This window comes from Pelophylax lessonae (assembly GCF_965119305.1).
Source record: "Pelophylax lessonae genome assembly, chromosome: 3".
NCBI lineage: Eukaryota > Metazoa > Chordata > Amphibia > Anura > Ranidae > Pelophylax > Pelophylax lessonae.
The window spans coordinates 481,589,992-481,662,080 of NC_138770.1; positions in this window are offsets into that span (position 1 = coordinate 481,589,992).

Sequence of the window (72,089 nt, forward strand, 5' to 3'; positions counted from 1 at the left end):
TTCTGTATACTGTCAATGCCTGATGTACCTCCAGCCATCAAATACACTACGTTCTTTGGTGTCAGTTAAACCCATGTGAGCTAATTTTTTGGGCCTATACAGGCCGACACTTACTTCTGTATCCTGTGAATGCCTAATGTACTTCCATCCTTTAAATACTACGTTCCTTGCTGTCAGTTAAACCTATGTGAGCTAATTTTTGGGGTCTATAAAGGCCGACACTTACTTCTGTATACTGGAAATGCATAATGTACCTCCAGCCATCAAATACACCACGTTCTTTGCTGTCAGTTAAACCCATGTGAGCTAATTTTTGGGGCCTATACAGGCCGACACTTCTGTATACTGTGAATGCCTAATGTACATCCAGCCATAAAATACAGTACGTTCTTTGCTGTCAGTTAAACCCATGTGAGCTAATTTTTGGGGCCTATACAGGCTGACACTTACTTCTGTATCCTGTGAATTCCTAATGTACCTTCAGCCACAGAATACTACGTTATTAGCTGTCAGTTAAACCCATGTGGGCTAATTTTTGGGGACTATACAGGCTGACACTTACTTCTGTATCCTGTGAATGCCTAATGTACCTTCAGCCTCCAAATACTACATACTTAGCTGTCAGGTAAACCCATGTGAGCTAATTTTTGGGGCCTATACATGCCGACACTTACTTCTGTATACTGTGTGAATGCCTAATGTACCTCTAAACAAAACGATTCAGGATGATCATAATTGTCCGTTATGTTCCGCGGAAAGACACTCTTTGCCACAAGTTCTGGTCCTGTCCCTATATCACGACATTCTGGGACCAGGTACTGACCTTCATCGGGGAAGTGACGAAGTGGCACATACCCAAATATATTGCTCCTGTTCGGTTACTGGGACAAACTTCGGGTGAATTAATGCTGACCTGGGCGGCGGGTCCCCCTCTCGGCCGGGCCCTCTTTCCCGGCCGGGCCCTCGGACCACGCCCGAAGTGCCCGACCGCTCAGTCCGCCCCTGGGTACAGGAACTGGGCTTTAAAAGCCCGTGATTGGCCCAGAAACATCAGCAAAAGCCAATGAGGGGGCAGGAGTCTTCTGGGAATGTGATTGGAGTGACTACGGAGACCAGGTTCCAATCAGAAGTGAATACGCCCCACAGTATATAAGATAGCCCCGCCTAACCCCTAGCACAGTGTAGGGTCTTTGGGTATGTGCCACTTCGTCACTTCCCCGATGAAGGTCAGTACCTGGTCCCAGAATGTCGTGATATAGGGAGAGGACCAGAACTTGTGGCAAAGAGAAGGTCTTTCCGCGGAACATAACGGACAATTATGAGCATCCTGAATCATTTTGTTTAGAGGTACATTAGGCATTCACAGGATACAGAAGTAAGTGTCGGCCTGTATAGTCCCCAAATATTAGCCCACATGGGTTTAACTGACAGCTAATAACGTAGTATTCTGTGGCTGAAGGTACATTAGGCATTCACAGGATACAGAATTAAGTGTCAGCCTGTATAGGCCCCAAAAATTAGCTCACATGGGTTTAACTGACAGCAAAGAACGTACTGTATTTGATGGCTGGAGGTACATTAGGAATTCACAGTATACAGAAGTGTCGGCCTGTATAGGCCCCAAAATTAGCTCACATGGGTTTAACTGACACCAAAGAACGTAGTGTATTTGATGGCTGGAGGTACATTAGGCATTTCCAGTATACAGAAGTAAGTGTCGGCCTTTGTAGACCACAAAAATTAGCTCACATAGGTTTAACTGACAGCAAGGAACGTAGTATTTAAAGGATGGAAGTACATTAGGCATTCACAGGATACAGAAGTAAGTGTCGGCCTGTATAGGCCCCAAAAATTAGCTCACATGGGTTTACCTGACTGCTAAGAACGTAGTATTCTGTGGCTAAAGGTACATTAGGCATTCACAGGATGCAGAAGCAAGTAGAAAATGTTAGGTGCCGAACCTAAATGCCAGTAAGCCAAGAAAGGTCCTGCCACATCCCTAAGGACATATGAGAAAAAAGTGTATCAAGTGGTATTGGTGTTCCAATACACCAGAGCCTAAATGAGCCCCACAGGGAACTGTGTATTCTGAGGAAACCCCCAACCTGGGACTTTGTAGGCACTAGGCAGGAGTTACTTGGCATGAATAGATAAATAGAAGACCAATTTAATATATAATGATTTTATTAATACATGTGTACAAAATTGTTAAAAAAGACACAGATGCAAAGGCATCAAAAGACAGTCAATATAGAAAATATGTGATAAATAAAATTATGAACCATATCCTAGAGTAGTGGGGTCACCCAGGTCCAACATGTTTCGCCGACTCTGCAGACTCTGACTTAAAAAGGCTTTTTAGACACTTGGAGACCAAAATAGAGTCATTTTGACCAAATACTTTTTTCAGGCCATTGGAGTCCAAATGGCCTTTTTTAGACAAATCAAGTCTAAAAACGGCTTTTTAAGGCTCTAAAAGACAAAAATACAGTCATTTTGACAAAAAAAATTTCAGACCTTTGGTGACCAAATGCCGTTATTTTGACTAACAAAAGGTTTTTAGACACTTGGAGACCAAAATAGAGTCATTTTGACCAAAACATTTTTTCAGGCCATTGGAGCCAAATGTCTAAAATCTTGTCTAAAACCGGCTTTTTAAGGCTCTAAAAGACAAATATAAAGTCTTTTTGACTACATTTTTTTTCTGACCTTTGGTGACCAAATGCAGTTATTTTGACTAAAAAAGGATTTTAAGACACTTGGAGACAAAAATAGAGTCATTTTGACCAAAACATTTTTTTCAGGCCATTGGTGCCCAAATGGCCGGTTTTAGACAAATCTGGTCTAAAACTGGCTTTTTAAGACACTAAAAGACAAAAATACATTCATTTTGACTAATTTTTTTCAGACCTTTGGTGACCAAATGCAGTTATTTTGACTAGAAAAAGGCCTTTTAGACACTTGGAGACCAATATAGAGTCATTTTGACCAAAAAACTTTTTTTAGGCCATTGGAGCCAAATGTCTAAAATCTTGTCTAAAACCGGCTTTTAAGGCTCTAAAAGACAAAAAATATAGTCATTTAGACTAAAAAAACAATTTCAGACCTTTGGTGACCAAATGCAGTTATTTTGACTATAAAAGGCTTTTTAGACACTTGGAGACCAAAATAGAGTCATTTTGACCGAAAATTTATTTTCAGGCCATTGGAGCCCAAATGGCCGGTTTTAGACAAATCTTGTCTTAAACCTGCTTTTTAATGCTCTAAAAGACAAAAATATAGTCATTTGGACTAAAAAAAAATTTCAGACCTTTGGTGACCAAATGCAGTTATTTTGACTACAAAAGGAGACCAAAACAGAGTCATTTTGACCAAAAAATTTTTCAGGCCAAAATTTTTTTTCAGGCCATTTTTTTTCAGGCCATTTTTTTTCCAGACCATTTTGACCAAAAAATTTTTTCAGGCGATTGGAGCCCAAATGGCCAGTTTTAGACAAATCTCTAAGGCTCTAAAAGACAAAAATACATTCATTTTGACTAAATCTATTTTTCAGGCCTTTGGTGACCAAATGCAGTTATTTATAATAAAAAAGTCACTTTAGACACTTGGAGACCAAAATAGAGTCATTTTGACCAAAAAAATTTCAGGCCATTGGAGCCAAAATGTCTAAAATCTTGTCTAAAACCGGCTTTTTAAAGCACTAAAAGACAAAAATACAGTCAATTTGAATACATTTTTTTTCAGACCTTTGGTGACCAAATGCATTTTGACTAGAAAAAGGCTTTTTAAACACTTGGAGACCAAAATAGAGTAATTTTGACCAAAAAAACTTTTTTTCATTCTATTGGAGCTCTATTTTGGTCTCCAAGTGTCTAAAAAGCCTTTTTTAGTCAAAATAACTGCATTTGGTCACCAAAGGTCTGAAAAAAATTAAGTCAAAATGAATGTATTTTTGTCTTTTAGAGCTTTAAAAAGCCGGTTTAAGACAAGATTTGTCTAAAACCGGCCATTTGGGCTCCAGTGGCCTGAAAAGAAATTTTCGGTCAAAATTACTCTATTTTGGTTTCCAAGTGTCTAAAAAGCCTTTTTTAGTCAAAATAACTGCATTTGGTCACCAAAGGTTTGAAAAACTTTTTTAGTCAAAATGACTGTATTTTTGTCTTTTAGAGTCTTAAAAAGCCAGTTTTAGACAAGATAACGGCATTTTGCTCTCCAATGGCCTGAAAATTTTTTTGGTCAAAATGACTATTTTGGTCTCCAAGTGTCTAAAAATCCTTTTTTAGTCAAAATAACGGCATTTGGTCACCAAAGGTCTGAACATATTTTTTTTGTCAAAATGACTGTATTTTTGTCTTTTAGAGCCTTAAAAAGCTGGGTTTAGACAAGATTTGTCTAAAACTGGCCATTTGGGCTCCAATGGCCTGAAAAGATATTTTCGGTCAAAATTACTCTATTTTGGTCTCCAAGTGTCTTAAAATCCTTTTTTAGTCAAAATAACTGCATTTGGTCACCAAAGGTCAGAAAAAAAATTTAGTCAAAATGACTATATTTTTGTCTTTTAGAGCCTTAAAAAGCCGGTTTTAGACAAGATTTTAGACATTTGGCTCCAATGGCCTGCAAAAAATGTTTTGGTCAAAATGACTCTATTTTGGTCTCCAAGTGTCTAAAAACCTTTTGTTAGTCAAAATAACGGCATTTGTTCACCAAAGGTCTGAAAATTATTTTTGTCAAAATGACTGTATTTTTGTCTTTTAGAGCCTTAAAAAGCTGTTTTTAGACTTGATTTGTCTAAAACAGGCCATTTGGGCTCCAATGGCCTGAAAAAAGTTTTTGGTCAAAATGACTCTATTTTGGTCTCCAAGTGTCTAAAAAGCCTTTTTAAGTCAGAGTCTGCAGAGTCGGCGAAACATGTTGGACCTGGGTGACCCCACTACTCTAGGATATGGTTCATTATTTTATTTATCACATATTTTATATATTGACTGTCTTTTGATGCCTTTGCATCTGTGTCTTTTTTAACAATTTTGTACACATGTATTAATAAAATCATTATATATTAAATTGGTCTTCTATTTATCTATTTATCATGCCAAGTAACTCCTGCCTACAAAGTCCCAGGTTGGGTGTTTCCTCAGAATACACAGTTCCCTGTGGGGCTCATTTAGGCTCTGGTGTATTGGAACACCAATACTACTTGATACACTTTTTTCTCATATGTCCTTAGGGATGTGGCAGGACCTTTCTTGGCTTACTGGCATTTAGGGTCGGCACCTATCATTTTCTACTTGCTTCTGCATCCTGTGAATGCCTAATGTACCTTTAGCCACAGAATACTACGTTCTTAGCAGTCAGGTAAACCCATGTGAGCTAATTTTTGGGGCCTATACAGGCCGACACTTACTTCTGTATACTGTGTGAATGCCTGATGTACCTCTAGCCATCCAATAATACGTTCTTTGCTGTCAGTTAAACCCATGTGAGCTACGTTTTGGGGCCTAAACAGGCCCACACTTACTTCTGTATACTGTCAATGCCTGATGTACCTCCAGCCATCAAATACACTACGTTCTTTGGTGTCAGTTAAACCCATGTGAGCTAATTTTTTGGGCCTATACAGGCCGACACTTACTTCTGTATCCTGTGAATGCCTAATGTACTTCCATCCTTTAAATACTACGTTCCTTGCTGTCAGTTAAACCTATGTGAGCTAATTTTTGGGGTCTATAAAGGCCGACACTTACTTCTGTATACTGGAAATGCGTAATGTACCTCCAGCCATCAAATACACCACGTTCTTTGCTGTCAGTTAAACCCATGTGAGCTAATTTTTGGGGCCTATACAGGCCGACACTTCTGTATACTGTGAATGCCTAATGTACATCCAGCCATCAAATACAGTACGTTCTTTGCTGTCAGTTAAACCCATGTGAGCTAATTTTTGGGGCCTATACAGGCTGACACTTACTTCTGTATCCTGTGAATTCCTAATGTACCTTCAGCCACAGAATACTACGTTATTAGCTGTCAGTTAAACCCATGTGGGCTAATTTTTGGGGACTATACAGGCTGACACTTACTTCTGTATCCTGTGAATGCCTAATGTACCTTCAGCCTCCAAATACTACATACTTAGCTGTCAGGTAAACCCATGTGAGCTAATTTTTGGGGCCTATACATGCCGACACTTACTTCTGTATACTGTGTGAATGCCTAATGTACCTCTAAACAAAACGATTCAGGATGATCATAATTGTCCGTTATGTTCCGCGGAAAGACACTCTTTGCCACAAGTTCTGGTCCTGTCCCTATATCACGACATTCTGGGACCAGGTACTGACCTTCATCGGGGAAGTGACGAAGTGGCACATACCCAAATATATTGCTCCTGTTCGGTTACTGGGACAAACTTCGGGTGAATTAATGCTGACCTGGGTGGCGGGTCCCCCTCTCGGCCGGGCCCTCTTTCCCGGCCGGGCCCTCGGACCACGCCCGAAGTGCCCGACCGCTCAGTCCGCCCCTGGGTACAGGAACTGGGCTTTAAAAGCCCGTGATTGGCCCAGAAACATCAGCAAAAGCCAATGAGGGGGCAGGAGTCTTCTGGGAATGTGATTGGAGTGACTACGGAGACCAGGTTCCAATCAGAAGTGAATACGCCCCACAGTATATAAGATAGCCCCGCCTAACCCCTAGCACAGTGTAGGGTCTTTGGGTATGTGCCACTTCGTCACTTCCCCGATGAAGGTCAGTACCTGGTCCCAGAATGTCGTGATATAGGGAGAGGACCAGAACTTGTGGCAAAGAGAAGGTCTTTCCGCGGAACATAACGGACAATTATGAGCATCCTGAATCATTTTGTTTAGAGGTACATTAGGCATTCACAGGATACAGAAGTAAGTGTCGGCCTGTATAGTCCCCAAATATTAGCCCACATGGGTTTAACTGACAGCTAATAACGTAGTATTCTGTGGCTGAAGGTACATTAGGCATTCACAGGATACAGAATTAAGTGTCAGCCTGTATAGGCCCCAAAAATTAGCTCACATGGGTTTAACTGACAGCAAAGAACGTACTGTATTTGATGGCTGGAGGTACATTAGGAATTCACAGTATACAGAAGTGTCGGCCTGTATAGGCCCCAAAATTAGCTCACATGGGTTTAACTGACACCAAAGAACGTAGTGTATTTGATGGCTGGAGGTACATTAGGCATTTCCAGTATACAGAAGTAAGTGTCGGCCTTTGTAGACCACAAAAATTAGCTCACATAGGTTTAACTGACAGCAAGGAACGTAGTATTTAAAGGATGGAAGTACATTAGGCATTCACAGGATACAGAAGTAAGTGTCGGCCTGTATAGGCCCCAAAAATTAGCTCACATGGGTTTACCTGACTGCTAAGAACGTAGTATTCTGTGGCTAAAGGTACATTAGGCATTCACAGGATGCAGAAGCAAGTAGAAAATGTTAGGTGCCGAACCTAAATGCCAGTAAGCCAAGAAAGGTCCTGCCACATCCCTAAGGACATATGAGAAAAAAGTGTATCAAGTGGTATTGGTGTTCCAATACACCAGAGCCTAAATGAGCCCCACAGGGAACTGTGTATTCTGAGGAAACCCCCAACCTGGGACTTTGTAGGCACTAGGCAGGAGTTACTTGGCATGAATAGATAAATAGAAGACCAATTTAATATATAATGATTTTATTAATACATGTGTACAAAATTGTTAAAAAAGACACAGATGCAAAGGCATCAAAAGACAGTCAATATAGAAAATATGTGATAAATAAAATTATGAACCATATCCTAGAGTAGTGGGGTCACCCAGGTCCAACATGTTTCGCCGACTCTGCAGACTCTGACTTAAAAAGGCTTTTTAGACACTTGGAGACCAAAATAGAGTCATTTTGACCAAATACTTTTTTCAGGCCATTGGAGTCCAAATGGCCTTTTTTAGACAAATCAAGTCTAAAAACGGCTTTTTAAGGCTCTAAAAGACAAAAATACAGTCATTTTGACAAAAAAAATTTCAGACCTTTGGTGACCAAATGCCGTTATTTTGACTAACAAAAGGTTTTTAGACACTTGGAGACCAAAATAGAGTCATTTTGACCAAAACATTTTTTCAGGCCATTGGAGCCAAATGTCTAAAATCTTGTCTAAAACCGGCTTTTTAAGGCTCTAAAAGACAAATATAAAGTCTTTTTGACTACATTTTTTTTCTGACCTTTGGTGACCAAATGCAGTTATTTTGACTAAAAAAGGATTTTAAGACACTTGGAGACAAAAATAGAGTCATTTTGACCAAAACATTTTTTTCAGGCCATTGGTGCCCAAATGGCCGGTTTTAGACAAATCTGGTCTAAAACTGGCTTTTTAAGACACTAAAAGACAAAAATACATTCATTTTGACTAATTTTTTTCAGACCTTTGGTGACCAAATGCAGTTATTTTGACTAGAAAAAGGCTTTTTAGACACTTGGAGACCAATATAGAGTCATTTTGACCAAAAAACTTTTTTTAGGCCATTGGAGCCAAATGTCTAAAATCTTGTCTAAAACCGGCTTTTAAGGCTCTAAAAGACAAAAAATATAGTCATTTAGACTAAAAAAACAATTTCAGACCTTTGGTGACCAAATGCAGTTATTTTGACTATAAAAGGCTTTTTAGACACTTGGAGACCAAAATAGAGTCATTTTGACCGAAAATTTATTTTCAGGCCATTGGAGCCCAAATGGCCGGTTTTAGACAAATCTTGTCTTAAACCGGCTTTTTAAAGCTCTAAAAGACAAAAATACATTCATTTTGACTTAATTTTTTTTAGACCTTTGGTGACCAAATGCAGTTATTTTGACTAAAAAAGGCTTTTAAGACACTTGGAGACCAGAATAGAGTCATTTTGGCCAAAAAATGTTTTTCAGGCCATTGGAGCCAAATGTCTAAAATCTTGTCTAAAGCCAGCTTTTTAATGCTCTAAAAGACAGAAATATAGTCATTTGGACTAAAAAAAATTTCAGACCTTTGGTGACCAAATGCAGTTATTTTGACTACAAAAGGAGACCAAAACAGAGTCATTTTGACCAAAAAATGTTTCAGGCCAAAATTTTTTTTCAGGCCATTTTTTTTCAGGCCATTTTTTTTCCAGACCATTTTGACCAAAAAAAATTTTCAGGCGATTGGAGCCCAAATGGCCAGTTTTAGACAAATCTCTAAGGCTCTAAAAGACAAAAATACATTCATTTTGACTAAATCTATTTTTCATACCTTTGGTGACCAAATGCAGTTATTTATGATAAAAAAGGCACTTTAGACACTTGGAGACCAAAATAGAGTCATTTTGACCAAAAAAAATTTCAGGCCATTGGAGCCAAAATGTCTAAAATTTTGTCTAAAACCGGCTTTTTAAAGCACTAAAAGACAAAAATACAGTCAATTTGAATACATTTTTTTTCAGACCTTTGGTGACCAAATGCATTTTGACTAGAAAAAGGCTTTTTAAACACTTGGAGACCAAAATAGAGTATTTTGACCAAAAAAACTTTTTTTCAGGCTATTGGAGCTCTATTTTGGTCTCCAAGTGTCTAAAAAGCCTTTTTTAGTCAAAATAACTGCATTTGGTCACCAAAGGTCTGAAAAAAATTAAGTCAAAATGAATGTATTTTTGTCTTTTAGAGCTTTAAAAAGCCGGTTTAAGACAAGATTTGTCTAAAACCGGCCATTTGGGCTCCAATGGCCTGAAAAGAAATTTTCGGTCAAAATTACTCTATTTTGGTCTCCAAGTGTCTAAAAAGCCTTTTTTAGTCAAAATAACTGCATTTGGTCACCAAAGGTTTGAAAAACTTTTTTAGTCAAAATGACTGTATTTTTGTCTTTTAGAGTCTTAAAAAGCCAGTTTTAGACAAGATAACGGCATTTTGCTCTCCAATGGCCTGAAAATTTTTTTGGTCAAAATGACTATTTTGGTCTCCAAGTGTCTAAAAATCCTTTTTTAGTCAAAATAACGGCATTTGGTCACCAAAGGTCTGAACATATTTTTTTTGTCAAAATGACAAGATTTGTCTAAAACTGGCCATTTGGGTTCCAATGGCCTGAAAAGATATTTTCGGTCAAAATTACTCTATTTTGTTCTCCAAGTGTCTTAAAATCCTTTTTTAGTCAAAATAACTGCATTTGGTCACCAAAGGTCAGAAAAAAAATTTAGTCAAAATGACTATATTTTTGTCTTTTAGAGCCTTAAAAAGCCGGTTTTAGACAAGATTTTAGACATTTGGCTCCAATGGCCTGCAAAAAATGTTTTGGTCAAAATGACTCTATTTTGGTCTCCAAGTGTCTAAAAACCTTTTGTTAGTCAAAATAACGGCATTTGGTCACCAAAGGTCTGAAAATTATTTTTGTCAAAATGACTGTATTTTTGTCTTTTAGAGCCTTAAAAAGCTGTTTTTAGACTTGATTTGTCTAAAACAGGCCATTTGGGCTCCAATGGCCTGAAAAAAGTTTTTGGTCAAAATGACTCTATTTTGGTCTCCAAGTGTCTAAAAAGCCTTTTTAAGTCAGAGTCTGCAGAGTCGGCGAAACATGTTGGACCTGGGTGACCCCACTACTCTAGGATATGGTTCATTATTTTATTTATCACATATTTTATATATTGACTGTCTTTTGATGCCTTTGCATCTGTGTCTTTTTTAACAATTTTGTACACATGTATTAATAAAATCATTATATATTAAATTGGTCTTCTATTTATCATGCCAAGTAACTCCTGCCTACAAAGTCCCAGGTTGGCTGTTTCCTCAGAATACACAGTTCCCTGTGGGGCTCATTTAGGCTCTGGTGTATTGGAACACCAATACTACTTGATACACTTTTTTCTCATATGTCCTTAGGGATGTGGCAGGACCTTTCTTGGCTTACTGGCATTTAGGGTCGGCACCTATCATTTTCTACTTGCTTCTGCATCCTGTGAATGCCTAATGTACCTTTAGCCACAGAATACTACGTTCTTAGCAGTCAGGTAAACCCATGTGAGCTAATTTTTGGGGCCTATACAGGCCGACACTTACTTCTGTATACTGTGTGAATGCCTGATGTACCTCTAGCCATCCAATAATACGTTCTTTGCTGTCAGTTAAACCCATGTGAGCTACGTTTTGGGGCCTAAACAGGCCGACACTTACTTCTGTATACTGTCAATGCCTGATGTACCTCCAGCCATCAAATACACTACGTTCTTTGGTGTCAGTTAAACCCATGTGAGCTAATTTTTTGGGCCTATACAGGCCGACACTTACTTCTGTATCCTGTGAATGCCTAATGTACTTCCATCCTTTAAATACTACGTTCCTTGCTGTCAGTTAAACCTATGTGAGCTAATTTTTGGGGTCTATAAAGGCCGACACTTACTTCTGTATACTGGAAATGCGTAATGTACCTCCAGCCATCAAATACACCACGTTCTTTGCTGTCAGTTAAACCCATGTGAGCTAATTTTTGGGGCCTATACAGGCCGACACTTCTGTATACTGTGAATGCCTAATGTACATCCAGCCATCAAATACAGTACGTTCTTTGCTGTCAGTTAAACCCATGTGAGCTAATTTTTGGGGCCTATACAGGCTGACACTTACTTCTGTATCCTGTGAATTCCTAATGTACCTTCAGCCACAGAATACTACGTTATTAGCTGTCAGTTAAACCCATGTGGGCTAATTTTTGGGGACTATACAGGCTTACACTTACTTCTGTATCCTGTGAATGCCTAATGTACCTTCAGCCTCCAAATACTACATACTTAGCTGTCAGGTAAACCCATGTGAGCTAATTTTTGGGGCCTATACATGCCGACACTTACTTCTGTATACTGTGTGAATGCCTAATGTACCTCTAAACAAAACGATTCAGGATGATCATAATTGTCCGTTATGTTCCGCGGAAAGACACTCTTTGCCACAAGTTCTGGTCCTGTCCCTATATCACGACATTCTGGGACCAGGTACTGACCTTCATCGGGGAAGTGACGAAGTGGCACATACCCAAATATATTGCTCCTGTTCGGTTACTGGGACAAACTTCGGGTGAATTAATGCTGACCTGGGTGGCGGGTCCCCCTCTCGGCCGGGCCCTCTTTCCCGGCCGGGCCCTCGGACCACGCCCGAAGTGCCCGACCGCTCAGTCCGCCCCTGGGTACAGGAACTGGGCTTTAAAAGCCCGTGATTGGCCCAGAAACATCAGCAAAAGCCAATGAGGGGGTAGGAGTCTTCTGGGAATGTGATTGGAGTGACTACGGAGACCAGGTTCCAATCAGAAGTGAATACGCCCCACAGTATATAAGATAGCCCCGCCTAACCCCTAGCACAGTGTAGGGTCTTTGGGTATGTGCCACTTCGTCACTTCCCCGATGAAGGTCAGTACCTGGTCCCAGAATGTCGTGATATAGGGAGAGGACCAGAACTTGTGGCAAAGAGAAGGTCTTTCCGCGGAACATAACGGACAATTATGAGCATCCTGAATCATTTTGTTTAGAGGTACATTAGGCATTCACAGGATACAGAAGTAAGTGTCGGCCTGTATAGTCCCCAAAAATTAGCCCACATGGGTTTAACTGACAGCTAATAACGTAGTATTCTGTGGCTGAAGGTACATTAGGCATTCACAGGATACAGAATTAAGTGTCAGCCTGTATAGGCCCCAAAAATTAGCTCACATGGGTTTAACTGACAGCAAAGAACGTACTGTATTTGATGGCTGGAGGTACATTAGGAATTCACAGTATACAGAAGTGTCGGCCTGTATAGGCCCCAAAATTAGCTCACATGGGTTTAACTGACACCAAAGAACGTAGTGTATTTGATGGCTGGAGGTACATTAGGCATTTCCAGTATACAGAAGTAAGTGTCGGCCTTTGTAGACCACAAAAATTAGCTCACATAGGTTTAACTGACAGCAAGGAACGTAGTATTTAAAGGATGGAAGTACATTAGGCATTCACAGGATACAGAAGTAAGTGTCGGCCTGTATAGGCCCCAAAAATTAGCTCACATGGGTTTACCTGACTGCTAAGAACGTAGTATTCTGTGGCTAAAGGTACATTAGGCATTCACAGGATGCAGAAGCAAGTAGAAAATGTTAGGTGCCGAACCTAAATGCCAGTAAGCCAAGAAAGGTCCTGCCACATCCCTAAGGACATATGAGAAAAAAGTGTATCAAGTGGTATTGGTGTTCCAATACACCAGAGCCTAAATGAGCCCCACAGGGAACTGTGTATTCTGAGGAAACCCCCAACCTGGGACTTTGTAGGCACTAGGCAGGAGTTACTTGGCATGAATAGATAAATAGAAGACCAATTTAATATATAATGATTTTATTAATACATGTGTACAAAATTGTTAAAAAAGACACAGATGCAAAGGCATCAAAAGACAGTCAATATAGAAAATATGTGATAAATAAAATTATGAACCATATCCTAGAGTAGTGGGGTCACCCAGGTCCAACATGTTTCGCCGACTCTGCAGACTCTGACTTAAAAAGGCTTTTTAGACACTTGGAGACCAAAATAGAGTCATTTTGACCAAATACTTTTTTCAGGCCATTGGAGTCCAAATGGCCTTTTTTAGACAAATCAAGTCTAAAAACGGCTTTTTAAGGCTCTAAAAGACAAAAATACAGTCATTTTGACAAAAAAAATTTCAGACCTTTGGTGACCAAATGCCGTTATTTTGACTAACAAAAGGTTTTTAGACACTTGGAGACCAAAATAGAGTCATTTTGACCAAAACATTTTTTCAGGCCATTGGAGCCAAATGTCTAAAATCTTGTCTAAAACCGGCTTTTTAAGGCTCTAAAAGACAAATATAAAGTCTTTTTGACTACATTTTTTTTCTGACCTTTGGTGACCAAATGCAGTTATTTTGACTAAAAAAGGATTTTAAGACACTTGGAGACAAAAATAGAGTCATTTTGACCAAAACATTTTTTTCAGGCCATTGGTGCCCAAATGGCCGGTTTTAGACAAATCTGGTCTAAAACTGGCTTTTTAAGACACTAAAAGACAAAAATACATTCATTTTGACTAATTTTTTTCAGACCTTTGGTGACCAAATGCAGTTATTTTGACTAGAAAAAGGCTTTTTAGACACTTGGAGACCAATATAGAGTCATTTTGACCAAAAAACTTTTTTTAGGCCATTGGAGCCAAATGTCTAAAATCTTGTCTAAAACCGGCTTTTAAGGCTCTAAAAGACAAAAAATATAGTCATTTAGACTAAAAAAACAATTTCAGACCTTTGGTGACCAAATGCAGTTATTTTGACTATAAAAGGCTTTTTAGACACTTGGAGACCAAAATAGAGTCATTTTGACCGAAAATTTATTTTCAGGCCATTGGAGCCCAAATGGCCGGTTTTAGACAAATCTTGTCTTAAACCGGCTTTTTAAAGCTCTAAAAGACAAAAATACATTCATTTTGACTTAATTTTTTTTAGACCTTTGGTGACCAAATGCAGTTATTTTGACTAAAAAAGGCTTTTAAGACACTTGGAGACCAGAATAGAGTCATTTTGGCCAAAAAATGTTTTTCAGGCCATTGGAGCCAAATGTCTAAAATCTTGTCTAAAACCAGCTTTTTAATGCTCTAAAAGACAGAAATATAGTCATTTGGACTAAAAAAAATTTCAGACCTTTGGTGACCAAATGCAGTTATTTTGACTACAAAAGGAGACCAAAACAGAGTCATTTTGACCAAAAAATGTTTCAGGCCAAAATTTTTTTTCAGGCCATTTTTTTTCAGGCCATTTTTTTTCCAGACCATTTTGACCAAAAAAAATTTTCAGGCGATTGGAGCCCAAATGGCCAGTTTTAGACAAATCTCTAAGGCTCTAAAAGACAAAAATACATTCATTTTGACTAAATCTATTTTTCATACCTTTGGTGACCAAATGCAGTTATTTATGATAAAAAAGGCACTTTAGACACTTGGAGACCAAAATAGAGTCATTTTGACCAAAAAAAATTTCAGGCCATTGGAGCCAAAATGTCTAAAATTTTGTCTAAAACCGGCTTTTTAAAGCACTAAAAGACAAAAATACAGTCAATTTGAATACATTTTTTTTCAGACCTTTGGTGACCAAATGCATTTTGACTAGAAAAAGGCTTTTTAAACACTTGGAGACCAAAATAGAGTATTTTGACCAAAAAAACTTTTTTTCAGGCTATTGGAGCTCTATTTTGGTCTCCAAGTGTCTAAAAAGCCTTTTTTAGTCAAAATAACTGCATTTGGTCACCAAAGGTCTGAAAAAAATTAAGTCAAAATGAATGTATTTTTGTCTTTTAGAGCTTTAAAAAGCCGGTTTAAGACAAGATTTGTCTAAAACCGGCCATTTGGGCTCCAATGGCCTGAAAAGAAATTTTCGGTCAAAATTACTCTATTTTGGTCTCCAAGTGTCTAAAAAGCCTTTTTTAGTCAAAATAACTGCATTTGGTCACCAAAGGTTTGAAAAACATTTTTAGTCAAAATGACTGTATTTTTGTCTTTTAGAGTCTTAAAAAGCCAGTTTTAGACAAGATAACGGCATTTTGCTCTCCAATGGCCTGAAAATTTTTTTGGTCAAAATGACTATTTTGGTCTCCAAGTGTCTAAAAATCCTTTTTTAGTCAAAATAACGGCATTTGGTCACCAAAGGTCTGAACATATTTTTTTTGTCAAAATGACAAGATTTGTCTAAAACTGGCCATTTGGGCTCCAATGGCCTGAAAAGATATTTTCGGTCAAAATTACTCTATTTTGGTCTCCAAGTGTCTTAAAATCCTTTTTTAGTCAAAATAACTGCATTTGGTCACCAAAGGTCAGAAAAAAAATTTAGTCAAAATGACTATATTTTTGTCTTTTAGAGCCTTAAAAAGCCGGTTTTAGACAAGATTTTAGACATTTGGCTCCAATGGCCTGCAAAAAATGTTTTGGTCAAAATGACTCTATTTTGGTCTCCAAGTGTCTAAAAACCTTTTGTTAGTCAAAATAACGGCATTTGGTCACCAAAGGTCTGAAAATTATTTTTGTCAAAATGACTGTATTTTTGTCTTTTAGAGCCTTAAAAAGCTGTTTTTAGACTTGATTTGTCTAAAACAGGCCATTTGGGCTCCAATGGCCTGAAAAAAGTTTTTGGTCAAAATGACTCTATTTTGGTCTCCAAGTGTCTAAAAAGCCTTTTTAAGTCAGAGTCTGCAGAGTCGGCGAAACATGTTGGACCTGGGTGACCCCACTACTCTAGGATATGGTTCATTATTTTATTTATCACATATTTTATATATTGACTGTCTTTTGATGCCTTTGCATCTGTGTCTTTTTTAACAATTTTGTACACATGTATTAATAAAATCATTATATATTAAATTGGTCTTCTATTTATCATGCCAAGTAACTCCTGCCTACAAAGTCCCAGGTTGGGTGTTTCCTCAGAATACACAGTTCCCTGTGGGGCTCATTTAGGCTCTGGTGTATTGGAACACCAATACTACTTGATACACTTTTTTCTCATATGTCCTTAGGGATGTGGCAGGACCTTTCTTGGCTTACTGGCATTTAGGGTCGGCACCTATCATTTTCTACTTACTTCTGCATCCTGTGAATGCCTAATGTACCTTTAGGCACAGAATACTACGTTCTTAGCAGTCAGGTAAACCCATGTGAGCTAATTTTTGGGGCCTATACAGGCCGACACTTACTTCTGTATACTGTGTGAATGCCTGAGGTACCTCTAGCCATCCAATAATACGTTCTTTGCTGTCAGTTAAACCCATGTGAGCTACGTTTTGGGGCCTAAACAGGCCTACACTTACTTCTGTATACTGTCAATGCCTGATGTACCTCCAGCCATCAAATACACTACATTCTTTGGTGTCAGTTAAACCCATGTGAGCTAATTTTTTGGGCCTATACAGGCCGACACTTACTTCTGTATCCTGTGAATGCCTAATGTACTTCCATCCTTTAAATACTACGTTCCTTGCTGTCAGTTAAACCTATGTGAGCTAATTTTTGGGGTCTATAAAGGCCGACACTTACTTCTGTATACTGGAAATGCGTAATGTACCTCCAGCCATCAAATACACCACGTTCTTTGCTGTCAGTTAAACCCATGTGAGCTAATTTTTGGGGCCTATACAGGCCGACACTTATGTATACTGTGAATGCCTAATGTACATCCAGCCATCAAATACAGTACGTTCTTTGCTGTCAGTTAAACCCATGTGAGCTAATTTTTGGGGCCTATACAGGCTGACACTTACTTCTGTATCCTGTGAATTCCTAATGTACCTTCAGCCACAGAATACTACGTTATTAGCTGTCAGTTAAACCCATGTGGGCTAATTTTTGGGGACTATACAGGCTGACACTTACTTCTGTATCCTGTGAATGCCTAATGTACCTTCAGCCTCCAAATACTACATACTTAGCTGTCAGGTAAACCCATGTGAGCTAATTTTTGGGGCCTATACATGCCGACACTTACTTCTGTATACTGTGTGAATGCCTAATGTACCTCTAAACAAAACGATTCAGGATGATCATAATTGTCCGTTATGTTCCGCGGAAAGACCTTCTCTTTGCCACAAGTTCTGGTCCTGTCCCTATATCACGACATTCTGGGACCAGGTACTGACCTTCATCGGGGAAGTGACGAAGTGGCACATACCCAAATATATTGCTCCTGCTCGGTTACTGGGACAAACTTCGGGTGAATTAATGCTGACCTGGGCGGCGGGTCCCCCTCTCGGCCGGGCCCTCCTTCCCGGCCGGGCCCTCGGACCACGCCCGAAGTGCCCGACCGCTCAGTCCGCCCCTGGGTACAGGAACTGGGCTTTAAAAGCCCGTGATTGGCCCAGAAACATCAGCAAAAGCCAATGAGGGGGCAGGAGTCTTCTGGGAATGTGATTGGAGTGACTACGGAGACCAGGTTCCAATCAGAAGTGAATATGCCCCACAGTATATAAGATAGCCCCGCCTAACCCCTAGCACAGTGTAGGGTCTTTGGGTATGTGCCACTTCGTCACTTCCCCGATGAAGGTCAGTACCTGGTCCCAGAATGTCGTGATATAGGGAGAGGACCAGAACTTGTGGCAAAGAGAAGGTCTTTCCGCGGAACATAACGGACAATTATGAGCATCCTGAATCATTTTGTTTAGAGGTACATTAGGCATTCACAGGATACAGAAGTAAGTGTCGGCCTGTATAGTCCCCAAATATTAGCCCACATGGGTTTAACTGACAGCTAATAACGTAGTATTCTGTGGCTGAAGGTACATTAGGCATTCACAGGATACAGAAGTAAGTGTCAGCCTGTATAGGCCCCAAAAATTAGCTCACATGGGTTTAACTGACAGCAAAGAACGTACTGTATTTGATGGCTGGAGGTACATTAGGAATTCACAGTATACAGAAGTGTCGGCCTGTATAGGCCCCAAAATTAGCTCACATGGGTTTAACTGACACCAAAGAACGTAGTGTATTTGATGGCTGGAGGTACATTAGGCATTTCCAGTATACAGAAGTAAGTGTCGGCCTTTGTAGACCACAAAAATTAGCTCACATAGGTTTAACTGACAGCAAGGAACGTAGTATTTAAAGGATGGAAGTACATTAGGCATTCACAGGATACAGAAGTAAGTGTCGGCCTGTATAGGCCCCAAAAATTAGCTCACATGGGTTTACCTGACTGCTAAGAACGTAGTATTCTGTGGCTAAAGGTACATTAGGCATTCACAGGATGCAGAAGCAAGTAGAAAATGTTAGGTGCCGACCCTAAATGCCAGTAAGCCAAGAAAGGTCCTGCCACATCCCTAAGGACATATGAGAAAAAAGTGTATCAAGTGGTATTGGTGTTCCAATACACCAGAGCCTAAATGAGCCCCACAGGGAACTGTGTATTCTGAGGAAACACCCAACCTGGGACTTTGTAGGCACTAGGCAGGAGTTACTTGGCATGAATAGATAAATAGAAGACCAATTTAATATATAATGATTTTATTAATACATGTGTACAAAATTGTTAAAAAAGACACAGATGCAAAGGCATCAAAAGACAGTCAATATAGAAAATATGTGATAAATAAAATTATGAACCATATCCTAGAGTAGTGGGGTCACCCAGGTCCAACATGTTTCGCCGACTCTGCAGACTCTGACTTAAAAAGGCTTTTTAGACACTTGGAGACCAAAATAGAGTCATTTTGACCAAAAACTTTTTTCAGGCCATTGGAGTCCAAATGGCCTGTTTTAGACAAATCAAGTCTAAAAACGGCTTTTTAAGGCTCTAAAAGACAAAAATACAGTCATTTTGACAAAAAAAATTTCAGACCTTTGGTGACCAAATGCCGTTATTTTGACTAACAAAAGGTTTTTAGACACTTGGAGACCAAAATAGAGTCATTTTGACCAAAACATTTTTTCAGGCCATTGGAGCCAAATGTCTAAAATCTTGTCTAAAACCGGCTTTTTAAAGCTCTAAAAGACAAATATATAGTCTTTTTGACTAAATGTTTTTTTCTGACCTTTGGTGACCAAATGCAGTTATTTTGACTAAAAAAGGATTTTAAGACACTTGGAGACAAAAATAGAGTCATTTTGACCAAAACATTTTTTTCAGGCCATTGGTGCCCAAATGGCCGGTTTTAGACAAATCTGGTCTAAAACTGGCTTTTTAAGACACTAAAAGACAAAAATACATTCATTTTGACTAATTTTTTTTCAGACCTTTGGTGACCAAATGCAGTTATTTTGACTAGAAAAAGGCTTTTTAGACACTTGGAGACCAATATAGAGTCATTTTGACCAAAAAACTTTTTTTAGGCCATTGGAGCCAAATGTCTAAAATCTTGTCTAAAACCAGCTTTTAAGGCTCTAAAAGACAAAAAATATAGTCATTTAGACTAAAAAAACAATTTCAGACCTTTGGTGACCAAATGCAGTTATTTTGACTATAAAAGGCTTTTTAGACACTTGGAGACCAAAATAGAGTCATTTTGACCGGAAATTTATTTTCAGGCCATTGGAGCCCAAATGGCCGGTTTTAGACAAATCTTGTCTTAAACCGGCTTTTTAAAGCTCTAAAAGACAAAAATACATTCATTTTGACTTAATTTTTTTTAGACCTTTGGTGACCAAATGCAGTTATTTTGATTAAAAAAGGCTTTTAAGACACTTGGAGACCAGAATAGAGTCATTTTGATCAAAAAATGTTTTTCAGGCCATTGGAGCCAAATGACTAAAATCTTGTCTAAAACCAGCTTTTTAATGCTCTAAAAGACAAAAATATAGTCATTTGGACTAAAAAAATTTCAGACCTTTGGTGACCACATGCAGTTATTTTGACTACAAAAGGAGACCAAAACAGAGTCATTTTGACCAAAAAATTTTTCAGGCCAAAATTTTTTTTCAGGCCATTTTTTTCAGGCCATTTTTTTTCCAGACCATTTTGACCAAAAAAATTTTTCAGGCGATTGGAGCCCAAATGGCCAGTTTTAGACAAATCTCTAAGGCTCTAAAAGACAAAAATACATTCATTTTGACTAAATCTATTTTTCAGACCTTTGGTGACCAAATGCAGTTATTTATGATAAAAAAGGCACTTTAGACACTTGGAGACCAAAACCGGCTTTTTAAAGCACTAAAAGACAAAAATACAGTCAATTTGAATACATTTCTTTTCAGACCTTTGGTGACCAAATGCATTTTGACTAAAAAAAGGCTTTTTAAACACTTGGAGACCAAAATAGAGTATTTTGACCAAAAAAACTTTTTTTCAGGCTATTGGAGCTCTATTTTGGTCTCCAAGTGTCTAAAAAGCCTTTTTTAGTCAAAATAACTGCATTTGGTCACCAAAGGTCTGAAAAAAATTAAGTCAAAATGAATGTATTTTTGTCTTTTAGAGCTTTAAAAAGCCGGTTTAAGACAAGATTTGTCTAAAACCGGCCATTTGGGCTCCAATGGCCTGAAAAGAAATTTTCGGTCAAAATTACTCTATTTTGGTCTCCAAGTGTCTAAAAAGCCTTTTTTAGTCAAAATAACTGCATTTGGTCACCAAAGGTTTGAAAAACTTTTTTAGTCAAAATGACTGTATTTTTGTCTTTTAGAGTCTTAAAAAGCCAGTTTTAGACAAGATAACGGCATTTTGCTCTCCAATGGCCTGAAATTTTTTTTGGTCAAAATGACTATTTTGGTCTCCAAGTGTCTAAAAATCCTTTTTTAGTCAAAATAACGGCATTTGGTCACCAAAGGTCTGAACATATTTTTTTTGTCAAAATGACTGTATTTTTGTCTTTTAGAGCCTTAAAAAGCTGGGTTTAGACAAGATTTGTCTAAAACTGGCCATTTGGGCTCCAATGGCCTGAAAAGATATTTTCGGTCAAAATTACTCTATTTTGGTCTCCAAGTGTCTTAAAATCCTTTTTTAGTCAAAATAACTGCATTTGGTCACCAAAGGTCAGAAAAAAAATTTAGTCAAAATGACTATATTTTTGTCTTTTAGAGCCTTAAAAAGCCGGTTTTAGACAAGATTTTAGACATTTGGCTCCAATGGCCTGCAAAAAATGTTTTGGTCAAAATGACTCTATTTTGGTCTCCAAGTGTCTAAAAACCTTTTGTTAGTCAAAATAACGGCATTTGGTCACCAAAGGTCTGAAAATTATTTTTGTCAAAATGACTGTATTTTTGTCTTTTAGAGCCTTAAAAAGCTGTTTTTAGACTTGATTTGTCTAAAACAGGCCATTTGGGCTCCAATGGCCTGAAAAAAGTTTTTGGTCAAAATGACTCTATTTTGGTCTCCAAGTGTCTAAAAAGCCTTTTTAAGTCAGAGTCTGCAGAGTCGGCGAAACATGTTGGACCTGGGTGACCCCACTACTCTAGGATATGGTTCATTATTTTATTTATCACATATTTTATATATTGACTGTCTTTTGATGCCTTTGCATCTGTGTCTTTTTTAACAATTTTGTACACATGTATTAATAAAATCATTATATATTAAATTGGTCTTCTATTTATCTATTTATCATGCCAAGTAACTCCTGCCTACAAAGTCCCAGGTTGGGTGTTTCCTCAGAATACACAGTTCCCTGTGGGGCTCATTTAGGCTCTGGTGTATTGGAACACCAATACTACTTGATACACTTTTTTCTCATATGTCCTTAGGGATGTGGCAGGACCTTTCTTGGCTTACTGGCATTTAGGGTCGGCACCTATCATTTTCTACTTGCTTCTGCATCCTGTGAATGCCTAATGTACCTTTAGCCACAGAATACTACGTTCTTAGCAGTCAGGTAAACCCATGTGAGCTAATTTTTGGGGCCTATACAGGCCGACACTTACTTCTGTATACTGTGTGAATGCCTGATGTACCTCTAGCCATCCAATAATACGTTCTTTGCTGTCAGTTAAACCCATGTGAGCTACGTTTTGGGGCCTAAACAGGCCGACACTTACTTCTGTATACTGTCAATGCCTGATGTACCTCCAGCCATCAAATACACTACGTTCTTTGGTGTCAGTTAAACCCATGTGAGCTAATTTTTTGGGCCTATACAGGCCGACACTTCTGTATACTGTGAATGCCTAATGTACATCCAGCCATCAAATACAGTACGTTCTTTGCTGTCAGTTAAACCCATGTGAGCTAATTTTTGGGGCCTATACAGGCTGACACTTACTTCTGTATGCTGTGAATTCCTAATGTACCTTCAGCCACAGAATACTACGTTATTAGCTGTCAGTTAAACCCATGTGGGCTAATTTTTGGGGACTATACAGGCTGACACTTACTTCTGTATCCTGTGAATGCCTAATGTACCTTCAGCCTCCAAATACTACATACTTAGCTGTCAGGTAAACCCATGTGAGCTTATTTTTGGGGCCTATACATGCCGACACTTACTTCTGTATACTGTGTGAATGCCTAATGTACCTCTAAACAAAATGATTCAGGATGATCATAATTGTCCGTTATGTTCCGTGGAAAGACCTTTTTTTTTGCCACAAGTTCTGGTCCTGTCCCTATATCACGACATTCTGGGACCAGGTACTGACCTTCATCGGGGAAGTGACGAAGTGGCACATACCCAAATATATTGCTCCTGTTCGGTTACTGGGACAAACTTCGGGTGAATTAATGCTGACCTGGGCGGTGGGTCCCCCTCTCGGCCGGGCCCTCCTTCCCGGCCGGGCCCTCGGACCACGCCCGAAGTGCCCGACCGCTCAGTCCGCCCCTGGGTACAGGAACTGGGCTTTAAAAGCCCGTGATTGGCCCAGAAACATCAGCAAAAGCCAATGAGGGGGCAGGAGTCTTCTGGGAACGTGATTGGAGTGACTACGGAGACCAGGTTCCAATCAGAAGTGAATACGCCCCACAGTATATAAGATAGCCCCGCCTAACCCCTAGCACAGTGTAGGGTCTTTGGGTATGTGCCACTTCGTCACTTCCCCGATGAAGGTCAGTACCTGGTCCCAGAATGTCGTGATATAGGGAGAGGACCAGAACTTGTGGCAAAGAGAAGGTCTTTCCGCGGAACATAACGGACAATTATGAGCATCCTGAATCATTTTGTTTAGAGGTACATTAGGCATTCACAGGATACAGAAGTAAGTGTCGGCCTGTATAGTCCCCAAATATTAGCCCACATGGGTTTAACTGACAGCTAATAACGTAGTATTCTGTGGCTGAAGGTACATTAGGCATTCACAGGATACAGAAGTAAGTGTCAGCCTGTATAAGCCCCAAAAATTAGCTCACATGGGTTTAACTGACAGCAAAGAACGTACTGTATTTGATGGCTGGAGGTACATTAGGAATTCACAGTATACAGAAGTGTCGGCCTGTATAGGCCCCAAAATTAGCTCACATGGGTTTAACTGACAGCAAAGAACGTAGTGTATTTGATGGCTGGAGGTACATTAGGCATTTCCAGTATACAGAAGTAAGTGTCGGCCTTTGTAGACCACAAAAATTAGCTCACATAGGTTTAACTGACAGCAAGGAACGTAGTATTTAAAGGATGGAAGTACATTAGGCATTCACAGGAGACAGAAGTAAGTGTCGGCCTGTATAGGCCCCAAAAATTAGCTCACATGGGTTTACCTGACTGCTAAGAACGTAGTATTCTGTGGCTAAAGGTACATTAGGCATTCACAGGATGCAGAAGTAAGTAGAAAATGTTAGGTGCCAACCCTAAATGCCAGTAAGCCAAGAAAGGTCCTGCCACATCCCTAAGGACATATGAGAAAAAAGTGTATCAAGTGGTATTGGTGTTCCAATACACCAGAGCCTAAATGAGCCCCACAGGGAACTGTGTATTCTGAGGAAACACCCAACCTGGGACTTTGTAGGCACTAGGCAGGAGTTACTTGGAATGAATAGATAAATAGAAGACCAATTTAATATATAATGATTTTATTAATACATGTGTACAAAATTGTTAAAAAAGACACAGATGCAAAGGCATCAAAAGACAGTCAATATAGAAAATATGTGATAAATAAAATTATGAACCATATCCTAGAGTAGTGGGGTCACCCAGGTCCAACATGTTTCGTCGACTCTGCAGACTCTGACTTAAAAAGGCTTTTTAGACACTTGGAGACCAAAATAGAGTCATTTTGACCAAAAACTTTTTTCAGGCCATTGGAGTCCAAATGGCCTGTTTTAGACAAATCAAGTCTAAAAACGGCTTTTTAAGGCTCTAAAAGACAAAAATACAGTCATTTTGACAAAAAAATTTCAGACCTTTGGTGACCAAATGCCGTTATTTTGACTAACAAAAGGTTTTTAGACACTTGGAGACCAAAATAGAGTCATTTTGACCAAAACATTTTTTCAGGCCATTGGAGCCAAATGTCTAAAATCTTGTCTAAAATCGGCTTTTTAAGGCTCTAAAAGACAAATATATAGTCTTTTTGACTAAATTTTTTTTCTGACCTTTGGTGACCAAATGCAGTTATTTTGACTAAAAAATGATTTTAAGACACTTGGAGACAAAAATAGTCATTTTGACCAAAACATTTTTTTCAGGCCATTGGTGCCCAAATGGCCGGTTTTAGACAAATCTGGTCTAAAACTGGCTTTTTAAGACACTAAAAGACAAAAATACATTCATTTTGACTGATTTTTTTTCAGACCTTTGGTGACCAAATGCAGTTATTTTGACTAGAAAAAGGCTTTTTAGACACTTGGAGACCAATATAGAGTCATTTTGACCAAAAAACTTTTTTTAGGCCATTGGAGCCAAATGTCTAAAATCTTGTCTAAAACCGGCTTTTAAGGCTCTAAAAGACAAAAAATATAGTCATTTAGACTAAAAAAACAATTTCAGACCTTTGGTGACCAAATGCAGTTATTTTGACTATAAAAGGCTTTTTAGACACTTGGAGGCCAAAATAGAGTCATTTTGACCGAAAATTTATTTTCAGGCCATTGGAGCCCAAATGGCCGGTTTTAGACAAATCTTGTCTTAAACCTGCTTTTTAATGCTCTAAAAGACAAAAATATAGTCATTTGGACTAAAAAAATTTCAGACCTTTGGTGACCAAATGCAGTTATTTTGACTACAAAAGGAGACCAAAACAGAGTCATTTTGACCAAAAAATTTTTCAGGCCAAAATTTTTTTTCAGGCCATTTTTTTTCAGGCCATTTTTTTCCAGACCATTTTGACCAAAAATTTTTTTCAGGCGATTGGAGCCCAAATGGCCAGTTGTAGACAAATCTCTAAGGCTCTAAAAGACAAAAATACATTCATTTTGACTAAATCTATTTTTCAGGCCTTTGATGACCAAATGCAGTTATTTATAATAAAAAAGTCACTTTAGACACTTGGAGACCAAAATAGAGTCATTTTGACCAAAAAAATGTCAGGCCATTGGAGCCAAAATGTCTAAAATCTTGTCTAAAACCGGCTTTTTAAAGCACTAAAAGACAAAAATACAGTCAATTTGAATACATTTTTTTTTCAGACCTTTGGTGACCAAATGCATTTTGACTAGAAAAAGGCTTTTTAAACACTTGGAGACCAAAATAGAGTAATTTTGACCAAAAAAACTTTTTTTCATTCTATTGGAGCTCTATTTTGGTCTCCAAGTGTCTAAAAAGCCTTTTTTAGTCAAAATAACTGCATTTGGTCACCAAAGGTCTGAAAAAAATTAAGTCAAAATGAATGTATTTTTGTCTTTTAGAGCTTTAAAAAGCCGGTTTAAGACAAGATTTGTCTAAAACCGGCCATTTGGGCTCCAATGGCCTGAAAAGAAATTTTTGGTCAAAATTACTCTATTTTGGTCTCCAAGTGTCTAAAAAGCCTTTTTTAGTCAAAATAACTGCATTTGGTCACCAAAGGTTTGAAAAACTTTTTTAGTCAAAATGACTGTATTTTTGTCTTTTAGAGTCTTAAAAAGCCAGTTTTAGACAAGATAACGGCATTTTGCTCTCCAATGGCCTGAAAATTTTTTTGGTCAAAATGACTATTTTGGTCTCCAAGTGTCTAAAAATCCTTTTTTAGTCAAAATAACGGCATTTGGTCACCAAAGGTCTGAACATATTTTTTTTGTCAAAATGACTGTATTTTTGTCTTTTAGAGCCTTAAAAAGCTGGGTTTAGACAAGATTTGTCTAAAACTGGCCATTTGGGCTCCAATGGCCTGAAAAGATATTTTCGGTCAAAATTACTCTATTTTGGTCTCCAAGTGTCTTAAAATCCTTTTTTAGTCAAAATAACTGCATTTGGTCACCAAAGGTCAGAAAAAAAATTTAGTCAAAATGACTATATTTTTGTCTTTTAGAGCCTTAAAAAGCCGGTTTTAGACAAGATTTTAGACATTTGGCTCCAATGGCCTGCAAAAAATGTTTTGGTCAAAATGACTCTATTTTGGTCTCCAAGTGTCTAAAAACCTTTTGTTAGTCAAAATAACGGCATTTGGTCACCAAAGGTCTGAAAATTATTTTTGTCAAAATGACTGTATTTTTGTCTTTTAGAGCCTTAAAAAGCTGTTTTTAGACTTGATTTGTCTAAAACAGGCCATTTGGGCTCCAATGGCCTGAAAAAAGTTTTTGGTCAAAATGACTCTATTTTGGTCTCCAAGTGTCTAAAAAGCCTTTTTAAGTCAGAGTCTGCAGAGTCGGCGAAACATGTTGGACCTGGGTGACCCCACTACTCTAGGATATGGTTCATTATTTTATTTATCACATATTTTATATATTGACTGTCTTTTGATGCCTTTGCATCTGTGTCTTTTTTAACAATTTTGTACACATGTATTAATAAAATCATTATATATTAAATTGGTCTTCTATTTATCTATTTATCATGCCAAGTAACTCCTGCCTACAAAGTCCCAGGTTGGGTGTTTCCTCAGAATACACAGTTCCCTGTGGGGCTCATTTAGGCTCTGGTGTATTGGAACACCAATACTACTTGATACACTTTTTTCTCATATGTCCTTAGGGATGTGGCAGGACCTTTCTTGGCTTACTGGCATTTAGGGTCGGCACCTATCATTTTCTACTTGCTTCTGCATCCTGTGAATGCCTAATGTACCTTTAGCCACAGAATACTACGTTCTTAGCAGTCAGGTAAACCCATGTGAGCTAATTTTTGGGGCCTATACAGGCCGACACTTACTTCTGTATACTGTGTGAATGCCTGATGTACCTCTAGCCATCCAATAATACGTTCTTTGCTGTCAGTTAAACCCATGTGAGCTACGTTTTGGGGCCTAAACAGGCCGACACTTACTTCTGTATACTGTCAATGCCTGATGTACCTCCAGCCATCAAATACACTATGTTCTTTGGTGTCAGTTAAACCCATGTGAGCTAATTTTTTGGGCCTATACAGGCCGACACTTCTGTATACTGTGAATGCCTAATGTACATCCAGCCATCAAATACAGTACGTTCTTTGCTGTCAGTTAAACCCATGTGAGCTAATTTTTGGGGCCTATACAGGCTGACACTTACTTCTGTATCCTGTGAATTCCTAATGTACCTTCAGCCACAGAATACTACGTTATTAGCTGTCAGTTAAACCCATGTGGGCTAATTTTTGGGGACTATACAGGCTGACACTTACTTCTGTATCCTGTGAATGCCTAATGTACCTTCAGCCTCCAAATACTACATACTTAGCTGTCAGGTAAACCCATGTGAGCTAATTTTTGGGGCCTATACATGCCGACACTTACTTCTGTATACTGTGTGAATGCCTAATGTACCTCTAAACAAAACGATTCAGGATGATCATAATTGTCCGGTATGTTCCGCGGAAAGACCTTCTCTTTGCCACAAGTTCTGGTCCTGTCCCTATATCACGACATTCTGGGACCAGGTACTGACCTTCATCGGGGAAGTGACGAAGTGTCACATACCCAAATATATTGCTCCTGTTCGGTTACTGGGACAAACTTCGGGTGAATTAATGCTGACCTGGGCGGCAGGTCCCCCTCTCGGCCGGGCCCTCCTTCCCGGCCGGGCCCTCGGACCACGCCCGAAGTGCCCGACCGCTCAGTCCGCCCCTGGGTACAGGAACTGGGCTTTAAAAGCCCGTGATTGGCCCAGAAACATCAGCAAAAGCCAATGAGGGGGCAGGAGTCTTCTGGGAACGTGATTGGAGTGACTACGGAGACCAGGTTCCAATCAGAAGTGAATACGCCCCACAGTATATAAGATAGCCCCGCCTAACCCCTAGCACAGTGTAGGGTCTTTGGGTATGTGCCACTTCGTCACTTCCCCGATGAAGGTCAGTACCTGGTCCCAGAATGTCGTGATATAGGGAGAGGACCAGAACTTGTGGCAAAGAGAAGGTCTTTCCGCGGAACATAACGGACAATTATGAGCATCCTGAATCGTTTTGTTTAGAGGTACATTAGGCATTCACAGGATACAGAAGTAAGTGTCGGCCTGTATAGTCCCCAAATATTAGCCCACATGGGTTTAACTGACAGCTAATAACGTAGTTTTCTGTGGCTGGAGGTACATTAGGAATTCACAGTATACAGAAGTGTCGGCCTGTATAGGCCCCAAAATTAGCTCACATGGGTTTAACTGACAGCAAAGAACGTAGTGTATTTGATGGCTGGAGGTACATTAGGCATTTCCAGTATACAGAAGTAAGTGTCGGCCTTTGTAGACCACAAAAATTAGCTCACATAGGTTTAACTGACAGCAAGGAACGTAGTATTTAAAGGATGGAAGTACATTAGGCATTCACAGGATACAGAAGTAAGTGTCGGCCTGTATAGGCCCCAAAAAATAGCTCACATGGGTTTACCTGACTGCTAAGAACGTAGTATTCTGTGGCTAAAGGTACATTAGGCATTCACAGGATGCAGAAGTAAGTAGAAAATGTTAGGTGCCAACCCTAAATGCCAGTAAGCCAAGAAAGGTCCTGCCACATCCCTAAGGACATATGAGAAAAAAGTGTATCAAGTGGTATTGGTGTTCCAATACACCAGAGCCTAAATGAGCCCCACAGGGAACTGTGTATTCTGAGGAAACACCCAACCTGGGACTTTGTAGGCACTAGGCAGGAGTTACTTGGAATGAATAGATAAATAGAAGACCAATTTAATATATAACGATTTTATTAATACATGTGTACAAAATTGTTAAAAAAGACACAGATGCAAAGGCATCAAAAGACAGTCAATATAGAAAATATGTGATAAATAAAATTATGAACCATATCCTAGAGTAGTGGGGTCACCCAGGTCCAACATGTTTCGCCGACTCTGCAGACTCTGACTTAAAAAGGCTTTTTAGACACTTGGAGACCAAAATAGAGTCATTTTGACCAAAAACTTTTTTCAGGCCATTGGAGTCCAAATGGCCTGTTTTAGACAAATCAAGTCTAAAAACGGCTTTTTAAGGCTCTAAAAGACAAAAATACAGTCATTTTGACAAAAAAAATTCAGACCTTTGGTGACCAAATGCCGTTATTTTGACTAACAAAAGGTTTTTAGACACTTGGAGACCAAAATAGAGTCATTTTGACCAAAACATTTTTTGCAGGCCATTGGAGCCAAATGTCTAAAATCTTGTCTAAAACCGGCATTTTAAGGCTCTAAAAGACAAATATATAGTCTTTTTGACTAAATTTTTTTTCTGACCTTTGGTGACCAAATGCAGTTATTTTGACTAAAAAATGATTTTAAGACACTTGGAGACAAAAATAGTCATTTTGACCAAAACATTTTTTTCAGGCCATTGGTGCCCAAATGGCCGGTTTTAGACAAATCTGGTCTAAAACTGGCTTTTTAAGACACTAAAAGACAAAAATACATTCATTTTGACTAATTTTTTTTTCAGACCTTTGGTGACCAAATGCAGTTATTTTGACTAGAATAAGGCTTTTTAGACACTTGGAGACCAATATAGAGTCATTTTGACCAAAAAACTTTTTTTAGGTCATTGGAGCCAAATGTCTAAAATCTTGTCTAAAACCGGCTTTTAAGGCTCTAAAAGACAAAAAATATAGTCATTTAGACTAAAAAACAATTTCAGACCTTTGGTGACCAAATGCAGTTATTTTGACTATAAAAGGCTTTTTAGACACTTGGAGACCAAAATAGAGTCATTTTGACCGAAAATTTATTTTCAGGCCATTGGAGCCCAAATGGCCGGTTTTAGACAAATCTTGTCTTAAACCTGCTTTTTAATGCTCTAAAAGACAAAAATATAGTCATTTGGACTAAAAAAATTTCAGACCTTTGGTGACCAAATGCAGTTATTTTGACTACAAAAGGAGACCAAAACAGAGTCATTTTGACCAAAAAATTTTTCAGGCCAAAATTTTTTTTCAGGCCATTTTTTTTCAGGCCATTTTTTTCCAGACCATTTTGACCAAAAAATTTTTTCAGGCGATTGGAGCCCAAATGGCCAGTTTTAGACAAATCTCTAAGGCTCTAAAAGACAAAAATACATTCATTTTGACTAAATCTATTTTTCAGGCCTTTGGTGACCAAATGCAGTTATTTATAATAAAAAAGTCACTTTAGACACTTGGAGACCAAAATAGAGTCATTTTGACCAAAAAAATGTCAGGCCATTGGAGCCAAAATGTCTAAAATCTTGTCTAAAACCGGCTTTTTAAAGCACTAATAGACAAAAATACAGTCAATTTGAATACATTTTTTTTTCAGACCTTTGGTGACCAAATGCATTTTGACTAGAAAAAGGCTTTTTAAACACTTGGAGACCAAAATAGAGTAATTTTGACCAAAAAAACTTTTTTTCATTCTATTGGAGCTCTATTTTGGTCTCCAAGTGTCTAAAAAGCCTTTTTTAGTCAAAATAACTGCATTTGGTCACCAAAGGTCTGAAAAAAATTAAGTCAAAATGAATGTATTTTTGTCTTTTAGAGCTTTAAAAAGCCGGTTTAAGACAAGATTTGTCTAAAGCCGGCCATTTGGGCTCCAGTGGCCTGAAAAGAAATTTTCGGTCAAAATTACTCTATTTTGGTCTCCAAGTGTCTAAAAAGCCTTTTTTAGTCAAAATAACTGCATTTGGTCACCAAAGGTTTGAAAAACTTTTTTAGTCAAAATGACTGTATTTTTGTCTTTTAGAGTCTTAAAAAGCCAGTTTTAGACAAGATAACGGCATTTTGCTCTCCAATGGCCTGAAAATTTTTTTGGTCAAAATGACTATTTTGGTCTCCAAGTGTCTAAAAATCCTTTTTTAGTCAAAATAACGGCATTTGGTCACCAAAGGTCTGAACATATTTTTTTTGTCAAAATGACTGTATTTTTGTCTTTTAGAGCCTTAAAAAGCTGGGTTTAGACAAGATTTGTCTAAAACTGGCCATTTGGGCTCCAATGGCCTGAAAAGATATTTTCGGTCAAAATTACTCTATTTTGGTCTCCAAGTGTCTTAAAATCCTTTTTTAGTCAAAATAACTGCATTTGGTCACCAAAGGTCAGAAAAAAAATTTAGTCAAAATGACTATATTTTTGTCTTTTAGAGCCTTAAAAAGCCGGTTTTAGACAAGATTTTAGACATTTGGCTCCAATGGCCTGCAAAAAATGTTTTGGTCAAAATGACTCTATTTTGGTCTCCAAGTGTCTAAAAACCTTTTGTTAGTCAAAATAACGGCATTTGGTCACCAAAGGTCTGAAAATTATTTTTGTCAAAATGACTGTATTTTTGTCTTTTAGAGCCTTAAAAAGCTGTTTTTAGACTTGATTTGTCTAAAACAGGCCATTTGGGCTCCAATGGCCTGAAAAAAGTTTTTGGTCAAAATGACTCTATTTTGGTCTCCAAGTGTCTAAAAAGCCTTTTTAAGTCAGAGTCTGCAGAGTCGGCGAAACATGTTGGACCTGGGTGACCCCACTACTCTAGGATATGGTTCATTATTTTATTTATCACATATTTTATATATTGACTGTCTTTTGATGCCTTTGCATCTGTGTCTTTTTTAACAATTTTGTACACATGTATTAATAAAATCATTATATATTAAATTGGTCTTCTATTTATCTATTTATCATGCCAAGTAACTCCTGCCTACAAAGTCCCAGGTTGGGTGTTTCCTCAGAATACACAGTTCCCTGTGGGGCTCATTTAGGCTCTGGTGTATTGGAACACCAATACTACTTGATACACTTTTTTCTCATATGTCCTTAGGGATGTGGCAGGACCTTTCTTGGCTTACTGGCATTTAGGGTCGGCACCTATCATTTTCTACTTGCTTCTGCATCCTGTGAATGCCTAATGTACCTTTAGCCACAGAATACTACGTTCTTAGCAGTCAGGTAAACCCATGTGAGCTAATTTTTGGGGCCTATACAGGCCGACACTTACTTCTGTATACTGTGTGAATGCCTGATGTACCTCTAGCCATCCAATAATACGTTCTTTGCTGTCAGTTAAACCCATGTGAGCTACGTTTTGGGGCCTAAACAGGCCGACACTTACTTCTGTATACTGTCAATGCCTGATGTACCTCCAGCCATCAAATACACTATGTTCTTTGGTGTCAGTTAAACCCATGTGAGCTAATTTTTTGGGCCTATACAGGCCGACACTTCTGTATACTGTGAATGCCTAATGTACATCCAGCCATCAAATACAGTACGTTCTTTGCTGTCAGTTAAACCCATGTGAGCTAATTTTTGGGGCCTATACAGGCTGACACTTACTTCTGTATCCTGTGAATTCCTAATGTACCTTCAGCCACAGAATACTACGTTATTAGCTGTCAGTTAAACCCATGTGGGCTAATTTTTGGGGACTATACAGGCTGACACTTACTTCTGTATCCTGTGAATGCCTAATGTACCTTCAGCCTCCAAATACTACATACTTAGCTGTCAGGTAAACCCATGTGAGCTAATTTTTGGGGCCTATACATGCCGACACTTACTTCTGTATACTGTGTGAATGCCTAATGTACCTCTAAACAAAACGATTCAGGATGATCATAATTGTCCGGTATGTTCCGCGGAAAGACCTTCTCTTTGCCACAAGTTCTGGTCCTGTCCCTATATCACGACATTCTGGGACCAGGTACTGACCTTCATCGGGGAAGTGACGAAGTGTCACATACCCAAATATATTGCTCCTGTTCGGTTACTGGGACAAACTTCGGGTGAATTAATGCTGACCTGGGCGGCAGGTCCCCCTCTCGGCCGGGCCCTCCTTCCCGGCCGGGCCCTCGGACCACGCCCGAAGTGCCCGACCGCTCAGTCCGCCCCTGGGTACAGGAACTGGGCTTTAAAAGCCCGTGATTGGCCCAGAAACATCAGCAAAAGCCAATGAGGGGGCAGGAGTCTTCTGGGAACGTGATTGGAGTGACTACGGAGACCAGGTTCCAATCAGAAGTGAATACGCCCCACAGTATATAAGATAGCCCCGCCTAACCCCTAGCACAGTGTAGGGTCTTTGGGTATGTGCCACTTCGTCACTTCCCCGATGAAGGTCAGTACCTGGTCCCAGAATGTCGTGATATAGGGAGAGGACCAGAACTTGTGGCAAAGAGAAGGTCTTTCCGCGGAACATAACGGACAATTATGAGCATCCTGAATCGTTTTGTTTAGAGGTACATTAGGCATTCACAGGATACAGAAGTAAGTGTCGGCCTGTATAGTCCCCAAATATTAGCCCACATGGGTTTAACTGACAGCTAATAACGTAGTTTTCTGTGGCTGGAGGTACATTAGGAATTCACAGTATACAGAAGTGTCGGCCTGTATAGGCCCCAAAATTAGCTCACATGGGTTTAACTGACAGCAAAGAACGTAGTGTATTTGATGGCTGGAGGTACATTAGGCATTTCCAGTATACAGAAGTAAGTGTCGGCCTTTGTAGACCACAAAAATTAGCTCACATAGGTTTAACTGACAGCAAGGAACGTAGTATTTAAAGGATGGAAGTACATTAGGCATTCACAGGATACAGAAGTAAGTGTCGGCCTGTATAGGCCCCAAAAAATAGCTCACATGGGTTTACCTGACTGCTAAGAACGTAGTATTCTGTGGCTAAAGGTACATTAGGCATTCACAGGATGCAGAAGTAAGTAGAAAATGTTAGGTGCCAACCCTAAATGCCAGTAAGCCAAGAAAGGTCCTGCCACATCCCTAAGGACATATGAGAAAAAAGTGTATCAAGTGGTATTGGTGTTCCAATACACCAGAGCCTAAATGAGCCCCACAGGGAACTGTGTATTCTGAGGAAACACCCAACCTGGGACTTTGTAGGCACTAGGCAGGAGTTACTTGGAATGAATAGATAAATAGAAGACCAATTTAATATATAACGATTTTATTAATACATGTGTACAAAATTGTTAAAAAAGACACAGATGCAAAGGCATCAAAAGACAGTCAATATAGAAAATATGTGATAAATAAAATTATGAACCATATCCTAGAGTAGTGGGGTCACCCAGGTCCAACATGTTTCGCCGACTCTGCAGACTCTGACTTAAAAAGGCTTTTTAGACACTTGGAGACCAAAATAGAGTCATTTTGACCAAAAACTTTTTTCAGGCCATTGGAGTCCAAATGGCCTGTTTTAGACAAATCAAGTCTAAAAACGGCTTTTTAAGGCTCTAAAAGACAAAAATACAGTCATTTTGACAAAAAAAATTCAGACCTTTGGTGACCAAATGCCGTTATTTTGACTAACAAAAGGTTTTTAGACACTTGGAGACCAAAATAGAGTCATTTTGACCAAAACATTTTTTGCAGGCCATTGGAGCCAAATGTCTAAAATCTTGTCTAAAACCGGCATTTTAAGGCTCTAAAAGACAAATATATAGTCTTTTTGACTAAATTTTTTTTCTGACCTTTGGTGACCAAATGCAGTTATTTTGACTAAAAAATGATTTTAAGACACTTGGAGACAAAAATAGTCATTTTGACCAAAACATTTTTTTCAGGCCATTGGTGCCCAAATGGCCGGTTTTAGACAAATCTGGTCTAAAACTGGCTTTTTAAGACACTAAAAGACAAAAATACATTCATTTTGACTAATTTTTTTTTCAGACCTTTGGTGACCAAATGCAGTTATTTTGACTAGAATAAGGCTTTTTAGACACTTGGAGACCAATATAGAGTCATTTTGACCAAAAAACTTTTTTTAGGTCATTGGAGCCAAATGTCTAAAATCTTGTCTAAAACCGGCTTTTAAGGCTCTAAAAGACAAAAAATATAGTCATTTAGACTAAAAAACAATTTCAGACCTTTGGTGACCAAATGCAGTTATTTTGACTATAAAAGGCTTTTTAGACACTTGGAGACCAAAATAGAGTCATTTTGACCGAAAATTTATTTTCAGGCCATTGGAGCCCAAATGGCCGGTTTTAGACAAATCTTGTCTTAAACCTGCTTTTTAATGCTCTAAAAGACAAAAATATAGTCATTTGGACTAAAAAAATTTCAGACCTTTGGTGACCAAATGCAGTTATTTTGACTACAAAAGGAGACCAAAACAGAGTCATTTTGACCAAAAAATTTTTCAGGCCAAAATTTTTTTTCAGGCCATTTTTTTTCAGGCCATTTTTTTCCAGACCATTTTGACCAAAAAATTTTTTCAGGCGATTGGAGCCCAAATGGCCAGTTTTAGACAAATCTCTAAGGCTCTAAAAGACAAAAATACATTCATTTTGACTAAATCTATTTTTCAGGCCTTTGGTGACCAAATGCAGTTATTTATAATAAAAAAGTCACTTTAGACACTTGGAGACCAAAATAGAGTCATTTTGACCAAAAAAATGTCAGGCCATTGGAGCCAAAATGTCTAAAATCTTGTCTAAAACCGGCTTTTTAAAGCACTAATAGACAAAAATACAGTCAATTTGAATACATTTTTTTTTCAGACCTTTGGTGACCAAATGCATTTTGACTAGAAAAAGGCTTTTTAAACACTTGGAGACCAAAATAGAGTAATTTTGACCAAAAAAACTTTTTTTCATTCTATTGGAGCTCTATTTTGGTCTCCAAGTGTCTAAAAAGCCTTTTTTAGTCAAAATAACTGCATTTGGTCACCAAAGGTCTGAAAAAAATTAAGTCAAAATGAATGTATTTTTGTCTTTTAGAGCTTTAAAAAGCCGGTTTAAGACAAGATTTGTCTAAAGCCGGCCATTTGGGCTCCAGTGGCCTGAAAAGAAATTTTCGGTCAAAATTACTCTATTTTGGTCTCCAAGTGTCTAAAAAGCCTTTTTTAGTCAAAATAACTGCATTTGGTCACCAAAGGTTTGAAAAACTTTTTTAGTCAAAATGACTGTATTTTTGTCTTTTAGAGTCTTAAAAAGCCAGTTTTAGACAAGATAACGGCATTTTGCTCTCCAATGGCCTGAAAATTTTTTTGGTCAAAATGACTATTTTGGTCTCCAAGTGTCTAAAAATCCTTTTTTAGTCAAAATAACGGCATTTGGTCACCAAAGGTCTGAACATATTTTTTTTGTCAAAATGACTGTATTTTTGTCTTTTAGAGCCTTAAAAAGCTGGGTTTAGACAAGATTTGTCTAAAACTGGCCATTTGGGCTCCAATGGCCTGAAAAGATATTTTCGGTCAAAATTACTCTATTTTGGTCTCCAAGTGTCTTAAAATCCTTTTTTAGTCAAAATAACTGCATTTGGTCACCAAAGGTCAGAAAAAAAATTTAGTCAAAATGACTATATTTTTGTCTTTTAGAGCCTTAAAAAGCCGGTTTTAGACAAGATTTTAGACATTTGGCTCCAATGGCCTGCAAAAAATGTTTTGGTCAAAATGACTCTATTTTGGTCTCCAAGTGTCTAAAAACCTTTTGTTAGTCAAAATAACGGCATTTGGTCACCAAAGGTCTGAAAATTATTTTTGTCAAAATGACTGTATTTTTGTCTTTTAGAGCCTTAAAAAGCTGTTTTTAGACTTGATTTGTCTAAAACAGGCCATTTGGGCTCCAATGGCCTGAAAAAAGTTTTTGGTCAAAATGACTCTATTTTGGTCTCCAAGTGTCTAAAAAGCCTTTTTAAGTCAGAGTCTGCAGAGTCGGCGAAACATGTTGGACCTGGGTGACCCCACTACTCTAGGATATGGTTCATTATTTTATTTATCACATATTTTATATATTGACTGTCTTTTGATGCCTTTGCATCTGTGTCTTTTTTAACAATTTTGTACACATGTATTAATAAAATCATTATATATTAAATTGGTCTTCTATTTATCTATTTATCATGCCAAGTAACTCCTGCCTACAAAGTCCCAGGTTGGGTGTTTCCTCAGAATACACAGTTCCCTGTGGGGCTCATTTAGGCTCTGGTGTATTGGAACACCAATACTACTTGATACACTTTTTTCTCATATGTCCTTAGGGATGTGGCAGGACCTTTCTTGGCTTACTGGCATTTAGGGTCGGCACCTATCATTTTCTACTTGCTTCTGCATCCTGTGAATGCCTAATGTACCTTTAGCCACAGAATACTACGTTCTTAGCAGTCAGGTAAACCCATGTGAGCTAATTTTTGGGGCCTATACAGGCCGACACTTACTTCTGTATACTGTGTGAATGCCTGATGTACCTCTAGCCATCCAATAATACGTTCTTTGCTGTCAGTTAAACCCATGTGAGCTACGTTTTGGGGCCTAAACAGGCCGACACTTACTTCTGTATACTGTCAATGCCTGATGTACCTCCAGCCATCAAATACACTACGTTCTTTGGTGTCAGTTAAACCCATGTGAGCTAATTTTTTGGGCCTATACAGGCCGACACTTACTTCTGTATCCTGTGAATGCCTAATGTACTTCCATCCTTTAAATACTACGTTCCTTGCTGTCAGTTAAACCTATGTGAGCTAATTTTTGGGGTCTATAAAGGCCGACACTTACTTCTGTATACTGGAAATGCGTAATGTACCTCCAGCCATCAAATACACCACGTTCTTTGCTGTCAGTTAAACCCATGTGAGCTAATTTTTGGGGCCTATACAGGCCGACACTTCTGTATACTGTGAATGCCTAATGTACATCCAGCCATCAAATACAGTACGTTCTTTGCTGTCAGTTAAACCCATGTGAGCTAATTTTTGGGGCCTATACAGGCTGACACTTACTTCTGTATCCTGTGAATTCCTAATGTACCTTCAGCCACAGAATACTACGTTATTAGCTGTCAGTTAAACCCATGTGGGCTAATTTTTGGGGACTATACAGGCTGACACTTACTTCTGTATCCTGTGAATGCCTAATGTACCTTCAGCCTCCAAATACTACATACTTAGCTGTCAGGTAAACCCATGTGAGCTAATTTTTGGGGCCTATACATGCCGACACTTACTTCTGTATACTGTGTGAATGCCTAATGTACCTCTAAACAAAACGATTCAGGATGATCATAATTGTCCGTTATGTTCCGCGGAAAGACACTCTTTGCCACAAGTTCTGGTCCTGTCCCTATATCACGACATTCTGGGACCAGGTACTGACCTTCATCGGGGAAGTGACGAAGTGGCACATACCCAAATATATTGCTCCTGTTCGGTTACTGGGACAAACTTCGGGTGAATTAATGCTGACCTGGGTGGCGGGTCCCCCTCTCGGCCGGGCCCTCTTTCCCGGCCGGGCCCTCGGACCACGCCCGAAGTGCCCGACCGCTCAGTCCGCCCCTGGGTACAGGAACTGGGCTTTAAAAGCCCGTGATTGGCCCAGAAACATCAGCAAAAGCCAATGAGGGGGCAGGAGTCTTCTGGGAATGTGATTGGAGTGACTACGGAGACCAGGTTCCAATCAGAAGTGAATACGCCCCACAGTATATAAGATAGCCCCGCCTAACCCCTAGCACAGTGTAGGGTCTTTGGGTATGTGCCACTTCGTCACTTCCCCGATGAAGGTCAGTACCTGGTCCCAGAATGTCGTGATATAGGGAGAGGACCAGAACTTGTGGCAAAGAGAAGGTCTTTCCGCGGAACATAACGGACAATTATGAGCATCCTGAATCATTTTGTTTAGAGGTACATTAGGCATTCACAGGATACAGAAGTAAGTGTCGGCCTGTATAGTCCCCAAATATTAGCCCACATGGGTTTAACTGACAGCTAATAACGTAGTATTCTGTGGCTGAAGGTACATTAGGCATTCACAGGATACAGAATTAAGTGTCAGCCTGTATAGGCCCCAAAAATTAGCTCACATGGGTTTAACTGACAGCAAAGAACGTACTGTATTTGATGGCTGGAGGTACATTAGGAATTCACAGTATACAGAAGTGTCGGCCTGTATAGGCCCCAAAATTAGCTCACATGGGTTTAACTGACACCAAAGAACGTAGTGTATTTGATGGCTGGAGGTACATTAGGCATTTCCAGTATACAGAAGTAAGTGTCGGCCTTTGTAGACCACAAAAATTAGCTCACATAGGTTTAACTGACAGCAAGGAACGTAGTATTTAAAGGATGGAAGTACATTAGGCATTCACAGGATACAGAAGTAAGTGTCGGCCTGTATAGGCCCCAAAAATTAGCTCACATGGGTTTACCTGACTGCTAAGAACGTAGTATTCTGTGGCTAAAGGTACATTAGGCATTCACAGGATGCAGAAGCAAGTAGAAAATGTTAGGTGCCGAACCTAAATGCCAGTAAGCCAAGAAAGGTCCTGCCACATCCCTAAGGACATATGAGAAAAAAGTGTATCAAGTGGTATTGGTGTTCCAATACACCAGAGCCTAAATGAGCCCCACAGGGAACTGTGTATTCTGAGGAAACCCCCAACCTGGGACTTTGTAGGCACTAGGCAGGAGTTACTTGGCATGAATAGATAAATAGAAGACCAATTTAATATATAATGATTTTATTAATACATGTGTACAAAATTGTTAAAAAAGACACAGATGCAAAGGCATCAAAAGACAGTCAATATAGAAAATATGTGATAAATAAAATTATGAACCATATCCTAGAGTAGTGGGGTCACCCAGGTCCAACATGTTTCGCCGACTCTGCAGACTCTGACTTAAAAAGGCTTTTTAGACACTTGGAGACCAAAATAGAGTCATTTTGACCAAATACTTTTTTCAGGCCATTGGAGTCCAAATGGCCTTTTTTAGACAAATCAAGTCTAAAAACGGCTTTTTAAGGCTCTAAAAGATAAAAATACAGTCATTTTGACAAAAAAAATTTCAGACCTTTGGTGACCAAATGCCGTTATTTTGACTAACAAAAGGTTTTTAGACACTTGGAGACCAAAATAGAGTCATTTTGACCAAAACATTTTTTCAGGCCATTGGAGCCAAATGTCTAAAATCTTGTCTAAAACCGGCTTTTTAAGGCTCTAAAAGACAAATATAAAGTCTTTTTGACTACATTTTTTTTCTGACCTTTGGTGACCAAATGCAGTTATTTTGACTAAAAAAGGATTTTAAGACACTTGGAGACAAAAATAGAGTCATTTTGACCAAAACATTTTTTTCAGGCCATTGGTGCCCAAATGGCCGGTTTTAGACAAATCTGGTCTAAAACTGGCTTTTTAAGACACTAAAAGACAAAAATACATTCATTTTGACTAATTTTTTTCAGACCTTTGGTGACCAAATGCAGTTATTTTGACTAGAAAAAGGCTTTTTAGACACTTGGAGACCAATATAGAGTCATTTTGACCAAAAAACTTTTTTTAGGCCATTGGAGCCAAATGTCTAAAATCTTGTCTAAAACCGGCTTTTAAGGCTCTAAAAGACAAAAAATATAGTCATTTAGACTAAAAAAACAATTTCAGACCTTTGGTGACCAAATGCAGTTATTTTGACTATAAAAGGCTTTTTAGACACTTGGAGACCAAAATAGAGTCATTTTGACCGAAAATTTATTTTCAGGCCATTGGAGCCCAAATGGCCGGTTTTAGACAAATCTTGTCTTAAACCTGCTTTTTAATGCTCTGAAAGACAAAAATATAGTCATTTGGACTAAAAAAAATTTCAGACCTTTGGTGACCAAATGCAGTTATTTTGACTACAAAAGGAGACCAAAACAGAGTCATTTTGACCAAAAAATTTTTCAGGCCAAAATTTTTTTTCAGGCCATTTTTTTTCAGGCCATTTTTTTCCAGACCATTTTGACCAAAAATTTTTTTCAGGCGATTGGAGCCCAAATGGCCAGTTTTAGACAAATCTCTAAGGCTCTAAAAGACAAAAATACATTCATTTTGACTAAATCTATTTTTCAGGCCTTTGGTGACCAAATGCAGTTATTTATAATAAAAAAGTCACTTTAGACACTTGGAGACCAAAATAGAGTCATTTTGACCAAAAAAATTTCAGGCCATTGGAGCCAAAATGTCTAAAATCTTGTCTAAAACCGGCTTTTTAAAGCACTAAAAGACAAAAATACAGTCAATTTGAATACATTTTTTTTCAGACCTTTGGTGACCAAATGCATTTTGACTAGAAAAAGGCTTTTTAAACACTTGGAGACCAAAATAGAGTAATTTTGACCAAAAAAACTTTTTTTCATTCTATTGGAGCTCTATTTTGGTCTCCAAGTGTCTAAAAAGCCTTTTTTAGTCAAAATAACTGCATTTGGTCACCAAAGGTCTGAAAAAAATTAAGTCAAAATGAATGTATTTTTGTCTTTTAGAGCTTTAAAAAGCCGGTTTAAGACAAGATTTGTCTAAAACCGGCCATTTGGGCTCCAGTGGCCGGAAAAGAAATTTTCGGTCAAAATTACTCTATTTTGGTCTCCAAGTGTCTAAAAAGCCTTTTTTAGTCAAAATAACTGCATTTGGTCACCAAAGGTTTGAAAAACTTTTTTAGTCAAAATGACTGTATTTTTGTCTTTTAGAGTCTTAAAAAGCCAGTTTTAGACAAGATAACGGCATTTTGCTCTCCAATGGCCTGAAAATTTTTTTGGTCAAAATGACTATTTTGGTCTCCAAGTGTCTAAAAATCCTTTTTTAGTCAAAATAACGGCATTTGGTCACCAAAGGTCTGAACATATTTTTTTTGTCAAAATGACTGTATTTTTGTCTTTTAGAGCCTTAAAAAGCTGGGTTTAGACAAGATTTGTCTAAAACTGGCCTTTTGGGCTCCAATGGCCTGAAAAGATATTTTCGGTCAAAATTACTCTATTTTGGTCTCCAAGTGTCTTAAAATCCTTTTTTAGTCAAAATAACTGCATTTGGTCACCAAAGGTCAGAAAAAAAATTTAGTCAAAATGACTATATTTTTGTCTTTTAGAGCCTTAAAAAGCCGGTTTTAGACAAGATTTTAGACATTTGGCTCCAATGGCCTGCAAAAAATGTTTTGGTCAAAATGACTCTATTTTGGTCTCCAAGTGTCTAAAAACCTTTTGTTAGTCAAAATAACGGCATTTGGTCACCAAAGGTCTGAAAATTATTTTTGTCAAAATGACTGTATTTTTGTCTTTTAGAGCCTTAAAAAGCTGTTTTTAGACTTGATTTGTCTAAAACAGGCCATTTGGGCTCCAAAGGCCTGAAAAAAGTTTTTGGTCAAAATGACTCTATTTTGGTCTCCAAGTGTCTAAAAAGCCTTTTTAAGTCAGAGTCTGCAGAGTCGGCGAAACATGTTGGACCTGGGTGACACCACTACTCTAGGATATGGTTCATTATTTTATTTATCACATATTTTATATATTGACTGTCTTTTGATGCCTTTGCATCTGTGTCTTTTTTAACAATTTTGTACACATGTATTAATAAAATCATTATATATTAAATTGGTCTTCTATTTATCTATTTATCATGCCAAGTAACTCCTGCCTACAAAGTCCCAGGTTGGGTGTTTCCTCAGAATACACAGTTCCCTGTGGGGCTCATTTAGGCTCTGGTGTATTGGAACACCAATACTACTTGATACACTTTTTTCTCATATGTCCTTAGGGATGTGGCAGGACCTTTCTTGGCTTACTGGCATTTAGGGTCGGCACCTATCATTTTCTACTTGCTTCTGCATCCTGTGAATGCCTAATGTACCTTTAGCCACAGAATACTACGTTCTTAGCAGTCAGGTAAACCCATGTGAGCTAATTTTTGGGGCCTATACAGGCCGACACTTACTTCTGTATACTGTGTGAATGCCTGATGTACCTCTAGCCATCCAATAATACGTTCTTTGCTGTCAGTTAAACCCATGTGAGCTACGTTTTGGGGCCTAAACAGGCCGACACTTACTTCTGTATACTGTCAATGCCTGATGTACCTCCAGCCATCAAATACACTACGTTCTTTGGTGTCAGTTAAACCCATGTGAGCTAATTTTTTGGGCCTATACAGGCCGACACTTACTTCTGTATCCTGTGAATGCCTAATGTACTTCCATCCTTTAAATACTACGTTCCTTGCTGTCAGTTAAACCTATGTGAGCTAATTTTTGGGGTCTATAAAGGCCGACACTTACTTCTGTATACTGGAAATGCGTAATGTACCTCCAGCCATCAAATACACCACGTTCTTTGCTGTCAGTTAAACCCATGTGAGCTAATTTTTGGGGCCTATACAGGCCGACACTTCTGTATACTGTGAATGCCTAATGTACATCCAGCCATCAAATACAGTACGTTCTTTGCTGTCAGTTAAACCCATGTGAGCTAATTTTTGGGGCCTATACAGGCTGACACTTACTTCTGTATCCTGTGAATTCCTAATGTACCTTCAGCCACAGAATACTACGTTATTAGCTGTCAGTTAAACCCATGTGGGCTAATTTTTGGGGACTATACAGGCTGACACTTACTTCTGTATCCTGTGAATGCCTAATGTACCTTCAGCCTCCAAATACTACATACTTAGCTGTCAGGTAAACCCATGTGAGCTAATTTTTGGGGCCTATACATGCCGACACTTACTTCTGTATACTGTGTGAATGCCTAATGTACCTCTAAACAAAACGATTCAGGATGATCATAATTGTCCGTTATGTTCCGCGGAAAGACACTCTTTGCCACAAGTTCTGGTCCTGTCCCTATATCACGACATTCTGGGACCAGGTACTGACCTTCATCGGGGAAGTGACGAAGTGGCACATACCCAAATATATTGCTCCTGTTCGGTTACTGGGACAAACTTCGGGTGAATTAATGCTGACCTGGGCGGCGGGTCCCCCTCTCGGCCGGGCCCTCTTTCCCGGCCGGGCCCTCGGACCACGCCCGAAGTGCCCGACCGCTCAGTCCGCCCCTGGGTACAGGAACTGGGCTTTAAAAGCCCGTGATTGGCCCAGAAACATCAGCAAAAGCCAATGAGGGGGCAGGAGTCTTCTGGGAATGTGATTGGAGTGACTACGGAGACCAGGTTCCAATCAGAAGTGAATACGCCCCACAGTATATAAGATAGCCCCGCCTAACCCCTAGCACAGTGTAGGGTCTTTGGGTATGTGCCACTTCGTCACTTCCCCGATGAAGGTCAGTACCTGGTCCCAGAATGTCGTGATATAGGGAGAGGACCAGAACTTGTGGCAAAGAGAAGGTCTTTCCGCGGAACATAACGGACAATTATGAGCATCCTGAATCATTTTGTTTAGAGGTACATTAGGCATTCACAGGATACAGAAGTAAGTGTCGGCCTGTATAGTCCCCAAATATTAGCCCACATGGGTTTAACTGACAGCTAATAACGTAGTATTCTGTGGCTGAAGGTACATTAGGCATTCACAGGATACAGAATTAAGTGTCAGCCTGTATAGGCCCCAAAAATTAGCTCACATGGGTTTAACTGACAGCAAAGAACGTACTGTATTTGATGGCTGGAGGTACATTAGGAATTCACAGTATACAGAAGTGTCGGCCTGTATAGGCCCCAAAATTAGCTCACATGGGTTTAACTGACACCAAAGAACGTAGTGTATTTGATGGCTGGAGGTACATTAGGCATTTCCAGTATACAGAAGTAAGTGTCGGCCTTTGTAGACCACAAAAATTAGCTCACATAGGTTTAACTGACAGCAAGGAACGTAGTATTTAAAGGATGGAAGTACATTAGGCATTCACAGGATACAGAAGTAAGTGTCGGCCTGTATAGGCCCCAAAAATTAGCTCACATGGGTTTACCTGACTGCTAAGAACGTAGTATTCTGTGGCTAAAGGTACATTAGGCATTCACAGGATGCAGAAGCAAGTAGAAAATGTTAGGTGCCGAACCTAAATGCCAGTAAGCCAAGAAAGGTCCTGCCACATCCCTAAGGACATATGAGAAAAAAGTGTATCAAGTGGTATTGGTGTTCCAATACACCAGAGCCTAAATGAGCCCCACAGGGAACTGTGTATTCTGAGGAAACCCCCAACCTGGGACTTTGTAGGCACTAGGCAGGAGTTACTTGGCATGAATAGATAAATAGAAGACCAATTTAATATATAATGATTTTATTAATACATGTGTACAAAATTGTTAAAAAAGACACAGATGCAAAGGCATCAAAAGACAGTCAATATAGAAAATATGTGATAAATAAAATTATGAACCATATCCTAGAGTAGATGGGTCACCCAGGTCCAACATGTTTCGCCGACTCTGCAGACTCTGACTTAAAAAGGCTTTTTAGACACTTGGAGACCAAAATAGAGTCATTTTGACCAAATACTTTTTTCAGGCCATTGGAGTCCAAATGGCCTTTTTTAGACAAATCAAGTCTAAAAACGGCTTTTTAAGGCTCTAAAAGACAAAAATACAGTCATTTTGACAAAAAAAATTTCAGACCTTTGGTGACCAAATGCCGTTATTTTGACTAACAAAAGGTTTTTAGACACTTGGAGACCAAAATAGAGTCATTTTGACCAAAACATTTTTTCAGGCCATTGGAGCCAAATGTCTAAAATCTTGTCTAAAACCGGCTTTTTAAGGCTCTAAAAGACAAATATAAAGTCTTTTTGACTACATTTTTTTTCTGACCTTTGGTGACCAAATGCAGTTATTTTGACTAAAAAAGGATTTTAAGACACTTGGAGACAAAAATAGAGTCATTTTGACCAAAACATTTTTTTTCAGGCCATTGGTGCCCAAATGGCCGGTTTTAGACAAATCTGGTCTAAAACTGGCTTTTTAAGACACTAAAAGACAAAAATACATTCATTTTGACTAATTTTTTTCAGACCTTTGGTGACCAAATGCAGTTATTTTGACTAGAAAAAGGCTTTTTAGACACTTGGAGACCAATATAGAGTCATTTTGACCAAAAAACTTTTTTTAGGCCATTGGAGCCAAATGTCTAAAATCTTGTCTAAAACCGGCTTTTAAGGCTCTAAAAGACAAAAAATATAGTCATTTAGACTAAAAAAACAATTTCAGACCTTTGGTGACCAAATGCAGTTATTTTGACTATAAAAGGCTTTTTAGACACTTGGAGACCAAAATAGAGTCATTTTGACCGAAAATTTATTTTCAGGCCATTGGAGCCCAAATGGCCGGTTTTAGACAAATCTTGTCTTAAACCTGCTTTTTAATGCTCTAAAAGACAAAAATATAGTCATTTGGACTAAAAAAATTTCAGACCTTTGGTGACCAAATGCAGTTATTTTGACTACAAAAGGAGACCAAAACAGAGTCATTTTGACCAAAAAATTTTTCAGGCCAAAATTTTTTTTCAGGCCATTTTTTTTCAGGCCATTTTTTTCCAGACCATTTTGACCAAAAAAATTTTTCAGGCGATTGGAGCCCAAATGGCCAGTTTTAGACAAATCTCTAAGGCTCTAAAAGACAAAAATACATTCATTTTGACTAAATCTATTTTTCAGGCCTTTGATGACCAAATGCAGTTATTTATAATAAAAAAGTCACTTTAGACACTTGGAGACCAAAATAGAGTCATTTTGACCAAAAAAATGTCAGGCCATTGGAGCCAAAATGTCTAAAATCTTGTCTAAAACCGGCTTTTTAAAGCACTAAAAGACAAAAATACAGTCAATTTGAATACATTTTTTTTTCAGACCTTTGGTGACCAAATGCATTTTGACTAGAAAAAGGCTTTTTAAACACTTGGAGACCAAAATAGAGTAATTTTGACCAAAAAAACTTTTTTTCATTCTATTGGAGCTCTATTTTGGTCTCCAAGTGTCTAAAAAGCCTTTTTTAGTCAAAATAACTGCATTTGGTCACCAAAGGTCTGAAAAAAATTAAGTCAAAATGAATGTATTTTTGTCTTTTAGAGCTTTAAAAAGCCGGTTTAAGACAAGATTTGTCTAAAACCGGCCATTTGGGCTCCAATGGCCTGAAAAGAAATTTTTGGTCAAAATTACTCTATTTTGGTCTCCAAGTGTCTAAAAAGCCTTTTTTAGTCAAAATAACTGCATTTGGTCACCAAAGGTTTGAAAAACTTTTTTAGTCAAAATGACTGTATTTTTGTCTTTTAGAGTCTTAAAAAGCCAGTTTTAGACAAGATAACGGCATTTTGCTCTCCAATGGCCTGAAAATTTTTTTGGTCAAAATGACTATTTTGGTCTCCAAGTGTCTAAAAATCCTTTTTTAGTCAAAATAACGGCATTTGGTCACCAAAGGTCTGAACATATTTTTTTGTCAAAATGACTGTATTTTTGTCTTTTAGAGCCTTAAAAAGCTGGGTTTAGACAAGATTTGTCTAAAACTGGCCATTTGGGCTCCAATGGCCTGAAAAGATATTTTCGGTCAAAATTACTCTATTTTGGTCTCCAAGTGTCTTAAAATCCTTTTTTAGTCAAAATAACTGCATTTGGTCACCAAAGGTCAGAAAAAAAATTTAGTCAAAATGACTATATTTTTGTCTTTTAGAGCCTTAAAAAGCCGGTTTTAGACAAGATTTTAGACATTTGGCTCCAATGGCCTGCAAAAAATGTTTTGGTCAAAATGACTCTATTTTGGTCTCCAAGTGTCTAAAAACCTTTTGTTAGTCAAAATAACGGCATTTGGTCACCAAAGGTCTGAAAATTATTTTTGTCAAAATGACTGTATTTTTGTCTTTTAGAGCCTTAAAAAGCTGTTTTTAGACTTGATTTGTCTAAAACAGGCCATTTGGGCTCCAATGGCCTGAAAAAAGTTTTTGGTCAAAATGACTCTATTTTGGTCTCCAAGTGTCTAAAAAGCCTTTTTAAGTCAGAGTCTGCAGAGTCGGCGAAACATGTTGGACCTGGGTGACCCCACTACTCTAGGATATGGTTCATTATTTTATTTATCACATATTTTATATATTGACTGTCTTTTGATGCCTTTGCATCTGTGTCTTTTTTAACAATTTTGTACACATGTATTAATAAAATCATTATATATTAAATTGGTCTTCTATTTATCTATTTATCATGCCAAGTAACTCCTGCCTACAAAGTCCCAGGTTGGGTGTTTCCTCAGAATACACAGTTCCCTGTGGGGCTCATTTAGGCTCTGGTGTATTGGAACACCAATACTACTTGATACACTTTTTTCTCATATGTCCTTAGGGATGTGGCAGGACCTTTCTTGGCTTACTGGCATTTAGGGTCGGCACCTATCATTTTCTACTTGCTTCTGCATCCTGTGAATGCCTAATGTACCTTTAGCCACAGAATACTACGTTCTTAGCAGTCAGGTAAACCCATGTGAGCTAATTTTTGGGGCCTATACAGGCCGACACTTACTTCTGTATACTGTGTGAATGCCTGATGTACCTCTAGCCATCCAATAATACGTTCTTTGCTGTCAGTTAAACCCATGTGAGCTACGTTTTGGGGCCTAAACAGGCCGACACTTACTTCTGTATACTGTCAATGCCTGATGTACCTCCAGCCATCAAATACACTATGTTCTTTGGTGTCAGTTAAACCCATGTGAGCTAATTTTTTGGGCCTATACAGGCCGACACTTCTGTATACTGTGAATGCCTAATGTACATCCAGCCATCAAATACAGTACGTTCTTTGCTGTCAGTTAAACCCATGTGAGCTAATTTTTGGGGCCTATACAGGCTGACACTTACTTCTGTATCCTGTGAATTCCTAATGTACCTTCAGCCACAGAATACTACGTTATTAGCTGTCAGTTAAACCCATGTGGGCTAATTTTTGGGGACTATACAGGCTGACACTTACTTCTGTATCCTGTGAATGCCTAATGTACCTTCAGCCTCCAAATACTACATACTTAGCTGTCAGGTAAACCCATGTGAGCTAATTTTTGGGGCCTATACATGCCGACACTTACTTCTGTATACTGTGTGAATGCCTAATGTACCTCTAAACAAAACGATTCAGGATGATCATAATTGTCCGGTATGTTCCGCGGAAAGACCTTCTCTTTGCCACAAGTTCTGGTCCTGTCCCTATATCACGACATTCTGGGACCAGGTACTGACCTTCATCGGGGAAGTGACGAAGTGGCACATACCCAAATATATTGCTCCTGTTCGGTTACTGGGACAAACTTCGGGTGAATTAATGCTGACCTGGGCGGCAGGTCCCCCTCTCGGCCGGGCCCTCCTTCCCGGCCGGGCCCTCGGACCACGCCCGAAGTGCCCGACCGCTCAGTCCGCCCCTGGGTACAGGAACTGGGCTTTAAAAGCCCGTGATTGGCCCAGAAACATCAGCAAAAGCCAATGAGGGGGCAGGAGTCTTCTGGGAACGTGATTGGAGTGACTACGGAGACCAGGTTCCAATCAGAAGTGAATACGCCCCACAGTATATAAGATAGCCCCGCCTAACCCCTAGCACAGTGTAGGGTCTTTGGGTATGTGCCACTTCGTCACTTCCCCGATGAAGGTCAGTACCTGGTCCCAGAATGTCGTGATATAGGGAGAGGACCAGAACTTGTGGCAAAGAGAAGGTCTTTCCGCGGAACATAACGGACAATTATGAGCATCCTGAATCGTTTTGTTTAGAGGTACATTAGGCATTCACAGGATACAGAAGTAAGTGTCGGCCTGTATAGTCCCCAAATATTAGCCCACATGGGTTTAACTGACAGCTAATAACGTAGTTTTCTGTGGCTGGAGGTACATTAGGAATTCACAGTATACAGAAGTGTCGGCCTGTATAGGCCCCAAAATTAGCTCACATGGGTTTAACTGACAGCAAAGAACGTAGTGTATTTGATGGCTGGAGGTACATTAGGCATTTCCAGTATACAGAAGTAAGTGTCGGCCTTTGTAGACCACAAAAATTAGCTCACATAGGTTTAACTGACAGCAAGGAACGTAGTATTTAAAGGATGGAAGTACATTAGGCATTCACAGGATACAGAAGTAAGTGTCGGCCTGTATAGGCCCCAAAAAATAGCTCACATTGGTTTACCTGACTGCTAAGAACGTAGTATTCTGTGGCTAAAGGTACATTAGGCATTCACAGGATGCAGAAGTAAGTAGAAAATGTTAGGTGCCAACCCTAAATGCCAGTAAGCCAAGAAAGGTCCTGCCACATCCCTAAGGACATATGAGAAAAAAGTGTATCAAGTGGTATTGGTGTTCCAATACACCAGAGCCTAAATGAGCCCCACAGGGAACTGTGTATTCTGAGGAAACACCCAACCTGGGACTTTGTAGGCACTAGGCAGGAGTTACTTGGAATGAATAGATAAATAGAAGACCAATTTAATATATAACGATTTTATTAATACATGTGTACAAAATTGTTAAAAAAGACACAGATGCAAAGGCATCAAAAGACAGTCAATATAGAAAATATGTGATAAATAAAATTATGAACCATATCCTAGAGTAGTGGGGTCACCCAGGTCCAACATGTTTCGCCGACTCTGCAGACTCTGACTTAAAAAGGCTTTTTAGACACTTGGAGACCAAAATAGAGTCATTTTGACCAAAAACTTTTTTCAGGCCATTGGAGTCCAAATGGCCTGTTTTAGACAAATCAAGTCTAAAAACGGCTTTTTAAGGCTCTAAAAGACAAAAATACAGTCATTTTGACAAAAAAAAATTCAGACCTTTGGTGACCAAATGCCGTTATTTTGACTAAGAAAAGGTTTTTAGACACTTGGAGACCAAAATAGAGTCATTTTGACCAAAACATTTTTTGCAGGCCATTGGAGCCAAATGTCTAAAATCTTGTCTAAAACCGGCTTTTTAAGGCTCTAAAAGACAAATATATAGTCTTTTTGACTAAATTTTTTTTCTGACCTTTGGTGACCAAATGCAGTTATTTTGACTAAAAAATGATTTTAAGACACTTGGAGACAAAAATAGTCATTTTGACCAAAACATTTTTTTCAGGCCATTGGTGCCCAAATGGCCGGTTTTAGACAAATCTGGTCTAAAACTGGCTTTTTAAGACACTAAAAGACAAAAATACATTCATTTTGACTAATTTTTTTTCAGACCTTTGGTGACCAAATGCAGTTATTTTGACTAGAAAAAGGCTTTTTAGACACTTGGAGACCAATATAGAGTCATTTTGACCAAAAAACTTTTTTTAGGCCATTGGAGCCAAATGTCTAAAATCTTGTCTAAAACCGGCTTTTAAGGCTCTAAAAGACAAAAAATATAGTCATTTAGACTAAAAAACAATTTCAGACCTTTGGTGACCAAATGCAGTTATTTTGACTATAAAAGGCTTTTTAGACACTTGGAGACCAAAATAGAGTCATTTTGACCGAAAATTTATTTTCAGGCCATTGGAGCCCAAATGGCCGGTTTTAGACAAATCTTGTCTTAAACCTGCTTTTTAATGCTCTAAAAGACAAAAATATAGTCATTTGGACTAAAAAAATTTCAGACCTTTGGTGACCAAATGCAGTTATTTTGACTACAAAAGGAGACCAAAACAGAGTCATTTTGACCAAAAAAATTTTCAGGCCAAAATTTTTTTTCAGGCCATTTTTTTTCAGGCCATTTTTTTCCAGACCATTTTGACCAAAAAATTTTTTCAGGCGATTGGAGCCCAAATGGCCAGTTTTAGACAAATCTCTAAGGCTCTAAAAGACAAAAATACATTCATTTTGACTAAATCTATTTTTCAGGCCTTTGGTGACCAAATGCAGTTATTTATAATAAAAAAGTCACTTTAGACACTTGGAGACCAAAATAGAGTCATTTTGACCAAAAAAATGTCAGGCCATTGGAGCCAAAATGTCTAAAATCTTGTCTAAAACCGGCTTTTTAAAGCACTAAAAGACAAAAATACAGTCAATTTGAATACATTTTTTTTTCAGACCTTTGGTGACCAAATGCATTTTGACTAGAAAAAGGCTTTTTAAACACTTGGAGACCAAAATAGAGTAATTTTGACCAAAAAAACTTTTTTTCATTCTATTGGAGCTCTATTTTGGTCTCCAAGTGTCTAAAAAGCCTTTTTTAGTCAAAATAACTGCATTTGGTCACCAAAGGTCTGAAAAAAATTAAGTCAAAATGAATGTATTTTTGTCTTTTAGAGCTTTAAAAAGCTGGTTTAAGACAAGATTTGTCTAAAACCGGCCATTTGGGCTCCAATGGCCTGAAAAGAAATTTTCGGTCAAAATTACTCTATTTTGGTCTCCAAGTGTCTAAAAAGCCTTTTTTAGTCAAAATAACTGCATTTGGTCACCAAAGGTTTGAAAAACTTTTTTAGTCAAAATGACTGTATTTTTGTCTTTTAGAGTCTTAAAAAGCCAGTTTTAGACAAGATAACGGCATTTTGCTCTCCAATGGCCTCAAAATTTTTTTGGTCAAAATGACTATTTTGGTCTCCAAGTGTCTAAAAATCCTTTTTTAGTCAAAATAACGGCATTTGGTCACCAAAGGTCTGAACATATTTTTTTGTCAAAATGACTGTATTTTTGTCTTTTAGAGCCTTAAAAAGCTGGGTTTAGACAAGATTTGTCTAAAACTGGCCATTTGGGCTCCAATGGCCTGAAAAGATATTTTCGGTCAAAATTACTCTATTTTGGTCTCCAAGTGTCTTAAAATCCTTTTTTAGTCAAAATAACTGCATTTGGTCACCAAAGGTCAGAAAAAAAATTTAGTCAAAATGACTATATTTTTGTCTTTTAGAGCCTTAAAAAGCCGGTTTTAGACAAGATTTTAGACATTTGGCTCCAATGGCCTGCAAAAAATGTTTTGGTCAAAATGACTCTATTTTGGTCTCCAAGTGTCTAAAAACCTTTTGTTAGTCAAAATAACGGCATTTGGTCACCAAAGGTCTGAAAATTATTTTTGTCAAAATGACTGTATTTTTGTCTTTTAGAGCCTTAAAAAGCTGTTTTTAGACTTGATTTGTCTAAAACAGGCCATTTGGGCTCCAATGGCCTGAAAAAAGTTTTTGGTCAAAATGACTCTATTTTGGTCTCCAAGTGTCTAAAAAGCCTTTTTAAGTCAGAGTCTGCAGAGTCGGCGAAACATGTTGGACCTGGGTGACCCCACTACTCTAGGATATGGTTCATTATTTTATTTATCACATATTTTATATATTGACTGTCTTTTGATGCCTTTGCATCTGTGTCTTTTTTAACAATTTTGTACACATGTATTAATAAAATCATTATATATTAAATTGGTCTTCTATTTATCTATTTATCATGCCAAGTAACTCCTGCCTACAAAGTCCCAGGTTGGGTGTTTCCTCAGAATACACAGTTCCCTGTGGGGCTCATTTAGGCTCTGGTGTATTGGAACACCAATACTACTTGATACACTTTTTTCTCATATGTCCTTAGGGATGTGGCAGGACCTTTCTTGGCTTACTGGCATTTAGGGTCGGCACCTATCATTTTCTACTTGCTTCTGCATCCTGTGAATGCCTAATGTACCTTTAGCCACAGAATACTACGTTCTTAGCAGTCAGGTAAACCCATGTGAGCTAATTTTTGGGGCCTATACAGGCCGACACTTACTTCTGTATACTGTGTGAATGCCTGATGTACCTCTAGCCATCCAATAATACGTTCTTTGCTGTCAGTTAAACCCATGTGAGCTACGTTTTGGGGCCTAAACAGGCCGACACTTACTTCTGTATACTGTCAATGCCTGATGTACCTCCAGCCATCAAATACACTACGTTCTTTGGTGTCAGTTAAACCCATGTGAGCTAATTTTTTGGGCCTATACAGGCCGACACTTCTGTATACTGTGAATGCCTAATGTACATCCAGCCATCAAATACAGTACGTTCTTTGCTGTCAGTTAAACCCATGTGAGCTAATTTTTGGGGCCTATACAGGCTGACACTTACTTCTGTATCCTGTGAATTCCTAATGTACCTTCAGCCACAGAATACTACGTTATTAGCTGTCAGTTAAACCCATGTGGGCTAATTTTTGGGGACTATACAGGCTGACACTTACTTCTGTATCCTGTGAATGCCTAATGTACCTTCAGCCTCCAAATACTACATACTTAGCTGTCAGGAAAACCCATGTGAGCTTATTTTTGGGGCCTATACATGCCGACACTTACTTCTGTATACTGTGTGAATGCCTAATGTACCTCTAAACAAAATGATTCAGGATGATCATAATTGTCCGTTATGTTCCATGTAAAGACCTTCTCTTTGCCACAAGTTCTGGTCCTGTCCCTATATCACGACATTCTGGGACCAGGTACTGACCTTCATCGGGGAAGTGACGAAGTGGCACATACCCAAATATATTGCTCCTGTTCGGTTACTGGGACAAACTTCGGGTGAATTAATGCTGACCTGGGCGGTGGGTCCCCCTCCCGGCCGGGCCCTCGGACCACGCCCGAAGTGCCCGACCGCTCAGTCCGCCCCTGGGTAAAGGAACTGGGCTTTAAAAGCCCGTGATTGGCCCAGAAACATCAGCAAAAGCCAATGAGGGGGCAGGAGTCTTCTGGGAACGTGATTGGAGTGACTACGGAGACCAGGTTCCAATCAGAAGTGAATACGCCCCACAGTATATAAGATAGCCCAGCCTAACCCCTAGCACAGTGTAGGGTCTTTGGGTATGTGCCACTTCGTCACTTCCCCGATGAAGGTCAGTACCTGGTCCCAGAATGTCGTGATATAGGGAGAGGACCAGAACTTGTGGCAAAGAGGTCTTTCCGCGGAACATAACGGACAATTATGAGCATCCTGAATCGTTTTGTTTAGAGGTACATTAGGCATTCACAGGATACAGAAGTAAGTGTCGGCCTGTATAGTCCCCAAATATTAGCCCACATGGGTTTAACTGACAGCTAATAACGTAGTATTCTGTGGCTGAAGGTACATTAGGCATTCACAGGATACAGAAGTAAGTGTCAGCCTGTATAAGCCCCAAAAATTAGCTCACATGGGTTTAACTGACAGCAAAGAACGTACTGTATTTGATGGCTGGAGGTACATTAGGAATTCACAGTATACAGAAGTGTCGGCCTGTATAGGCCCCAAAATTAGCTCACATGGGTTTAACTGACAGCAAAGAACGTAGTGTATTTGATGGCTGGAGGTACATTAGGCATTTCCAGTATACAGAAGTAAGTGTCGGCCTTTGTAGACCACAAAAATTAGCTCACATAGGTTTAACTGACAGCAAGGAACGTAGTATTTAAAGGATGGAAGTACATTAGGCATTCACAGGATACAGAAGTAAGTGTCGGCCTGTATAGGCCCCAAAAATTAGCTCACATGGGTTTACCTGACTGCTAAGAACGTAGTATTCTGTGGCTAAAGGTACATTAGGCATTCACAGGATGCAGAAGCAAGTAGAAAATGTTAGGTGCAGACCCTAAATGCCAGTAAGCCAAGAAAGGTCCTGCCACATCCCTAAGGACATATGAGAAAAAAGTGTATCAAGTGGTATTGGTGTTCCAATACACCAGAGCCTAAATGAGCCCCACAGGGAACTGTGTATTCTGAGGAAACACCCAACCTGGGACTTTGTAGGCACTAGGCAGGAGTTACTTGGCATGAATAGATAAATAGAAGACCAATTTAATATATAATGATTTTATTAATACATGTGTACAAAATTGTTAAAAAAGACACAGATGCAAAGGCATCAAAAGACAGTCAATATAGAAAATATGTGATAAATAAAATTATGAACCATATCCTAGAGTAGTGGGGTCTTCCAGGTCCAATATGTTTCGCCGACTCTGCAGACTCTGACTTAAAAAGGCTTTTTAGACACTTGGAGACCAAAATAGAGTCATTTTGACCAAAAACTTTTTTCAGGCCATTGGAGTCCAAATGGCCTGTTTTAGACAAATCAAGTCTAAAAACGGCTTTTTAAGGCTCTAAAAGACAAAAATACAGTCATTTTGACAAAAAAATTTCAGACCTTTGGTAACCAAATGCCATTATTTTGACTAACAAAAGGTTTTTAGACACTTGGAGACCAAAATAGAGTCATTTTGACCAAAACATTTTTTCAGGCCATTGGAGCCAAATGTCTAAAATCTTGTCTAAAACCGGCTTTTTAAGGCTCTAAAAGACAAATATATAGTCTTTTTGACTAAATTTTTTTTCTGACCTTTGGTGACCAAATGCAGTTATTTTGACTAAAAAATGATTTTAAGACACTTGGAGACAAAAATAGAGTAATTTTGACCAAAACATTTTTTTCAGGCCATTGGTGCCCAAATGGCCGGTTTTAGACAAATCTGGTCTAAAACTGGCTTTTTAAGACACTAAAAGACAAAAATACATTCATTTTGACTAATTTTTTTCAGACCTTTGGTGACCAAATGCAATTATTTTGACTAGAAAAAGGCTTTTTAGACACTTGGAGACCAATATAGAGTCCTTTTTACCAAAAAACTTTTTTTAGGCCATTGGAGCCAAATGTCTAAAATCTTGTCTAAAACCGGCTTTTAAGGCTCTAAAAGACAAAAAATATAGTCATTTAGACTAAAAAAACAATTTCAGACCTTTGGTGACCAAATGCAGTTATTTTGACTATAAAAGGCTTTTTAGACACTTGGAGACCAAAATAGAGTCATTTTGACCGAAAATTTATTTTCAGGCCATTGGAGCCCAAATGGCCGGTTTTAGACAAATCTTGTCTTAAACCTGCTTTTTAAAGCTCTAAAAGACAAAAATACATTAATTTTGACTTAATTTTTTTCAGACCTTTGGTGACCAAATGCAGTTATTTTGACTAAAAAAGGCTTTTAAGACACTTGGAGACCAGAATAGAGTCATTTTGACCAAAAAATGTTTTTCAGGCCATTGGAGCCAAATGTCTAAAATCTTGTCTAAAACCAGCTTTTTAATGCTCTAAAAGACAAAAATATAGTCATTTGGACTAAAAAAAATTTCAGACCTTTGGTGACCAAATGCAGTTATTTTGACTACAAAAGGAGACCAAAACAGAGTCATTTTGACCAAAAAAATTTTCAGGCCAAAATTTTTTTTCAGGCCATTTTTTTTCAGGCCATTTTTTTTCCAGACCATTTTGACCAAAAAATTTTTTCAGGCGATTGGAGCCCAAATGGCCAGTTTTAGACAAATCTCTAAGGCTCTAAAAGACAAAAATACATTCATTTTGACTAAATCTATTTTTCAGGCCTTTGGTGACCAAATGCAGTTATTTATAATAAAAAAGTCACTTTAGACACTTGGAGACCAAAATAGAGTCATTTTGACTGAAAAAATTTCAGGCCATTGGAGCCAAAATGTCTAAAATCTTGTCTAAAACCGGCTTTTTAAAGCACTAAAAGACAAAAATACAGTCAATTTGAATACATTTTTTTTCAGACCTTTGGTGACCAAATGCATTTTGACTAGAAAAAGGCTTTTTAAACACTTGGAGACCAAAATAGAGTAATTTTGACCAAAAAAACTTTTTTTCATTCTATTGGAGCTCTATTTTGGTCTCCAAGTGTCTAAAAAGCCTTTTTTAGTCAAAATAACTGCATTTGGTCACCAAAGGTCTGAAAAAAATTAAGTCAAAATGAATGTATTTTTGTCTTTTAGAGCTTTAAAAAGCCGGTTTAAGACAAGATTTGTCTAAAACCGGCCATTTGGGCTCCAATGGCCTGAAAAGAAATTTTCGGTCAAAATTACTCTATTTTGGTCTCCAAGTGTCTAAAAAGCCTTTTTTAGTCAAAATAACTGCATTTGGTCACCAAAGGTTTGAAAAACTTTTTTAGTCAAAATGACTGTATTTTTATCTTTTAGAGCAGTGGTTCTTAACCTGGGTTCGATCGAACCCCAGGGGTTCGGTGAGTCAGTCTCGGGGGTTCGGCGGAGGTCAAGACACACACCCGACTCATATGATTCGTGATGACAGGCCCCGCTCATTGGCTGCAGGGGATCATGCAACATCACTTGGCCTATCTGTGCTGCAGGGAATTTGGCGCGCCCAGTAGTCGAATTGTAGCTGTCGTGATGGTACGTCGTGTGATTTCTTTCTTAATATTTAAATCCCTTCATACTAACTATGTTGAGCAAAAAAAGAAAGTGGTCGGACCAATATGCACAATATGGATTCACATGTATAACGGAACGTGATGGGAGTCAGCGTCCTAACTGCATGATTTGCAATGCCAAGTTGAGCAATTCTAGTCTAGCACCGGCAAAACTAAGAGAACACTTCCTTAAGCTGCATGGAGATGGAAAATACAAGAACACAACGCTCGCTGAATCCAAGCTGAGGAGAGCCAGATTCGATGAAAAGGCTAGTCTGCCTGTTCCCATCAACAAACCGATCCTCATAGCATCGTACGAAGTTGCTTACCTGATCGCAAAGCAGGGCAAACCACACACCATTGGTGAAACACTCATAAAACAAGCTGTGTTTTGAATTTGAAAAAATCATATTTTATTTTTCCAATCAAGAAGGGTTCGGTGAATGCGCATATGAAACTGGTGGGGTTCAGTACCTCCAACAAGGTTAAGAACCACTGTTTTAGAGTCTTAAAAAGCCAGTTTTAGACAAGATAACGGCATTTTGCTCTCCAAAGGCCTGAAAAATTTTTTGGTCAAAATGACTATTTTGGTCTCCAAGTGTCTAAAAATCCTTTTTTAGTCAAAATAACGGCATTTGGTCACCAAAGGTCTGAACATATTTTTTTTGTCAAAATGACTGTATTTTTGTCTTTTAGAGCCTTAAAAAGCTGGGTTTAGACAAGATTTGTCTAAAACTGGCCATTTGGGTTCCAATGGCCTGAAAAGATATTTTCGGTCAAAATTACTCTATTTTGGTCTCCAAGTGTCTTAAAATCCTTTTTTAGTCAAAATAACTGCATTTGGTCACCAAAGGTCAGAAAAAAAATTTAGTCAAAATGACTATATTTTTGTCTTTTAGAGCCTTAAAAAGCCGGTTTTAGACAAGATTTTAGACATTTGGCTCCAATGGCCTGCAAAAAATGTTTTGGTCAAAATGACTCTATTTTGGTCTCCAAGTGTCTAAAAACCCTTTGTTAGTCAAAATAACGGCATTTGGTCACCAAAGGTCTGAAAATTATTTTTGTCAAAATGACTGTATTTTTGTCTTTTAGAGCCTTAAAAAGCTGTTTTTAGACTTGATTTGTCTAAAACAGGCCATTTGGGCTCCAATGGCCTGAAAAAAGTTTTTGGTCAAAATGACTCTATTTTGGTCTCCAAGTGTCTAAAAAGCCTTTTTAAGTCAGAGTCTGCAGAGTCGGCGAAACATGTTGGACCTGGGTGACCCCACTACTCTAGGATATGGTTCATTATTTTATTTATCACATATTTTATATATTGACTGTCTTTTGATGCCTTTGCATCTGTGTCTTTTTTAACAATTTTGTACACATGTATTAATAAAATCATTATATATTAAATTGATCTTCTATTTATCTATTTATCATGCCAAGTAACTCCTGCCTACAAAGTCCCAGGTTGGGTGTTTCCTCAGAATACACAGTTCCCTGTGGGGCTCATTTAGGCTCTGGTGTATTGGAACACCAATACTACTTGATACACTTTTTTCTCATATGTCCTTAGGGATGTGGCAGGACCTTTCTTGGCTTACTGGCATTTAGGGTCGGCACCTATCATTTTCTACTTGCTTCTGCATCCTGTGAATGCCTAATGTACCTTTAGCCACAGAATACTACGTTCTTAGCAGTCAGGTAAACCCATGTGAGCTAATTTTTGGGGCCTATACAGGCCGACACTTACTTCTGTATACTGTGTGAATGCCTGATGTACCTCTAGCCATCCAATAATACGTTCTTTGCTGTCAGTTAAACCCATGTGAGCTACGTTTTGGGGCCTAAACAGGCCGACACTTACTTCTGTATACTGTCAATGCCTGATGTACCTCCAGCCATCAAATACACTACGTTCTTTGGTGTCAGTTAAACCCATGTGAGCTAATTTTTTGGGCCTATACAGGCCGACACTTCTGTATACTGTGAATGCCTAATGTACATCCAGCCATCAAATACAGTACGTTCTTTGCTGTCAGTTAAACCCATGTGAGCTAATTTTTGGGGCCTATACAGGCTGACACTTACTTCTGTATCCTGTGAATTCCTAATGTACCTTCAGCCACAGAATACTACGTTATTAGCTGTCAGTTAAACCCATGTGGGCTAATTTTTGGGGACTATACAGGCTGACACTTACTTCTGTATCCTGTGAATGCCTAATGTACCTTCAGCCTCCAAATACTACATACTTAGCTGTCAGGAAAACCCATGTGAGCTTATTTTTGGGGCCTATACATGCCGACACTTACTTCTGTATACTGTGTGAATGCCTAATGTACCTCTAAACAAAATGATTCAGGATGATCATAATTGTCCGTTATGTTCCATGTAAAGACCTTCTCTTTGCCACAAGTTCTGGTCCTGTCCCTATATCACGACATTCTGGGACCAGGTACTGACCTTCATCGGGGAAGTGACGAAGTGGCACATACCCAAATATATTGCTCCTGTTCGGTTACTGGGACAAACTTCGGGTGAATTAATGCTGACCTGGGCGGTGGGTCCCCCTCCCGGCCGGGCCCTCGGACCACGCCCGAAGTGCCCGACCGCTCAGTCCGCCCCTGGGTAAAGGAACTGGGCTTTAAAAGCCCGTGATTGGCCCAGAAACATCAGCAAAAGCCAATGAGGGGGCAGGAGTCTTCTGGGAACGTGATTGGAGTGACTACGGAGACCAGGTTCCAATCAGAAGTGAATACGCCCCACAGTATATAAGATAGCCCAGCCTAACCCCTAGCACAGTGTAGGGTCTTTGGGTATGTGCCACTTCGTCACTTCCCCGATGAAGGTCAGTACCTGGTCCCAGAATGTCGTGATATAGGGAGAGGACCAGAACTTGTGGCAAAGAGGTCTTTCCGCGGAACATAACGGACAATTATGAGCATCCTGAATCGTTTTGTTTAGAGGTACATTAGGCATTCACAGGATACAGAAGTAAGTGTCGGCCTGTATAGTCCCCAAATATTAGCCCACATGGGTTTAACTGACAGCTAATAACATAGTATTCTGTGGCTGAAGGTACATTAGGCATTCACAGGATACAGAAGTAAGTGTCAGCCTGTATAAGCCCCAAAAATTAGCTCACATGGGTTTAACTGACAGCAAAGAACGTACTGTATTTGATGGCTGGAGGTACATTAGGAATTCACAGTATACAGAAGTGTCGGCCTGTATAGGCCCCAAAATTAGCTCACATGGGTTTAACTGACAGCAAAGAACGTAGTGTATTTGATGGCTGGAGGTACATTAGGCATTTCCAGTATACAGAAGTAAGTGTCGGCCTTTGTAGACCACAAAAATTAGCTCACATAGGTTTAACTGACAGCAAGGAACGTAGTATTTAAAGGATGGAAGTACATTAGGCATTCACAGGATACAGAAGTAAGTGTCGGCCTGTATAGGCCCCAAAAATTAGCTCACATGGGTTTACCTGACTGCTAAGAACGTAGTATTCTGTGGCTAAAGGTACATTAGGCATTCACAGGATGCAGAAGCAAGTAGAAAATGTTAGGTGCAGACCCTAAATGCCAGTAAGCCAAGAAAGGTCCTGCCACATCCCTAAGGACATATGAGAAAAAAGTGTATCAAGTGGTATTGGTGTTCCAATACACCAGAGCCTAAATGAGCCCCACAGGGAACTGTGTATTCTGAGGAAACACCCAACCTGGGACTTTGTAGGCACTAGGCAGGAGTTACTTGGCATGAATAGATAAATAGAAGACCAATTTAATATATAATGATTTTATTAATACATGTGTACAAAATTGTTAAAAAAGACACAGATGCAAAGGCATCAAAAGACAGTCAATATAGAAAATATGTGATAAATAAAATTATGAACCATATCCTAGAGTAGTGGGGTCTTCCAGGTCCAATATGTTTCGCCGACTCTGCAGACTCTGACTTAAAAAGGCTTTTTAGACACTTGGAGAACAAAATAGAGTCATTTTGACCAAAAACTTTTTTCAGGCCATTGGAGTCCAAATGGCCTGTTTTAGACAAATCAAGTCTAAAAACGGCTTTTTAAGGCTCTAAAAGACAAAAATACAGTCATTTTGACAAAAAAATTTCAGACCTTTGGTAACCAAATGCCATTATTTTGACTAACAAAAGGTTTTTAGACACTTGGAGACCAAAATAGAGTCATTTTGACCAAAACATTTTTTCAGGCCATTGGAGCCAAATGTCTAAAATCTTGTCTAAAACCGGCTTTTTAAGGCTCTAAAAGACAAATATATAGTCTTTTTGACTAAATTTTTTTTCTGACCTTTGGTGACCAAATGCAGTTATTTTGACTAAAAAATGATTTTAAGACACTTGGAGACAAAAATAGAGTAATTTTGACCAAAACATTTTTTTCAGGCCATTGGTGCCCAAATGGCCGGTTTTAGACAAATCTGGTCTAAAACTGGCTTTTTAAGACACTAAAAGACAAAAATACATTCATTTTGACTAATTTTTTTCAGACCTTTGGTGACCAAATGCAATTATTTTGACTAGAAAAAGGCTTTTTAGACACTTGGAGACCAATATAGAGTCCTTTTTACCAAAAAACTTTTTTTAGGCCATTGGAGCCAAATGTCTAAAATCTTGTCTAAAACCGGCTTTTAAGGCTCTAAAAGACAAAAAATATAGTCATTTAGACTAAAAAAACAATTTCAGACCTTTGGTGACCAAATGCAGTTATTTTGACTATAAAAGGCTTTTTAGACACTTGGAGACCAAAATAGAGTCATTTTGACCGAAAATTTATTTTCAGGCCATTGGAGCCCAAATGGCCGGTTTTAGACAAATCTTGTCTTAAACCTGCTTTTTAAAGCTCTAAAAGACAAAAATACATTAATTTTGACTTAATTTTTTTCAGACCTTTGGTGACCAAATGCAGTTATTTTGACTAAAAAAGGCTTTTAAGACACTTGGAGACCAGAATAGAGTCATTTTGACCAAAAAATGTTTTTCAGGCCATTGGAGCCAAATGTCTAAAATCTTGTCTAAAACCAGCTTTTTAATGCTCTAAAAGACAAAAATATAGTCATTTGGACTAAAAAAAATTTCAGACCTTTGGTGACCAAATGCAGTTATTTTGACTACAAAAGGAGACCAAAACAGAGTCATTTTGACCAAAAAAATTTTCAGGCCAAAATTTTTTTTCAGGCCATTTTTTTTCCAGACCATTTTGACCAAAAAATTTTTTCAGGCGATTGGAGCCCAAATGGCCAGTTTTAGACAAATCTCTAAGGCTCTAAAAGACAAAAATACATTCATTTTGACTAAATCTATTTTTCAGGCCTTTGGTGACCAAATGCAGTTATTTATAATAAAAAAGTCACTTTAGACACTTGGAGACCAAAATAGAGTCATTTTGACTGAAAAAATTTCAGGCCATTGGAGCCAAAATGTCTAAAATCTTGTCTAAAACCGGCTTTTTAAAGCACTAAAAGACAAAAATACAGTCAATTTGAATACATTTTTTTTCAGACCTTTGGTGACCAAATGCATTTTGACTAGAAAAAGGCTTTTTAAACACTTGGAGACCAAAATAGAGTAATTTTGACCAAAAAAACTTTTTTTCATTCTATTGGAGCTCTATTTTGGTCTCCAAGTGTCTAAAAAGCCTTTTTTAGTCAAAATAACTGCATTTGGTCACCAAAGGTCTGAAAAAAATTAAGTCAAAATGAATGTATTTTTGTCTTTTAGAGCTTTAAAAAGCCGGTTTAAGACAAGATTTGTCTAAAACCGGCCATTTGGGCTCCAATGGCCTGAAAAGAAATTTTCGGTCAAAATTACTCTATTTTGGTCTCCAAGTGTCTAAAAAGCCTTTTTTAGTCAAAATAACTGCATTTGGTCACCAAAGGTTTGAAAAACTTTTTTAGTCAAAATGACTGTATTTTTATCTTTTAGAGCAGTGGTTCTTAACCTGGGTTCGATCGAACCCCAGGGGTTCGGTGAGTCAGTCTCGGGGGTTCGGCGGAGGTCAAGACACACACCCGACTCATATGATTCGTGATGACAGGCCCCGCTCATTGGCTGCAGGGGATCATGCAACATCACTTGGCCTATCTGTGCTGCAGGGAATTTGGCGCGCCCAGTAGTCGAATTGTAGCTGTCGTGATGGTACGTCGTGTGATTTCTTTCTTAATATTTAAATCCCTTCATACTAACTATGTTGAGCAAAAAAAGGAAGTGGTCGGACCAATATGCACAATATGGATTCACATGTATAACGGAACGTGATGGGAGTCAGCGTCCTAACTGCATGATTTGCAATGCCAAGTTGAGCAATTCTAGTCTAGCACCGGCAAAACTAAGAGAACACTTCCTTAAGCTGCATGGAGATGGAAAATACAAGAACACAACGCTCGCTGAATCCAAGCTGAGGAGAGCCAGATTCGATGAAAAGGCTAGTCTGCCTGTTCCCATCAACAAACCGATCCTCATAGCATCGTACGAAGTTGCTTACCTGATCGCAAAGCAGGGCAAACCACACACCATTGGTGAAACACTCATAAAACAAGCTGTGTTTTGAATTTGAAAAAATCATATTTTATTTTTCCAATCAAGAAGGGTTCGGTGAATGCGCATATGAAACTGGTGGGGTTCAGTACCTCCAACAAGGTTAAGAACCACTGTTTTAGAGTCTTAAAAAGCCAGTTTTAGACAAGATAACGGCATTTTGCTCTCCAAAGGCCTGAAAAATTTTTTGGTCAAAATGACTATTTTGGTCTCCAAGTGTCTAAAAATCCTTTTTTAGTCAAAATAACGGCATTTGGTCACCAAAGGTCTGAACATATTTTTTTTGTCAAAATGACTGTATTTTTGTCTTTTAGAGCCTTAAAAAGCTGGGTTTAGACAAGATTTGTCTAAAACTGGCCATTTGGGTTCCAATGGCCTGAAAAGATATTTTCGGTCAAAATTACTCTATTTTGGTCTCCAAGTGTCTTAAAATCCTTTTTTAGTCAAAATAACTGCATTTGGTCACCAAAGGTCAGAAAAAAAATTTAGTCAAAATGACTATATTTTTGTCTTTTAGAGCCTTAAAAAGCCGGTTTTAGACAAGATTTTAGACATTTGGCTCCAATGGCCTGCAAAAAATGTTTTGGTCAAAATGACTCTATTTTGGTCTCCAAGTGTCTAAAAACCCTTTGTTAGTCAAAATAACGGCATTTGGTCACCAAAGGTCTGAAAATTATTTTTGTCAAAATGACTGTATTTTTGTCTTTTAGAGCCTTAAAAAGCTGTTTTTAGACTTGATTTGTCTAAAACAGGCCATTTGGGCTCCAATGGCCTGAAAAAAGTTTTTGGTCAAAATGACTCTATTTTGGTCTCCAAGTGTCTAAAAAGCCTTTTTAAGTCAGAGTCTGCAGAGTCGGCGAAACATGTTGGACCTGGGTGACCCCACTACTCTAGGATATGGTTCATTATTTTATTTATCACATATTTTATATATTGACTGTCTTTTGATGCCTTTGCATCTGTGTCTTTTTTAACAATTTTGTACACATGTATTAATAAAATCATTATATATTAAATTGATCTTCTATTTATCTATTTATCATGCCAAGTAACTCCTGCCTACAAAGTCCCAGGTTGGGTGTTTCCTCAGAATACACAGTTCCCTGTGGGGCTCATTTAGGCTCTGGTGTATTGGAACACCAATACTACTTGATACACTTTTTTCTCATATGTCCTTAGGGATGTGGCAGGACCTTTCTTGGCTTACTGGCATTTAGGGTCGGCACCTATCATTTTCTACTTGCTTCTGCATCCTGTGAATGCCTAATGTACCTTTAGGCACAGAATACTACGTTCTTAGCAGTCAGGTAAACCCATGTGAGCTAATTTTTGGGGCCTATACAGGCCGACACTTACTTCTGTATACTGTGTGAATGCCTGATGTACCTCTAGCCATCCAATAATACGTTCTTTGCTGTCAGTTAAACCCATGTGAGCTACGTTTTGGGGCCTAAACAGGCCGACACTTACTTCTGTATACTGTCAATGCCTGATGTACCCACAGCCATCAAATACACTACGTTCTTTGGTGTCAGTTAAACCCATGTGAGCTAATTTTTTGGGCCTATACAGGCCGACACTTCTGTATACTGTGAATGCCTAATGTACATCCAGCCATCAAATACAGTACGTTCTTTGCTGTCAGTTAAACCCATGTGAGCTAATTTTTGGGGCCTATACAGGCTGACACTTACTTCTGTATCCTGTGAATTCCTAATGTACCTTCAGCCACAGAATACTACGTTATTAGCTGTCAGTTAAACCCATGTGGGCTAATTTTTGGGGACTATACAGGCTGACACTTACTTCTGTATCCAGTGAATGCCTAATGTACCTTCAGCCTCCAAATACTACATACTTAGCTGTCAGGTAAACCCATGTGAGCTAATTTTTGGGGCCTATACATGCCGACACTTACTTCTGTATACTGTGTGAATGCCTAATGTACCTCTAAACAAAACGATTCAGGATGATCATAATTGTCCGTTATGTTCCGCGGAAAGAACTTCTCTTTGCCACAAGTTCTGGTCCTGTCCCTATATCATGACATTCTGGGACCAGGTACTGACCTTCATCGGGGAAGTGACGAAGTGGCACATACCCAAATATATTGCTCCTGTTCGGTTACTGGGACAAACTTCGGGTGAATTAATGCTGACCTGGGCGGCGGGTCCCCCTCTCGGCCGGGCCCTCCTTCCCGGCCGGGCCCTCGGACCACGCCCGAAGTGCCCGACCGCTCAGTCCGCCCCTGGGTACAGGAACTGGGCTTTAAAAGCCCGTGATTGGCCCAGAAACATCAGCAAAAGCCAATGAGGGGGCAGGAGTCTTCTGGGAACGTGATTGGAGTGACTACGGAGACCAGGTTCCAATCACAAGTGAATACGCCCCACAGTATATAAGATAGCCCCGCCTAACCCCTAGCACAGTGTAGGGTCTTTGGGTATGTGCCACTTCGTCACTTCCCCGATGAAGGTCAGTACCTGGTCCCAGAATGTCGTGATATAGGGAGAGGACCAGAACTTGTGGCAAAGAGAAGGTCTTTCCGCGGAACATAACGGACAATTATGAGCATCCTGAATCATTTTGTTTAGAGGTACATTAGGCATTCACAGGATACAGAAGTAAGTGTCGGCCTGTATAGTTCCCAAATATTAGCCCACATGGGTTTAACTGACAGCTAATAACGTAGTATTCTGTGGCTGAAGGTACATTAGGAATTCACAGTATACAGAAGTGTCGGCCTGTATAGGCCCCAAAATTAGCTCACATGGGTTTAACTGACACCAAAAAACGTAGTGTATTTGATGGCTGGAGGTACATTAGGCATTTCCAGTATACAGAAGTAAGTGTCGGCCTGTTTAGGCCCCAAAACGTAGCTCACATGGGTTTAACTGACAGCAAAGAACGTATTATTGGATGGCTAGAGGTACATCAGGCATTCACAGGATACAGAAGTAAGTGTCGGCCTTTATAGGCCCCAAAAATTAGCTCACATGGGTTTACCTGACTGCTAAGAACGTAGTATTCTGTGGCTAAAGGTACATTAGGCATTCACAGGATGCAGAAGCAAGTAGAAAATGTTAGGTGCCGACCCTAAATGCCAGTAAGCCAAGAAAGGTCCTGCCACATCCCTAAGGACATATGAGAAAAAAGTGTATCAAGTGGTATTGGTGTTCCAATACACCAGAGCCTAAATGAGCCCCACAGGGAACTGTGTATTCTGAGGAAACACCCAACCTGGGACTTTGTAGGCACTAGGCAGGAGTTACTTGGCATGAATAGATAAATAGAAGACCAATTTAATATATAATGATTTTATTAATACATGTGTACAAAATTGTTAAAAAAGACACAGATGCAAAGGCATCAAAAGACAGTCAATATAGAAAATATGTGATAAATAAAATTATGAACCATATCCTAGAGTAGTGGGGTCACCCAGGTCCAACATGTTTCGCCGACTCTGCAGACTCTGACTTAAAAAGGCTTTTTAGACACTTGGAGACCAAAATAGAGTCATTTTGAACAAAAACTTTTTTCAGGCCATTGGAGTCCAAATGGCCTGTTTTAGACAAATCAAGTCTAAAAACGGCTTTTTAAGGCTCTAAAAGACAAAAATACAGTCATTTTGACAAAAAAATTTCAGACTTTTGGTGACCAAATGCCGTTATTTTGACTAACAAAAGGTTTTTAGACACTTGGAGACCAAAATAGAGTCATTTTGACCAAAACATTTTTTCAGGCCATTGGAGCCAAATGTCTAAAATCTTGTCTAAAACCGGCTTTTTAAGGCTCTAAAAGACAAATATATAGTCTTTTTGACTAAATTTTTTTTCTGACCTTTGGTGACCAAATGCAGTTATTTTGACTAAAAAAGGATTTTAAGACACTTGGAGACAAAAATAGAGTCATTTTGACCAAAACATTTTTTTCAGGCCATTGGTGCCCAAATGGCCGGTTTTAGACAAATCTGGTCTAAAACTGGCTTTTTAAGACACTAAAAGACAAAAATACATTCATTTTGACTAATTTTTTTTCAGACCTTTGGTGACCAAATGCAGTTATTTTGACTAGAAAAAGGCTTTTTAGACACTTGGAGACCAATATAGAGTCATTTTGACCAAAAAACTTTTTTTAGGCCATTGGAGCCAAATGTCTAAAATCTTGTCTAAAACCGGCTTTTAAGGCTCTAAAAGACAAAAAATATAGTCATTTAGACTAAAAAATCAATTTCAGACCTTTGGTGACCAAATGCAGTTATTTTGACTATAAAAGGCTTTTTAGACACTTGGAGACCAAAATAGAGTCATTTTGACCGAAAATTTATTTTCAGGCCATTGGAGCCCAAATGGCCGGTTTTAGACAAATCTTGTCTTAAACTGGCTTTTTAAAGCTCTAAAAGACAAAAATACATTCATTTTGACTTAATTTTTTTCAGACCTTTGGTGACCAAATGCAGTTATTTTGACTAAAAAAGGCTTTTAAGACACTTGGAGACCAGAATAGAGTCATTTTGACCAAAAAATGTTTTTCAGGCCATTGGAGCCAAATGTCTAAAATCTTGTCTAAAACCAGCTTTTTAATGCTCTAAAAGACAAAAATATAGTCATTTGGACTAAAAAAAATGTCAGACCTTTGGTGACCAAATGCAGTTATTTTGACTACAAAAGGAGACCAAAACAGAGTCATTTTGACCAAAAAAATTTTCAGGCCAAAATTTTTTTTCAGGCCATTTTTTTTCAGACCATTTTTTTTCAGGCCATTTTTTTCCAGACCATTTTGACCAAAAAAATTTTCAGGCGATTGGAGCCCAAATGGCCAGTTTTAGACAAATCTCTAAGGCTCTAAAAGACAAAAATACATTCATTTTGACTAAATCTATTTTTCAGACCTTTGGTGACCAAATGCAGTTATTTATGATAAAAAAGGCACTTTAGACACTTGGAGACCAAAATAGAGTCATTTTGACCAAAAAAATTTCAGGCCATTGGAGCCAAAATGTCTAAAATCTTGTCTAAAACCGGCTTTTTAAAGCACTAAAAGACAAAAATACAGTCAATTTGAATACATTTTTTTTCAGACCTTTGGTGACCAAATGCATTTTGACTAGAAAAAGGCTTTTTAAACACTTGGAGACCAAAATAGAGTATTATGACCAAAAAAACTTTTTTTCAGGCTATTGGAGCTCTATTTTGGTCTCCAAGTGTCTAAAAAGCCTTTTTTAGTCAAAATAACTGCATTTGGTCACCAAAGGTCTGAAAAAAATTAAGTCAAAATGAATGTATTTTTGTCTTTTAGAGCTTTAAAAAGCCGGTTTAAGACAAGATTTGTCTAAAACCGGCCATTTGGGCTCCAATGGCCTGAAAAGAAATTTTCGGTCAAAATTACTCTATTTTGGTCTCCAAGTGTCTAAAAAGCCTTTTTTAGTCAAAATAACTGCATTTGGTCACCAAAGGTTTGAAAAACTTTTTTAGTCAAAATGACTGTATTTTTGTCTTTTAGAGTCTTAAAAAGCCAGTTTTAGACAAGATAACGGCATTTTGCTCTCCAATGGCCTGAAAATTTTTTTGGTCAAAATGACTATTTTGGTCTCCAAGTGTCTAAAAATCCTTTTTTAGTCAAAATAACGGCATTTGGTCACCAAAGGTCTGAACATATTTTTTTTGTCAAAATGACTGTATTTTTGTCTTTTAGAGCCTTAAAAAGCTGGGTTTAGACAAGATTTGTCTAAAACTGGCCATTTGGGCTCCAATGGCCTGAAAAGATATTTTCGGTCAAAATTACTCTATTTTGGTCTCCAAGTGTCTTAAAATCCTTTTTTAGTCAAAATAACTGCATTTGGTCACCAAAGGTCAGAAAAAAAATTTAGTCAAAATGACTATATTTTTGTCTTTTAGAGCCTTAAAAAGCCGGTTTTAGACAAGATTTTAGACATTTGGCTCCAATGGCCTGCAAAAAATGTTTTGGTCAAAATGACTCTATTTTGGTCTCCAAGTGTCTAAAAACCTTTTGTTAGTCAAAATAACGGCATTTGGTCACCAAAGGTCTGAAAATTATTTTTGTCAAAATGACTGTATTTTTGTCTTTTAGAGCCTTAAAAAGCTGTTTTTAGACTTGATTTGTCTAAAACAGGCCATTTGGGCTCCAATGGCCTGAAAAAAGTTTTTGGTCAAAATGACTCTATTTTGGTCTCCAAGTGTCTAAAAAGCCTTTTTAAGTCAGAGTCTGCAGAGTCGGCGAAACATGTTGGACCTGGGTGACCCCACTACTCTAGGATATGGTTCATTATTTTATTTATCACATATTTTATATATTGACTGTCTTTTGATGCCTTTGCATCTGTGTCTTTTTTAACAATTTTGTACACATGTATTAATAAAATCATTATATATTAAATTGGTCTTCTATTTATCTATTTATCATGCCAAGTAACTCCTGCCTACAAAGTCCCAGGTTGGGTGTTTCCTCAGAATACACAGTTCCCTGTGGGGCTCATTTAGGCTCTGGTGTATTGGAACACCAATACTACTTGATACACTTTTTTCTCATATGTCCTTAGGGATGTGGCAGGACCTTTCTTGGCTTACTGGCATTTAGGGTCGGCACCTATCATTTTCTACGTGCTTCTGCATCCTGTGAATGCCTAATGTACCTTTAGCCACAGAATACTACGTTCTTAGCAGTCAGGTAAACCCATGTGAGCTAATTTTTGGGGCCTATACAGGCCGACACTTACTTCTGTATACTGTGTGAATGCCTGATGTACCTCTAGCCATCCAATAATACGTTCTTTGCTGTCAGTTAAAACCATGTGAGCTACGTTTTGGGGCCTAAACAGGCCGACACTTACTTCTGTATACTGTCAATGCCTGATGTACCTCCA